The 72,089-nt window shown below is 40.9% G+C and overlaps 2 protein-coding genes across 4 annotated transcripts in view; one reads left to right on the forward strand and one right to left on the reverse strand.

Moving 5' to 3' along the window:
• The window catches only part of LOC139749934 (carbohydrate sulfotransferase 11-like), an 18,590-nt gene extending 18,421 nt beyond the window's left edge, over positions 1 to 169 (forward strand). The window contains exon 6 of the mRNA XM_071664362.1: positions 1 to 169. This exon is cut by the window's left edge and continues 278 nt beyond it. Within this exon, the coding sequence (XP_071520463.1) occupies positions 1 to 34 (34 nt within the window). The 3' untranslated portion in view covers positions 35 to 169.
• Positions 170 to 6,265: 6,096 nt separating this feature from the next.
• Positions 6,266 to 55,537, reverse strand: LOC139749933 (uncharacterized). 3 transcript variants are annotated; one of them, XM_071664360.1, is made up of 13 exons: positions 55,413 to 55,512; positions 55,179 to 55,281; positions 53,107 to 53,235; positions 52,006 to 52,101; positions 37,194 to 42,812; positions 34,022 to 36,229; positions 30,614 to 30,928; positions 29,113 to 29,280; positions 23,577 to 23,710; positions 16,926 to 17,107; positions 10,967 to 11,021; positions 8,793 to 8,861; positions 6,266 to 8,027 (listed from the first exon to the last, which is right to left on the reverse strand). In XM_071664360.1, the coding sequence occupies exons 3-12, from the start codon at positions 53,224 to 53,226 to the stop codon at positions 8,837 to 8,839; spliced, it is 8,922 nt and encodes a 2,973-aa protein (XP_071520461.1). In that variant the 5' UTR covers positions 53,227 to 53,235; positions 55,179 to 55,281; positions 55,413 to 55,512; the 3' UTR covers positions 6,266 to 8,027; positions 8,793 to 8,836. The 3 variants fall into 3 exon arrangements, with proteins under 3 accessions (XP_071520461.1, XP_071520462.1, XP_071520460.1); XM_071664361.1 differs by lacking the exon at positions 55,179 to 55,281 and having other exon boundaries at positions 55,413 to 55,537; XM_071664359.1 differs by having other exon boundaries at positions 55,179 to 55,534.
• Positions 55,538 to 72,089: the final 16,552 nt, after the last annotated feature.

The following is a 72,089-nucleotide window of genomic DNA, read 5'->3' on the forward strand; positions in this document are numbered from 1 at the left end:
TGGTGAACATCTAAATTTGGCAAAGGAAAGGTAACACTTATGTTTTGTATTTTGATGAAGTATCAAATATACATAACTTACATATAGTTGGGCTCAAGGGATTTTCAGAGTGAAAGAGGGATGTGTCCACTGATGTAAGTGCAGTTTATCCTGTCCATACTTCTCAGCTTTTAACCTTCAGAATGTGGTACATGTGAACACACACAAATGTAAATGACTGTTGTGAACATCAAATGACACACCAATTTCTCTTGGCATGAGGCCACATCTACTTGCCCAGTATTGAGATAATTTCCAGAACAAATGGCATTTTCTAGATTATGTGTTTATGTTTCTGTTTCTGATGATAATAAGACTTTATATACTAGTGTGAGTAAAGTTCTGCCCATGCAAATGACTGAAATACATTTTTTTTTTTTTTGCTTTGTCGCTGTCTCCCGCATTTGCGAGGTAGCGCAAGGAAACAGACGAAAGAAATGGCCCAACCCACCCCATACACATGTATATACATACGTCCACACACGCAAATATACATACCTACACAGCTTTCCAAATTACAGAGGTATAAGTTTGTTGAGTATTCCTGGTAAATTATATGGGAGGGTATTGATTGAGAGGGTGAAGGCATGTACAGAGCATCAGATTGGGGAAGAGCAGTGCGGTTTCAGAAGTGGTAGAGGATGTGTGGATCAGGTGTTTGCTTTGAAGAATGTATGTGAGAAATACTTAGAAAAGCAAATGGATTTGTATGTAGCATTTATGGATCTGGAGAAGGCATATGATAGAGTTGATAGAGATGCTCTGTGGAAGGTATTAAGAATATATGGTGTGGGAGGCAAGTTGTTAGAAGCAGTGAAAAGTTTTTATCGAGGATGTAAGGCATGTGTACGTGTAGGAAGAGAGGAAAGTGATTGGTTCTCAGTGAATGTAGGTTTGCGGCAGGGGTGTGTGATGTCTCCATGGTTGTTTAATTTGTTTATGGATGGGGTTGTTAGGGAGGTGAATGCAAGAGTCCTGGAAAGAGGGGCAAGTATGAAGTCTGTTGGGGATGAGAGAGCTTGGGAAGTGAGTCAGTTGCTGTTCGCTGATGATACAGCGCTGGTGGCTGATTCATGTGAGAAACTGCAGAAGCTGGTGACTGAGTTTGGTAAAGTGTGTGGAAGAAGAAAGTTAAGAGTAAATGTGAATAAGAGCAAGGTTATTAGGTACAGTAGGGTTGAGGGTCAAGTCAATTGGGAGGTGAGTTTGAATGGAGAAAAACTGGAGGAAGTGAAGTGTTTTAGATATCTGGGAGTGGATCTGTCAGCGGATGGAACCATGGAAGCGGAAGTGGATCATAGGGTGGGGGAGGGGGCGAAAATTTTGGGAGCCTTGAAAAATGTGTGGAAGTCGAGAACATTATCTCGGAAAGCAAAAATGGGTATGTTTGAAGGAATAGTGGTTCCAACAATGTTGTATGGTTGCGAGGCGTGGGCTATGGATAGAGTTGTGCGCAGGAGGATGGATGTGCTGGAAATGAGATGTTTGAGGACAATGTGTGGTGTGAGGTGGTTTGATCGAGTAAGTAACGTAAGGGTAAGAGAGATGTGTGGAAATAAAAAGAGCGTGGTTGAGAGAGCAGAAGAGGGTGTTTTGAAATGGTTTGGGCACATGGTTTACCCCAGACGCTTCACATGCCTTGATTCAATCCACTGCCAGCACGTCAACCCCGGTATACCACATCGCTCCAAATCACTCTATTCCTTGCCCTCCTTTCACCCTCCTGCATGTTCAGGCCCCGATCACACAAAATCTTTTTCACTCCATCTTTCCACCTCCAATTTGGTCTCCCTCTTCTCCTCGTTCCCTCCACCTCCGACACATATATTCTCTTGGTCAATCTTTCCTCACTCATTCTCTCCATGTGCCCGAACCATTTCAAAACACCCTCTTCTGCTCTCTCGCTCTTTTTATTTCCACACATCTCTCTTACCCTTACGTTACTTACTCGATCAAACCACCTCACACCACATATTGTCCTCAAACATCTCATTTCCAGCACATCCATCCTCCTGCGCACAACTCTATCCATAGCCCACGCCTCGCAACCATACAACATTGTTGGAACCACTATTCCTTCAAACATACCCATTTTTGCTTTCCGAGATAATGTTCTCGACTTCCACACATTCTTCAAGGCTCCCAGAATTTTCGCCCCCTCCCCCACCCTATGATCCACTTCCGCTTCCATGGTTCCATCCGCTGCCAGATCCACTCCCAGATATCTAAAACACTTCACTTCCTCCAGTTTTTCTCCATTCAAACTCACCTCCCAATTGACTTGACCCTCAACCCTACTGTACCTAATAACCTGAAATACATAAGTACATATAAAGAACACATGTGTAGGTAAAAAAATATGAAGTGATATGTAAAGTATGTGTACTGTGAAATCAAGCCTGGAAAAAACCCAGTCTCTCCCCATCCATTTGACACCCTCCTACACCAACACTGAGGTAAGTATACTAATTTGGGGATATTTTTTTCAATAATGTATGATACGACCATATGTCGAGTATTTTTTTCACTCGGTGAGGGTGGTTTCTGATGAACTGCACAGGTGAGAGATCCAGACAGTGGATTTCATTTACAAAAAAAGTTGCTGAAAATTTAGATTCTCAAAGCAACAGAAAGTCCTGGAGACAAGTTTTTTAATTATACAGGAAAATTTCCTGTATTACCATGTCATTAAGCATACAAGAGTCGGAGTGGCTTGACCACTATCAATGCTATACCTTGTTTTTACATATATTATGGAAACTGAACATATCAAGTATGATTCACCAATTGGAAAAGTATTCATTTATTATTCATTATACCTTGTAGCTGTCTCCCGCGTTAGTGAGGTAGCGCAAGGAAACAGACGAAAGAATGGCCCAACCCACCCACATACACGTCCACACACACACATATACATACCTATACATTTCAATGTATACATAGATATACATACACAGACATATACATATATACACATGTACATAATTCATACTTGCTGCCTTTATTCATTCCCGTCGCCAACCCGCCACACATGAAATGACAATCCACTCCCCCCCCGAAAAGTATGATCACATTATGATTGTGGTTACAGAGGTCACTGATCATGAGAAAACAGTCCTCAAATACTGTAGATGTAATCAGAGCTGAACAAGTTCTTAGAGAACATGAACTAGGAAATGCAGTATGTAACCAAGGATGGGCAACTTTTATAGAAGATTCTGTAAAATCTGCAAAGTTGGAACATATGTGCTACTGGATGCAATAGAGAAGAAAGATCAGAAAAGATATTGTTATGCATAAATTGTCCATAGGCAAAAGAGCTTAGATAGTAAAAGTAATGGGATCATAGCGTTATCAAATTACGTACTAATTGATAGGCATGCAAAGGAAAGATCATTGGATGTGAATGCAAAGTATATATTTCTTGAAATAAGTAAAAATATAGATGAGAAATGAAAGAGGAGGAGAACAAAAAGGTCTGATTGATTATGTGGCAATGGATGAAAGGTTGAGAAAGGTTGTGCTGGATGCTAAAGTTTTGAGAGGATTCTCTAGAGGTTATAACCATTTTACAGTTCTTGTGGAGGTGAGAATTAGGGAGAAGTGGATAGCTAAAACTGTTCACAAGGGAGAAGAATCAGAAAGAATGCAAAGAGAAGTATGATAGAAGGGTGACAGAATGTTTAGATGAAAGTGGAGTCAATGTACGGAGTTCAAAATGTATAAAAAATGTTAATGGTTGTAGAGTTAGTAGTTGGGTACAAGGTTGTGAGAAGTAAGAATCTAAGTGGAAATGCTATGGAATAGAAGGAAAAACCATATGGTAGTTAGCTTGAAAGGAATGTACCAGTGGAAGTTCAGCAAAGGAGGGAAGAATATAAGACATGTAAGTGGACTGTTAAGAGGTGATAGAGGAAAGCAAAGAAAAAGTAGATGAAGATTTTGAAAGAAGTTGAGTGAAAAGTTTTAGGAATATAAGAATTTGTACTGGAAGGAGGTGATAAAGGAAAGAGGGGTTAAAAGTGGAAATGTATATGTGAGAAATAGGAAGGAGAGTTTCTGAATCAAAAGGAGGAAGTGAAAGGAAAATGGAAAAAGTATCTCATAGAACTAATGAATGTGACAGAAAGTGAGGCTGCAGTTGTTACATACTTGTGTATGGAGGATGAAAGGAAAAGGAAACAAGTGTAGGGGCCTATAGCAAGAAAGAGGTAAAAAGAGTGATAATGAGGTCGAAGGCAGGAAAGGCACCTTAAATGGATGTGATACAGCTGGAATATTGAAGTATGGAATGTGATACAGTGGATGCATTTGATATGTAATTCAGTTTGGAAGCAGAATGTTGTGCCTGAGGACTGGGGGGGAATTATTATTGTTCTTTTATTCAAAGAGAAAGGTGCTAAGGATGCAAGTAGCAATTATAGAGGAATAAGTCTTTTAAGCATACAAGGAAAAGTGTATGCAAGAGTGTTCGTTGATAGAGAGATGGAAGTGACTGAATGCAAAGGAGGTTTTAGAAAAGGTGAGGGACGTGTGGATCAGATTTTTACAAGAGAGAATGACTGTGGAAAAGCACCTAATGAAAAATGAAAAGATGAATTAGTTCTTATGGGTCTGGAGAAAGTGTATGGCAGAGTCAATGAATGCTTTATGCAGTATGTTAAGGATATATGGGGTAGGAGAACAGCTGTTGGATGGTATGAAAGCCTTCTTTAGAGGAGTAAATGCATGTAAAAGCGGATGGAGAATTGAGCTAGAGTTTCAGTATACCTGTGGGTGTGGGGAAGGACTGTATGATGTCATTTTGGCTTTTAAACATATATATGGATGGAGTGGTAAGAGAGATGAAAGAAAAAGAGGTGGAGAGGCATGGTGGCAAATGACAATGCATGTTTGTGGATAATGTGTTGTTTGCTGAGAGCAAAGTTGCAGAAGGTGTGTGTCATATGATGTGTGCAATTTTGGATGATTGAAGGTAAATGTGATTAAAAGTAAAGTTATACTATCTGAAAGGAAAAAAAAAGTATAAGTTTTGCAGAATCCTATAGAGTAAGAGAAGAAAGTGTCCTACACTGTGTTTTAGATATGCAGAGAGAAAGACTGGAAGTGAGAGAATTTAAGTATTTGGGAGCTATCTTGGGCAAGTTTGGTGATAGAATAATGAAGGAAGGGGTTCAAGTATGGAAGTAAAGAATGGATTAAGGGACAGCACAGTCTTCCTGACCAAAGTGGCTGAAACATGAACATAGGATGATTAATTGAGGCCAAGAATAAAATAAAAGTATGAAGGGGTGGATGAGAAATTTGGTATGGCAGGGAATGCAAATGCAATGAATTGTAGAGTGGTATGAATGTAAAACTTTGGGGGAGGGGGAATGTGGAAAGAATGCAAGATGGGAAGTTTACAAGGGGTTGGTATGAAAGGATCACTACCTGTGACATGGGGAAATAGTGTGGAGTACTGGTGAGAGAGCAATGGGTTTACAATGTGTGGAGGCATGTAAAGACAGGGTTAAGTGGAGAAACTTTTGCAATGGCTATCCCCTTGATGGGAGTTCCCAGAGGGAATTGGAGTCGGAGATAATGACAGAAAAAAAGTAAAATGCTCTTTATACATCACCTCAGTTTCTGTGGTGTTTCAGTTTACACAAAGATAACCATTATATTTGGTTAATAGTATTGTAGGTTGTAGGTAGGTAGTAGCTGGTAGGAACCCACACCCACTGACCTGGGAAGTATATTACCAGTACTCCTCGGGGAAGGGAGACTGTTACGATGGCTGCGTTAGTGAGCTAGCACTTTGGTGGTTGTCTATTTACACTCCTCTGACCCAGGTAGCTACCTTTTTCTGCCTCTCCCACATGTGGACTACTTGCATTCTGACCACAAACATACAATCTCTATTACACTTAACTCACACAGCTCATTCCTTGTAATTCTAGATTTTCCTGTGGTGAGCAGTGTGTGCTAGCCCTGCCTTTTGGCAAAATGATAGGAGCAAGACAGTTGTAGTAAGTAGGAGCATTTAGGCAGCAGCATTAGGTAGTAATTGTGGAAAGAAACATTAGTAGTAGCCTCTGCAAACATGCTAAAGCTGTCCTCTGCCAGATAAGGTGAGGCATAATGGCTAAGAACTAGCATTGGAGACTATTGCTGCAGCCACCACTTTAAGAGAATTCCAAGAAGGAACAAGTGTCAAAGATACATAAGGTCTGAAAAACTATCATACTGTATTTATTTATTAAATATTCACAATACAAATATTTTTTTATATTCACCTACTGTACAATCTTCAGTATAAACATATCTCTCTAACAACAGCTCAGCACATTCATTCTGTTCATAAATCAAACAATTTACATATTTTTAAATAATACTTACCATATCAATGTTATTATAGTATACAATGTGTTAGCATATCTCCAAATCAGAGGAAATTCTTCTAATGCTTTCCCCAAATCTATATATGAATTTCTTTTACAGTAGTAGTTTCTTGATTAATATTCCAGAAGCTTTAATGTATGTACGTGTGAGCTAAAATCCACGAAAAACTACATTATAAAAAGAAAAAGATGACCATAATAATAAAAGGACTGATAGGCTTTAATGTATATAGATTGAGGTACTAAAAATCATGAAAAATATTGATGGGCATGGAAGTAATCCAAACTAAAATTTAAGACAAGTTAAACAATAAAGCTCAGGGTATATCAGCAAGAAACTACTTACACAAAAGTTTTGAAGGGAGCTTGGTTCTTGAGTAAAGACAAAAAAACATAAAATCTGAAATAAAAGATACTCTAAACCATACAAAAGAACTAAAATTTTTATTACAATGCAAACTTCAATCTAACTGGGGTAAATATCCCTCCTTTATCTTTTACATATATTTCCTCTTTGTGCTGGGGACCATTTACACCAAAATTTAGCATACAAAATGGGCATAAATTTTCCACTACTTAAATATACATTGTTTTCATTAATATTAGCTAGTAAAAATTTGGTCAGAATATTATGTTTCTTACCATCACCTTTACCCAACCTATACTATTGAACTACTTTGCCAATTTTACATAATTTCATATCATCCCCTCTAGCATTCCATCTCTTTAAACTACATCCTACTTTGCATTCCTCACCCTCTCAAATCTGTAACTGACAAAATCTTAAAAGTTTTGAGTGCAATTATACATACATGAAAAACTAAAGATTTTGAAGTAAACTGGTTCTTAACTGCAAACTATAAAAATTGAGGGTCCATTACATTAAATTACTTCATTTACTTAAAATTATCAGAATATTATTGGCCTTACTTTTGTGCTCCAACTTTGTGTGGAATTATGAGAAGGCTAAGACTTGGGAATAGGGCACCGAAAGCAGTAAATGGCATTTAAAGAATATGATGGAATGATATATATATTTTCCTTATAGACCCACTAATAAAACCTAAGACTGATCTGAATACTTTCAGAATTCCTTCAAATTCAGTGCCCTGTTAAATGTTCAGCAGCATTATTATATCAACACATTACAGCACACCGACAAAGTGAAAATCAACAAAATGTATCACAAAATGTTTACAGAAAAATATACAACTACAAGTAAAATTGACTACGGTAACATTGGGCTACAGGTTGCAAATCTTGTAAGGAATCATATCTTCATGAAATAAAAATATCTATGTCTAGGTATGTATGTGACTTCTAAAGACATACCCACACAAAAATTTGTTGGAGGGGCCCAATGAAATAATGCAATTACATTTTGGGTTACTATATCATCTCCATTTCTTTAAATGCTTTACATGCAGACCATATAAACTGCAGATGAATACCAAATGGGTACTGCATATCGCACATCTGAGGTACTAGTGTAGTCATCTTCAAAACAGCACATAAGAACATAAAGTAATGCTTGTAAAAACCTACAGTTGAAAGAAAAATTTTCGATCTTCTGCATGGTACCAGTTTGTTTTCCATATGCTAACCCTGAAAGAAAAGCCAAAGTTTTCTAAATTCATTTGACAAAGACAACTGAGTTCATAATAGACATTATTTCGTATAGTGATGAGAGTCTTATATCAATGTGAAAAGGCAGGAGACAGTCAAAACAAAATCAAATCCCCTAGTTTTCCACGGTCATGTCTACTCCTGGGTATCTAAAACATGTCATTTCACCTAGGTTCATCAAACACACACTTAAACCAACCTATCTCTCCCCTTTGCTCCACCTTATAACTTTACTTTTATCTATATCAACACTCAGCTTCCTTTCACACACTCTCCCAAACCAACACACCAGCTTCTGCAATTTCTTACTCAAGTCTGCCAACAGGGCCATGTCACTGGCAAACAGCTACTGACTTATCTCCCTTCTCTCCAAGACCCTTACAGTTACTTCCCTCATAACTCTATCCATCAACAGATTAAACCATCCAGAGTGACATTATACTAACCAATGATAACCAACTAGCTGCCCTAGAGGGTTCTGAGTCAGGTCAGAGCAAAACATATAAAGCTATGACAGAAGGAGAGTGATAAAGAAGTTATTTCAACTCAAAGGAAAATTTCTTTCTGAAGAACTTGCATTATCCCAAAATACACATAGCTGTATGGGGTAAAGTAAAAGGAAGGAGGAGCAGTAATAATTAAAAAATACTCAAAGTCCCCAATTAGAGAAATCAAATGAAATGAAACTCACTTCAGGGGGAGCTTCAAAAACAGAAATAAATTTGCATACTCAAAATAACTTACATGAGAGAAGGGAGCACAATGCAGGAAGCCAATGAAGTCTTGAATCACACATGTAACACTCGAGGTGTGCTGTAAAAGAAAAACTAATATTCAAAAAAGAAAAGGTCTACCTTTCAGTTTTAACAAAAAAAAGGCATATGCAATTATAGAATGATCTTATGCCAAGCATTATGGTACTGCCACAGAATTAAAAAGGCTGAGTCATGGAAAAGTGTGAACTAGAGGAAGAGAATAACAGATATATGAGAACCACTAGGAGAATCATGAAGGAATACCTGTCCCAATGCTGATATATGGATATGAAACAAAAGATACATAAGTCAAGATCACCTAGAGCAAACCACTTCCTCTCTTACCTTACATAAAATATCTCTATTACTTATTTTCAACATTCCTCTCCAGGCACTTATCTCAAAGCTTTCTTGCCTTTTGATTCTAAGGTCCATGATTCTGTATCATAAAACTACTGTGTTCCTTATCAAGCTCAATACTACCCATTTCTTCAGCTTCAGATCAAGTTTACCTATGAGCAGCCTTCTCTCTGATTTGCCCAAAGCAACTTTAATCTCTACTTCTGTATTACAATCTCCACTGCAAGATGAAATTACTCATTGTTCTTTCCTTGCAATTCTGATTGCTTTCACTTTGGGCACATGTGCTCTCACTGTTAAAACACTTGCTCTCCTAACTAAACTATCCATCATTCACTGAAAACAAACTGTGCTATTGAGAATTGTCTTGCCATATACAAATATGACTACATTAACTTTCACTCCACTTTTGAGGTCTCTATATAAATAAAAGTAGGTAAATGGAAGCAGTCCTGCTGACTTTCCTACCCACCACTCTATGCTCTGATAATCCATAATTACTGTGAACTGTAACTGTCTGACCAAGATAATCTGCTGAATTTTCTACTTTTATTCAAAGTGTTTATCTTCTTTGATGTTCTTTCCACCACTCACTACCCTTTCTAATTTGCCCAACACCCACCTTATGCATGATGCATGCATCTCTTGCACATGTCAGCACTGTTTCCCTAAATACCTACCATTTCTCACCCACAACCCTTGCTCCATTCACTCCCACCTTTTGCCACTCCACACTTAATCTCTCCAGGTATTTCTTAACACGTCTTTTTTCTAAACTCACATACTCTCACCACTAAGTTCTCATCGACATTTCTTCCTCTTTTTCAAAAACCTCTACAAATCTTCACCCTTGCCTCCAAAAGACAGTGATTGGCCATTCTACCAGCTACCCCTCTCAGCACACTTACATCCAAAAGTCTCTCTTTCACATGCCTATCAATTAATGTATAAACCAGTAATGCCTGCTCACCATCTCTCTAGCTCACGTACGTATACTTGTATATGTCCCTCTTTTTAAACAAGGTATTCCCAATCATCAGTCTTTTTTCAGCACACAATCCCACAAGCTGCTCACTATTTCTATTCATAACACTAAATATCCCATTACTCCTTATTATACCCACAACTGCCACATTACTCACCTTCCCATCTAAATCACCTATCACTAATACCTATCTCTTGAATCATCGCTCATCAGCTCCCAAAATACCTACCTCTCATGATCTTTCTTCTCATGACCAGGGGCATAAGCCATTCACTTTCATTTTTACCCACGTCAACCTAGAAATTACTTCTTTACACTCTATCAAACACTCTCACAACTCCTGCTTCAGCAGTAGTTCTACTTCCTTACTTGTCCTCTCACCAACCCCTGACTTTACTCCCAAGACTTTTCCACACCATTCTTCCCCTTTAGCCTTGAGCTTTGTTTCACTCAGAGTCAGAACATCCAGGTTCCTTTCCTCAAACATACTATGGAGTGACATCCTCCAGAAAATCCAAAGTTTTCCCAAAATTACTAGATTAGTTTAGATTGGATTCCTTGCTTGTTAGCTATCTGCTGCAATCACTGATGTACTAGCCTGATATTTCTAGATCAATTGCATCACTGGAAATGGTGTCAAAGGAAAGCATAAATGTCAGAGCCTTCTAAACTGCTCATCTAATACAAAAGTAGCAGTTTTCAACTGGATGTGGGAACAGGAAATTTCTCTATGGCTATCCTAACTAAGGTAAACTAATGTTTTCATATCATAAGAAGAGAAGGACAATTATTGTTCAAATTGGTTTCATAAGACTTACCTCTTGCCCAATATCCAGTCAATGAGTGTGGATGATGTTCCTTGAGCCTCTCGAGCTGTGGAGGAAGTTAGATTAGAATAAAAGGCACAAACTTTCCTGTTCATATAAATCACTACAGATGGCACCCTTCACTGAATAATCTATTTTTCATACTTATTTCTTATCTTTCTCAATAACAAGGCAGCAACAAAAACAAACAGTGATTTCATCTGCTCTACCTCTCATGTACACACCTTTCTGTGGTTTCCCCTGACTGCTAAAAATGCCCTGGTTCAGCCCAATGACACGAAGCTGCACGTGTCATACTCTAATTCATTCTATCCCATGCATACCTATCACCTTCCCGAATGTTCAAGCCCTTATACCTCAAAGCCACTTTCACTCCATCTTTCCATCTCTTATTTTGTTTTCTCCTTCCCTTTGCTTTCTCCACTTCTGATACACATACCCTTTTAGTAGGTCTCTCTTTTTTCAGCCTTTTTTTTTATGTTGCAATCACCTCAGCACATTCTTGTCAGGTATATGAAACATACTTCAGTTACTATCACACTTCTCTCTCGATAAATGAGAGGCAGAACATAAGAAAACCTAAATATATAAGCAGTGCTCTACACTGAGATAAATAGCCCCTTCTACATCTGGCATAACTTCTCATATGAAAAATAAATGCAATATATATACAATCCTCCTTTTTTCAAAAAACAAATTTTACAATGTTTACTGAGTTGCCCTTCCAAAATAGAGCGGTGGGTACAATTAAGCACCAACATGTGTACAATACTGCAGGGATGAAGAGTGGAGTTTGAAAATTGAGTAGCATGAAATGTATGAGATCTAGAAAAAGACATAGGTAGAGATTGTACGTCTGCACAGTTGAATTTAATCAAATTACTGCTTTTTCATTCAGCAATGTTATAGAAGTCCAAATTACACAAACGCAATTTTTGTTTTTTGGGTGGTGAGTGTTATTTCCTACTTGCTTATGCATAAAAAGTAGAGAAAAAGGCTATCATTCTCTTTAAACTTAGCTTTTGTGACCAGGACAGTGATATTTTGAAATTTACCTATTTCCAATTGAACAACTGGCAAATGTGCATATTATCATTCACATAAAGTCAGAAAAACAACACATATGAATCAATATTAACGTGTATTTACACTAATGTTATACAACTGATCACAAAAGGTTTAGAAGAGAATAATTTTTCGAGATTTACAATTGTGCTGTAAATCACTTTCACGAATCAGACCCCAAATATAATCTATCATGTCCTTCTTATATGCTCCTTGGTAGTGGTGTTCAAAGACCAGTATATCCTGGTGGAAGCAATTGCCTTGCTCCTCCGGATAAGTTCCTATGTTCTTGAATTTATCAAGATGAGAGTCAAGGATATGGACTTTTGAGGGACATCTTGCAGCCCATTTAGCCATAATTCTTCACCACAGTCTTAACCAGCTCCATGTAGTTTTCAGCCTTGTAACTGCCCAAGAAGCCCCGATCCACTGCGAAAAAGCTGTACCAAGCTGCTTTCTCCTTCCTAGTGAGCTTCTTAGGGAATTCCTTGCACTCCAAGATTTTTATCTGTGGTCTGACGAAAGATCAGCTTTGACCTTTGCCTCAGACAGCTTTGGGGAGAAGTCTTGAAGGTACCTGAAGGCTGTAGACTCCTTACCTAGAGCTGTGACAAATTGTTTTACGTCATAATTTCATGTGCACCTTCCGGGGTCCATCAGTGGTTCCCACTTGACTTTGTTCACACAGAGAATTCGGTCCGCTGTGGCCACTCTAGCCTGTGGTAGTCTGCCACAGCGTCCCTGCTGTCCCAAAGGTAAAGATAGCAAGAAAGTCTCCAATGACCTCCCAGCTGTACTCATCATATTTCAAGGCATCTAGCAAGGTCCTGACACTGTTAGATTTTTCTTTGAGATGCACAAGTGAGCCAGGGGAAGAGATGGGCACTTGTTCCACTGCATACTTACACCTCTACCCTTCATGATTCAATCAAGGGACCCAGTGATTCTTCTACCTTGTACTGTTCTTTCCCTTATCTCTTCTTCAATATCACCATACTTACCTAAGAGAGCTCCCAAATACTTTAACTGAATCACCTCTTCCAGTCTTTCTCCCATTATATCTATTTATTTATATTTATTTATTTTGCTTTGTCGCTGTCTCCCGCGTTAGCGAGGTAGCGCAAGGAAACAGACGAAAGAATGGCCCAACCCGCCCACATACACATGTATATACATACATGTCCACACATGCACAATATACATACCTATACATCTCAATGTATACATATATATACACACACAGACATATACATATATACACATGTACGTAATTCATAGTCTGCCTTTATTTGTTCCCATCGCCACCTCGCCACACATGGAATAACAACCCCCTCCCCCCTCATGTGTGCGAGGTAGCGCTAGGAAAAATTATATCTATAACACAGTTTACTAAACCTTCTCTCACTCTACTGGGCTTTGCATAATCTATACTTTCACTCTGTTTCAGAGATATAGATAGATAAATACATAGATCTACCTTCAAACAACTATGCTTACACAAATCACAAAACATACTTAAAACTTTCTGTAACTCTTCTTGACTCTCAGCAAACAACACAGTATCATCCACAAACAGGTTTGTCACTAGCCACCATACCTCACTGCCATAATCCATCTCTGCACCCATTTTCCCTAGTTTTGCTTTAATTTCCCTTACCAATTCACCTATATATATATATATATATATATATATGGTTGTTTAATTTGTTTATGGATGGGGTTGTTAGGGAGGTGAATGCAAGAGTTTTGGAAAGAGGGGCAAGTATGAAGTCTGTTGGGGATGAGAGAGCTTGGGAAGTGAGTCAGTTGTTGTTCGCTGATGATACAGCGCTGGTGGCTGATTCATGTGAGAAACTGCAGAAGCTGGTGACTGAGTTTGGTAAGGTGTGTGAAAGAAGAAAGTTAAGAGTAAATGTGAATAAGAGCAAGGTTATTAGGTACAGTAGGGTTGAGGGTCAAGTCAATTGGGAGGTGAGTTTGAATGGAGAAAAACTGGAGGAAGTGAAGTGTTTTAGATATCTGGGAGTGGATCTGGCAGCGGATGGAACCATGGAAGCGGAAGTGGATCATAGGGTGGGGGAGGGGGCGAAAATTCTGGGAGCCTTGAAGAATGTGTGGAAGTCGAGAACATTATCTCAGAAAGCAAAAATGGGTATGTTTGAAGGAATAGTGGTTCCAACAATGTTGTATGGTTGCGAGGCGTGGGCTATGGATAGAGTTGTGCGCAGGAGGATGGATGTGCTGGAAATGAGATGTTTGAGGACAATGTGTGGTGTGAGGTGGTTTGATCGAGTAAGTAACGTAAGGGTAAGAGAGATGTGTGGAAATAAAAAGAGCGTGGTTGAGAGAGCAGAAGAGGGTGTTTTGAAATGGTTTGGGCACATGGAGAGAATGAGTGAGGAAAGATTGACCAAGAGGATATATGTGTCGGAGGTGGAGGGAACGAGGAGAAGAGGGAGACCAAATTGGAGGTGGAAAGATGGAGTGAAAAAGATTTTGTGTGATCGGGGCCCGAACATGCAGGAGGGTGAAAGGAGGGCAAGGAATAGAGTGAATTGGAGTGATGTGGTATACCGGGGTTGACGTGCTGTCAGTGGATTAAAGCGGGGCATGTGAAGCATCTGGGGTAAACCATGGAAAGCTGTGTAGGTATGTATATTTTGCGTGTGTGGACGTATGTATATACATGTGTATGGGGGTGGGTTGGGCCATTTCTTTCGTCTGTTTCCTTGCGCTACCTCGCAAACGCGGGAGACAGCGACAAAGCAAAAAAAAAAAAAAAAAAAAAAAAATATATATATATATATATATTTTTTTTTTATTATTATACTTTGTCGCTGTCTCCCGCGTTTGCGAGGTAGCGCAAGGAAACAGACGAAAGAAATGGCCCAACCCCCCCATACACATGTATATACATACGCCCACACACGCAAATATACATACCTACACAGCTTTCCATGGTTTACCCCAGACGCTTCACATGCCTTGATTCAATCCACTGACAGCACGTCAACCCCAGTATACCACATCGCTCCAATTCACTCTATTCCTTGCCCTCCTTTCACCCTCCTGCATGTTCAGGCCCCGATCACACAAAATCTTTTTCACTCCATCTTTCCACCTCCAATTTGGTCTCCCTCTTCTCCTTGTTCCCTCCACCTCATATATATATATATATATATATATATATATATATATATATATATATATATATATATATATATATATATTTTTTTTTTTTGCTTTGTCGCTGTCTCCCGCATTTGTGAGGTAGCGTAAGGAAACAGACGAAAGAAATGGCCCAACCCACCCCCATACACATGTATATACATACGTCCACACACGCAAATATACATACCTACACAGCTTTCCATGGTTTACCCCAGACGCTTCACATGCCTTGATTCAATCCACTGACAGCACGTCAACCCCGGTATATATATATATATATATATATATATATATATATATATATATATATATATATATATATATATATCTTTTCTTTCAAACTATTCGCCATCTCCCGCATTAGCGAGGTAGCGTTAAGAACAGAGGACTGGGCCTTTGAGGGAGTACCCTCACCTGGCCCAATTCTCTGTTCCTTCTTTTGGAAAAAAAAAAAAAAAAAAAAAAAAATATATATATATATATATATATATATATATATATATATATATATATATTTATCCCTGGGGATAGGGGATTAAGAATACATCCCACGTATTCCCTGCGTGTCGTAGAAGGCGACTAAAAGGGGAGGGAGCGGGGGGCTGGAAATCCTCCCCTCTCTCTTTTTTTTTTTTTAATTTTCCAAAAGAAGGAACAGAGGGGGCCAGGTGAGGATATTCCAAAAAAGGCCCAGTCCTCTGTTCTTAACGCTACCTCGCTATCGCGGGAAATGGCGAATAGTATGAAAAAAAAAAAAAAAAATATATATATATATATATATATATATATATATATATATATATATATATATATATATATATATATCTTTCTTTTACTATTCGCCATTTCCTACATTAGCAAGGTAGCATTAAGAACAGAGGACTGAGACTTTGAGGGAATATCCTCTCTTGGCCCCCTTCTCTGTTCCTTGTTTTAGGAAATCAAAAATGAGAGGGGAAGATTTCCAGCTGCAGCTCCCTCCCCTTTTAGTCGCCTTCTATGACACGCAAGGAGTACATGGGAAGTATTCTTTCTCCCCGATCCCCAGGGATAATATACATATATCTCCTTGCTTGCTATGGGCCCCTACACTTGCATCCTTTTCCTTCCATCCTTCATAACTGTAACTGTGAATGCAACAACTGGTGCTTCACCTTCTCCCATATTCATCAGTTCTTCAAATTAACTTTTCCAATTTCCTTTCACTCCTTTCTTTTGTTTCAGAAACTACACTTCCTTACTTCTTACATTTTCGTTTCCAATCTTACATCCACAGTTTAATTTCTTTGCTAAAAGAAAATTCATATTAATATCATGACAATCAGTGGCCAGAGATCTAGCTAATTCCTCTTATTTGCTGAAGAAAAGTCGAGAAATAACAAGCAACTGCATACGTTCTGTGTCTTTACATGTGAAAATCAGTTATCAAGTCCCATATCATTCATCATTACGGTGATACTGGAGAGGAACATAAATACACAGTGTCTTTTAAATACTTTTAACAAATAAAGGTGTCACATTTTAAAAGCAATGCTTCTTGGTGACCTCAAGCATTCAAATGTTAACATTTTCAAATATTGCTTTTACAAATATTGTTCACATTTCTTAATATAAGATAAAAAACTTCTAATAATGCCAAGTTAAAGGAACGAATGTCTGATCTTAAAACTTACAATGTACAACATGGTGAATTTAAGGAAATAAAATATCTTACTGAGTGTGTAATCAGCATGTCTAGTAGCTGTTGGAGTGGGAGGAGCCGTGTGTGGAGTAAACATGGGAGAAGAAGGAAGACCACCAATTGTTATTCGGCGTCCCATGCTGGTTGATGAACCCTGGAGACTTATAAGGGCTTTCTGTTCCAGAGAGTCATTTAGTTCTCTAAGTTCAGCTAATCTGGAAGAGGATGTATGGTTAAGACAGAGATATAAAGTTATGTAAAACAAAATCTGCATGAAGTACTAGTTTTCAGTACATATCCTCTTTGAAATGCAATGCAGTATGTCTATGCATAAAAAAGGAGCTTCTTTTCATCTCATAGGCTTGGGTAATGCTGGGGAATGGTGCATCTTGAATTCAGTTTTCTTTCTTTTCACAGTTGTAGAAATGGCTGTGGTGACTTCATAAAATACATGCAAAGGCTAGATTAGCTAACTTTAAACACATATGTTAGCTGAGATGGCATGGACAAGACTAATCAGGGCCATCTCACTAATGTTATATATTTTTTTTTTTTTTTTTTTTTTTTATACTTTGTCGCTGTCTCCCGCGTTTGCGAGGTAGCGCAAGGAAACAGACGAAAGAAATGGCCCAACCACCCCCCCCATACACATGTACATACACACGTCCACACACGCAAATATACATACCTACACAGCTTTCCATGGTTTACCCCAGACGCTTCACATGCCTTGATTCAATCCACTGACAGCACGTCAACCCCTGTATACCACATCGCTCCAATTCACTCTATTCCTTGCCCTCCTTTCACCCTCCTGCATGTTCAGGCCCCGATCACACAAAATCTTTTTCACTCCATCTTTCCACCTCCAATTTGGTCTCCCTCTTCTCCTCGTTCCCTCCACCTCCGACACATATATCCTCTTGGTCAATCTTTCCTCACTCATTCTCTCCATGTGCCCAAACCATTTCAAAACACCCTCTTCTGCTCTCTCAACCACGCTCTTTTTATTTCCACACATCTCTCTTACCCTTACGTTACTTACTCGATCAAACCACCTCACACCACACATTTTCCTCAAACATCTCATTTCCAGCACATCCATCCTCCTGCGCACAACTCTATCCATAGCCCACGCCTCGCAACCATACAACATTGTTGGAACCACTATTCCTTCAAACATACCCATTTTTGCTTTCCGAGATAATGTTCTCGACTTCCACACATTTTTCAAGGCTCCCAAAATTTTCGCCCCCTCCCCCACCCTATGATCCACTTCCGCTTCCATGGTTCCATCCGCTGACAGATCCACTCCCAGATATCTAAAACACTTCACTTCCTCCAGTTTTTCTCCATTCAAACTCACCTCCCAATTGACTTGACCCTCAACCCTACTGTACCTAATAACCTTGCTCTTATTCACATTTACTCTTAACTTTCTTCTTCCACACACTTTACCAAACTCAGTCACCAGCTTCTGCAGTTTCTCACATGAATCAGCCACCAGCGCTGTATCATCAGCGAACAACAACTGACTCACTTCCCAAGCTCTCTCATCCCCAACAGACTTCATACTTGCCCCTCTTTCCAGGACTCTTGCATTTACCTCCCTAACAACCCCATCCATAAACAAATTAAACAACCATGGAGACATCACACACCCCTGCCGCAAACCTACATTCACTGAGAACCAATCACTTTCCTCTCTTCCTACACGTACACATGCCTTACATCCTCGATAAAAACTTTTCACTGCTTCTAACAACTTGCCTCCCACACCATATATTCTTAATACCTTCCACAGAGCATCTCTATCAACTCTATCATATGCCTTCTCCAGATCCATAAATGCTACATACAAATCCATTTGCTTTTCTAAGTATTTCTCACATACATTCTTCAAAGCAAACACCTGATCCACACATCCTCTACCACTTCTGAAACCGCACTGCTCTTCCCCAATCTGATGCTCTGTACATGCCTTCACCCTCTCAATCAATACCCTCCCATATAATTTACCAGGAATACTCAACAAACTTATACCTCTGTAATTTGAGCACTCACTCTTATCCCCTTTGCCTTTGTACAATGGCACTATGCACGCATTCCGCCAATCCTCAGGCACCTCACCATGAGTCATACATACATTAAATAACCTTACCAACCAGTCAACAATACAGTCACCCCCTTTTTCAATAAATTCCACTGCAATACCATCCAAACCTGCTGCCTTGCCGGCTTTCATCTTCCGCAAATGTCTTGGGAAAATAGTCAGGGATTGGTGGGAGAACAAGAGTTATGGGAGTGTGTGTTAGTATAAGAAAGCAAATTCTAGATTGATGTGGGTTATATCTGGCTCACTATGCACCCAACACTAACCCTTCTGATACCCAGGCAGGTAGTACTGGAAATATACTATGGGTCGATAGCTGTTTACCAACTACTACCAGAATGAAAAAAGGTTAGATAGACAAATGAATGCTATCTTCTCCAAAAATGCCAGCCAGTCTCCCTCAAACTCATCTTATGCATTTTTCTGGAAATATATTTTTGAATCTATTCAAGTTATTCATCACATATGCAATGCTTGTATAATAAATTAAAGTAGACTATGTAACAAAGTTTCGATAACGAAACAAAATTTTCAGTATCCTCCATACATGTGTCAGTTACTCTTTCTCAACATTCGTGTTCTTTGTTTTTCCATGTTGGAGGCTACAGTCACAGACAAAAGTTCACAACAAGGCTGAGCATTAATTGAAATATAGTGAGGTTAATGAAAGGAAAAAGAAGAGACAAGGGAAAGTATTTATGAATTCTGGAGGAAGTGAAAACCTGTCTTTTAAAATACAATGGGTTACAGTTACTGGGAAAGACATGAGAATATGCTGGGTCACAGTTACTGGGAAAGACATGAGAATATGCTGGGTCAGTTACTGGGAAAGACATGAGAAGGTACAGGGTATTGTGTGGTCTAGCTAGTACACAAACAGCTAGCTCTCGTGTGCAAATACCAAAGTAATGCCAACAGAAGAGGGAAAGTGAACCAACACCGAGGTGCAGGGCAAGCAGGTCAAGTTTTGAAGATAGCCTGGTAGAGTTTGTAAGTCAGACTGCTTTCGACTCTGTCAAGCACAGATGCAGAACTAGAACCATTCCAGATGTGAGGACAGTATTCCATATAAGGACAGAACAATCCATTATATAAATGGAGCAAATGTTCTGAAGAAAAGAAATTTCAACATCTGAACAGCAGTCCCAGTTTCTTAGAGGCAGACTTAGGTATATCTGTAATGTTGGGTTTCCAAGAAAGAATGGATGTAACATTAATATCAAATATGCTTGCTGAGTCAAGAAGTGGACTTAAAGACCATCAAAGGAGCTGGATAGTTGTGAAGAATTTTTGATTGGGAGATGGGTATACACTTGGTCCTGGAGACATTAAACTTGACCAAATTTGGTCTACCCCATTGATATATCCTGTCCAAGTTTGAGTTTATTGGTGAAGTTGTGTTGAGATAAGATGTAGATCAGTAAGAAAAGGAGCAGAAATAAGGGATATGGAGGAATGTAGTGTTGAGTCATCAGCATATGAGTGCATTTGGTTATTTGTAGAAAAAACGAAATTGCTAGTAAGAAGAAAATGTGTAAGACAGGAGAGAATCTTGAAGGACACCACTATTGATGGAAAAAGAGAGAGAGAGAGGCTGATCCATCAACAACCACAGAGATGCATCAGCCAAAGAGGAAGCTGGATGTGAGGGAGAAAAGTTAAGGGAGTAAAGCCAAAGCTTTGAGATGAGATCCCGATGCAAAACCCTGTCAAAAGCTTTGGATACGTCAAGAGCAACTACTCAGGATTCCCCAAAATCTTTATGGAATAACGAACTGATATCAGTCAGATGGGAAAAAATATCACCAGAGGATCTCGACTTACAGAGGCCACATTGGTGATTAGAGAGAAGACTGAAATTCAATATGTCTGAAGATATGGGAGATGAGGAGGGATTCAAAGACTTTTACAGTGTAATGCTTCTGAAAAAGTAAAGAATAGTATCAGCCCTTGGTGGTTTCAAAGGCCTGTCAATGAGGGCCATGTCCCTGGGTTAACTCGAGCCAAGCTTCTAAGTGCTGGCTGGCCAGGCCTGTCATAACTGTGGCTCTTTGTCCTAAATGAAGTTGGTTCCCATTTACCTACCACCTAAGGAAGGATGAACAACTGGGTGAGCTGAGTGCTGTTTTTCTGCACTGAGGACTGTTTTGTAGTCAGCAAAAACCTAACTGCAATACAATCAAGGGGCCTCTAATATTTCTAAATACATCTATTCTAATCATTACCATTGCTGTGCCTGTGTATGAATTAAAAATAGACTGTGTACCCAATCTAAACAAAGAGAAACAAATAAATACTATCTGATATGAATTCATACCTTACTGGGAGCTATTAGATTAGTCAACTATGTCCACCTCCACTCCTCACTCAGCAGGAGAACAAGTGAACATAAACACAAAAATTTTTAAACAATTTTCTGAATATTTTTCCATACTTCTAAAATGCTGATGTATCATGTCAAAAAGGTAAAAAATTAACAACTTATGAATAACAACATGAAGATGGCCATTACAGCTAATACCATTATGTTAAGTTTATGAGAACCAGTCCTCTATCTTTTTCGTCCCAACTCATTATCACGTAACCCTTTGGACAGATTAGACCAGACTCTAACTATTTTGTGAGTTTTGTCTCTAATACTCCAGCAATACCAAGAAGGCCTTCCCTGAGGGTTGACAAACACTGATTAACACAGTAACTGGTCTAGAAAATCTGTTTCCAAAACCCTCTGAAAAGCCTTAAAGGAAAGAGATTTGCAATTAAGCAAGGACTGTAGCAATCCTAACTAATCTTCCTTTCAGGGAAAGCACAGCTACTGCATACATTTTTGCTTAGTTATCTGAATGCAGAAGCATTTATTTACTTCCAGTAACTTAAGAGTATGATGGCAAAATTCCTGACCCTTCCTATATGATCTTGCTCACTGAACACTCCTGAAGAGTGGGAGAGGTTTCACAAAGACAAGATGCATCACTGAAAATTATCGATGACAATGAAGTGCATGGTTCTATATTATCTTTCTTGTGTGATATGAAAGATAAATGAATACTTTTCAACACTAAAACAAGAAAATGAAAAACCGGCTAACACTACTTCCTTCAACTGTTAGTGTGTGACTGTCTTGTAAACAAAGAGGAGACAAATGAAGATAGTACTTACCTGATAGTTTTCTCAATTGTTTCCTTCTATATTTCGATGATTATTAAGAGTAAATGTGAATAAGAGCAAGGTTATTAGGTACAGTAGGGTTGAGGGTCAAGTCAATTGGGAGGTGAGTTTGAATGGAGAAAAACTGGAGGAAGTGAAGTGTTTTAGATATCTGGGAGTGGATCTGGCAGCGGATGGAACCATGGAAGCGGAAGTGGATCATAGGGTGGGGGAGGGGGCGAAAATTTTGGGAGCCTTGAAAAATGTGTGGAAGTCGAGAACATTATCTCGGAAAGCAAAAATGGGTATGTTTGAAGGAATAGTGGTTCCAACAATGTTGTATGGTTGCGAGGCGTGGGCTATGGATAGAGTTGTGCGCAGGAGGATGGATGTGCTGGAAATTAGATGTTTGAGGACAATGTGTGGTGTGAGGTGGTTTGATCGAGTAAGTAACGTAAGGGTAAGAGAGATGTGTGGAAATAAAAAGAGCGTGGTTGAGAGAGCAGAAGAGGGTGTTTTGAAATGGTTTGGGCACATGGAGAGAATGAGTGAGGAAAGATTGACCAAGAGGATATATGTGTCGGAGGTGGAGGGAACGAGGAGAAGAGGGAGACCAAATTGGAGGTGGAAAGATGGAGTGAAAAAGATTTTGTGTGATCGGGGCCTGAACATGCAGGAGGGTGAAAGGAGGGCAAGGAATAGAGTGAATTGGAGCGATGTGGTATACAGGGGTTGACGTGCTGTCAGTGGATTGAATCAAGGCATGTGAAGCGTCTGGGGTAAACCATGGAAAGCTGTGTAGGTATGTATATTTGCGTGTGTGGACGTGTGTATGTACATGTGTATGGGGGGGGGGTTGGGCCATTTCTTTCGTCTGTTTCCTTGCGCTACCTCGCAAACGCGGGAGACAGCGACAAAGTATAAAAAAAAAAAAAAAAAAAAAAAAAAAAAAAATTAATTACTAATTGAAAGAAGACAAATTTCTTCAAACAGATTTCTGATAAGAGAGCCCATCATCTTTTTAACATTATGATACCATTCTACTCAAATCATAGGAAATATTTTGGTAGTCTCCCAAAAGCTACTTTTAACATCTAATTTAATCTATCCCTGAAATGTAGAATACCCACAAAGAATACAGTGAATCACCTACATTTTCTGTTTAAATGCAGTAGCCACATGTATTTTCTCCATACAAACATCATCCATCTACATTTGTAAATACCTTCAACCTTTCTCAAAACCTCCTTCAACCTTATTTAAGTTACCTTTAATTCAACCAGAGAGCAAAGTTCTTCTCAAAATGCAGAAAAAGGATCCAATTTCTGCCATAATTCACTGTATAAGTTACAGCCAAGTTTATCAATCTGCTTCTTTTGCTAAAAGCTACATAAATAAAATAAGAAAAGTATAATAATGCTTACTTTTGATCCAAGGATGGCTCAGGGGAAACTGGGGCAGGTAACTGGTGGCTCAAACTCAATTCACGACTGAGTTCTTGTGTTTGCCTCAAAGCAGCACTTAATTTGAGCTGCAAGGCATCTCTCTCCTCAAGAAGCTGTAAATCAGAGAAAAATGAGAATTTGAATTTGGACTTTAGAAGGTAGAATTTGCAATTCGGTTCTTTAACCCTGCAAGGCATCTCTCTCCTCAAGAAGCTGTAAATCAGAGAAAAATGAGAATTTGGACTTTGGAAAATAGAATTTGCAGTTCGGTTCTTCAACCCTGTTGTGTACAACTGATCTTTTTTGGCCTCCTCCCCAGCATACAAATAACAGGGAAATATTTTTTCCTTATTTATGAAAAGATGTTCAATTGGGAGGTGAGTTTGAATGGAGAAAAACTGGAGGAAGTGAAGTGTTTTAGATATCTGGGAGTGGATCTGGCAGCGGATGGAACCATGGAAGCGGAAGTGGATCATAGGGTGGGGGAGGGGGCGAAAATTCTGGGGGCCTTGAAGAATGTGTGGAAGTCGAGAACATTATCTCGGAAAGCAAAAATGGGTATGTTTGAAGGAATAGTGGTTCCAACAATGTTGTATGGCTGCGAGGCGTGGGCTATGGATAGAGTTGTGCGCAGGAGGATGGATGTGCTGGAAATGAGATGTTTGAGGACAATGTGTGGTGTGAGGTGGTTTGATCGAGTGAGTAACGTAAGGGTAAGAGAGATGTGTGGAAATAAAAAGAGCGTGGTTGAGAGAGCAGAAGAGGGTGTTTTGAAGTGGTTTGGGCACATGCAGAGGATGAGTGAGGAAAGATTGACCAAGAGGATATATGTGTCGGAGGTGGAGGAAGCAAGGAGAAGAGGGAGACCAAATTGGAGGTGGAAAGATGGAGTGAAAAAGATTTTGTGTGATCGGGGCCTGAACATGCAGGAGGGTGAAAGGAGGGCAAGGAATAGAGTGAATTGGAGCGATGTGGTATACCGGGGTTGACGTGCTGTCAGTGGATTGAATCAAGGCATGTGAAGCGTCTGGGATAAACCATGGAAAGCTGTGTAGGTATGTATATTTGCGTGTGTGGACGTATGTATATACATGTGTATGAGGGGGGGTTGGGCCATTTCTTTCGTCTGTTTCCTTGCGCTACCTCGCAAACGCGGGAGACAGCGACAAAGTATTAAAAAAAAAAAAAAAAAAAAAAAAAAAAAAAAAAATGTTCAAGAAATACCAAAACCATTATCTTTTCTTATGAGTTCAGACTGATGCACAAAAAACTATCACAACCACAATTTTTTCTTAAGAATCAGGAATGAAGCATTCCAAGTTTAAGAATAAAGGGGGCAGAAGCAGGGGACTGGAAACCCTCCTATTCTTGTATTACAATTTCTAAGAGATGGAACAGAAAAAGGAGCTAGGCAGAGAGCACCAAAACCTCCTCAAAGGTGCAGGCTGAGGTGTGAGTATCTAAATGTATGTGGATATAACCAAGCTGAGAAATAAAGGAGAAATAGGTTGTATGTCTGACAAAAGAAACCTGGATGATGTGGCTCTAAGTGACACAAAGCTTAAGGGTAAAGGGGAAGAATGGCTTGAAAATGTCTGGAGTAAAGTCAGGGGTTGATGAGAAGGCAAGCACTAAGGTAGGAGTAGCACTATTCCTGAAGCAGGAGTTGCGGGTGTGTGTAAAAGAGTGTAAGGAAGTGAATTCTACATCAATGTGGGTAAAAATGAAAGTGGATGGCAAGAGAAGGGTGATCATTAGAGTATATAAACCTGGTCATGAGAAGAAAAATCATGAGAGGCCAGTGTTTTGGGAGCAGCTGAGTGAGTGTGTCAACAGTTCTGGTACAAGAGGCTAGATATCAATGATGGGCGATTTGAAAGTGAGAGTGAGTAATGTGGCAGTTGAGGGTTTAATTGAGGTTTATGTGGCATTCAGTATCATGAACGAAAATGTGGAGTTGTAAGCTGAAAAAGGACTCATGACTGGGAAACCCTGATCTAAAAATGGTAGCATACATATGTATGTGAGTTGGGGAGATAGTTAGCAGGCATTTTTGGATTACATATTACTTGATAGGCATGAGAAACAGACTTTTGGATGTAAAAGTACTGAGAGGGGCAACTGGTAGGATGTCTCATTACTATCTTGTGAAGGTGAGGGTGAAGATTTGTAGAGATTTTAGGAAAAGAGGAAACACTATTAGTGAGAAGAGAGTGGTGAGATCTACTAGGAGGGATTCAGTGTAGAATGGCAAAGGGTGAGAGTACATGAAGCAAAAGAAATGGATGAGGAATGGGAGGTGTATTTAGGGAATCTTTGTAGGCATGTGTGAAAGCTGTCTGTGGCATGTGAAGGACAGACAGGCAGATCAAATAGGGTAGTGAGTGGGAGGATGAAGAAGTAAAGTTGGTGGTGAAAGAGAAAAGAGAGGCATTTGGGCAGTGCTTATAAAGGAGTGCAAATAATTGGGAGGTGCCTAAAAGTAAAACTGTGTTTGATGATAAGAGTGGCAGATGAAGGGTGTTTAGGTTGGGGGGGTTATGCAAAATAAGAGAGTCATATAGTGTGGTCAACTGAAGAGAGAAGAGGTGGTGAAAGCCTTAAGAAAGATGAAATGTGGCAAGGGAGTTGGAATGGATGGTACTGCAACTAGATTTATTGAGAAAAGGGCTGACTGTGCTGCTGATTGGTTAGTTAGGATTTTCAAAATATGTATGAATTACGGTGAAGTGCCTACAGACTCGCAGAATGCATGTACAGTGCCACTGTATAAACACAATAGGAATAAGAATGTGCATTCCAATTATGTTGGTATAAGTTTGTTGAGTTTACTTGAGTTGTATGAGAGGGCACTGAATGAGAGGGTAAAGGCATGCTAAACAGCATCAGATTTGGTAAGAGCAGTGTAGTTTCAGAAATGGTAGAGGATGTGTGGATCAGGTATTTACTTTAAGTAATGTATATAGGAAATGGGGAACGAGGAGAAGTGGGAGACCAAATTGGAGGAGGAAAGATGGAGTGAAAAAGATTTTGAGTGATCGGGGCCTGAACAAGCCAGAGGGTGAAAGGCGTGCAAGGAATAGAGTGAACTGGAACGATGTAGTATACTTGGGTCAACGTGATGTCAATGGATTGAACCAGGGCACGTGAAGCGTCTGGGGTAAACCATGGAAAGTTCTGTGGGGCCTGGATGTGGAAAGGGAGCTGTGGTTTCGGTGCATTATTACATGACAGCTAGAGACTGAGTGTGAACGAATGGGGCCTTTGTTGTCTTTTCCTAGCACTACCTCGTACACATGAGGGGGGAGGGGGTTGTTATTCCATGTGTGGTGGGGTGGCGATGGGAATAAATATGGGCAGACAGTATGAATTATGTACATGTGTATATATGTATATGTCTGTGTGTGTATATATATGTGTACATTGAGATGTATAGGCATGTATATTTGCGTGTGTGGACGTGTATGTATATACATGTGTATGTGGGTGGGTTGGGCCATTCTTTCGTCTGTCTCCTTGCGCTACCTCGCTAACGCGGGAGACAGCAACAAAGCAAAATAAATAAATATATATGAATATAAATATAGGAAATGGATGGATTTGTACGTGGCATTTATGAACTGGAGAAAACCTATGATAAGGCTGATAGAGATGCCTTGTGGAAGGTCTTAAGAATATGCAGTGTGGGAGGAAAGTTGCTACTAGCAGTGAAAAGTTTTCATTAAGGGTGTAAGGCATGTATAAGAGCAGGAATAGAGGAAAGTGAAAGATTCCAAGTGAAGGCTGGTTTGCAGCAAGCATCTGTGATGTCCCCATGGTTATTTAATTTGTTTTTGGATGGGGTGGTGAGGGAGATAAATGTAAGCTTCTTGGATGGAAGGGTAAGTATGTAGCCTGTAGGGGATAAGAGTGCCTGGGAAGTGAGTCAGATGTTGTTTGCTGATGATAAAGCACTGGTGGGGGATTCAAGTCACAATGGCAGAAGCTGGTGACTGAGTTTGGAAGAGTGAAAGGAAAAAGCTGAGAGCAAATATGAATAAAAGAAAGCAAGGTTATTAGGTTTAACAGGAAGGTGGGACAGGTCAAATGGGGTGAGTTTGAATAGAAAAAAATTGGAGGAATATGTGTTTTACATACCTGGAAGTGGACATGGCAGCAAATGGAACCATGGAAGTGGAAATGAGTCATAGGGTGGGTTAGGGGGCAAAGGTTCTGAGAGTGCAGAAGAATGTGTGGAGAGATCATTATCTGAGAGGGCAATATTGGGTATGATTGAAGGTACAGTAGATACATCAATACTATAAGGATGCAAGACATGAGCTAAAGATAAGGCTGTGTGGAGGAGGATAGATGCATTGGAAGTGAAATGCTTGAGGACAACATGTGGTATGAGGTAGTTTGGTCGTCTGAGTAATGAAAGGGTAAGAGAATGTGAGACAAAAAAAAAGCTTAGTTGACAGAGCTGAAGAGGGTGTGCTGATATGGTTTAAACATTTGGAGAGAATGTATAAGAAAAAGCTGACAAAGAAGATATATGTGTCAAAAGCGGAGTGAATAAGGAAAAAGGAGTAACCAAATTGGAGATGACAGGAAGGGGTGATTGGGTCCTGAACATGCAGGAGGGTAAAACACATACATGGGACAGAGTGAACTGGAACAACCTGGTATAAAGGGGGTTGATGTGCCATCGATGACTGAACCAGGGCATGTGAAGTGTTCAGGGTAAATCATGGAAAGGTCTGTGGGGCCTGGTTGTGGATAGGGTGTTATGGTGTTGGCGCAATACACATGACAGCTAAAGAATGGATGTGAGCGGATACGGTCTTTCTTCCTCTATTCCTGGTACTGGTTCCCTAATGCAGGGAATGGCGATCCAGTATGAAAAAAAAAGTTTAGGAAAAAGTTATCATCTACTGGTCTAGCCAATACTAAAAAAAGATAACATTGGTATGGGAGTGAGTACTAACTGTGATGTTAGGGCTATGGATATGGTGAATCCCAAGAAAAGGAAGTAACCACCAGCTGTCATTATCAGCAGGCTACTAAGGCCTCCAAGCAGCTTCAATGACACCTTTTGTTTGGATTGCCATACATGGCCAGCCAAAAGAGCCTACAGTATGGACAGACTTATTTTGAGGTAAGAAAACATGCCACATAGATCAAGAACAATAAACCCCTACTGTGCTTCCTTGACAGAGGACAAAATTGATGAAAAGACTAGCTGTAAATGATATACTTAACTCTGTAAAATATAAATTCTGCTTTAAATCAGTCATCAGCATATAGTTAGATGGTAACAGTTCATTTGACAAATGATCTTGCTGAATTATATATTACTCTTTCCATTTTCCCGTAAGTCAACTAAACTATCAGCCTATATCTCTGATACCCATTTCCCCTGGGAACTCCCATCAACTTGGTGGCTAAGGCAAAGAGTCTCCACTTATCCCTATCCTTACATGCCTCCTTATACAACTCTCTGTGCACAAAGGACTAAGCAGAATCTGTTATATACCTTTGTAATCTCTAGGGACAGCTGCTGACATCGAAGCTCTCGGAGATGGAGTGACGCTAAGGCAGCTTCTAGCTCAGTGCCCATTGGTGCTGGCGAAGTGAAGACAGTATCACCACCATCTTCATTTGCTCTTGCAAGCTTGGCCAGTGATGCTTCTGCTGTCTCAACCTTAAAACCATTTACATGAATAAGAATTCATTAATCCAAGAAAAAATTACTAAATGCAATATCACAACTTAAAAAGAAAAAATCTGGAGATTTGGAACATCATGCTTTTTTCCTATTTTGTTAAGAAATGTCTCAATCAAAAGCCTGTAACAGTTTGAAATATATTCCTATACTATCCTAAGAAAGGCATTCTTTCTTCAGACCAAGTATTTCCAATCACCAATCTTTTTTTCAGCACAAAACAAGCTGTTAACCATTCTTATTTACACTGATTACTTCAAACCCCCCACCGTAAGACTCAATCTCTTGCATCAAAACTGGTAAAACACTCACTCAGTCCCTCCCAAAAGAGCTATCTCTTTTCTTCACTCGCCTTGCAAACAAGTAAGCAGTAACAGTCACTCAACTTTCATAATCTAGATATATTCTCACCAATATTAGTCTTGAATTCACTTCTTTAGCACTCCTTAACACATCCCCACAACTCTTACTCCACCATAATTGCCACTCCTTCCTTCATTTTTGCCCTAACACTTGCTCTAGACTTGAACCTCAAGTATTCCCAAAACATTTTATCCCCTTGACCTTAAGATTTGTTTAATTTAGTGCCAAAATACCTAGGTTCCTCTCCACAAACAAGAGACCATGACAGATCTTTATGCCAACAGGCTCAAATGCTGTCAGTGATTTTCAAAGCTATTTCATTACCTCTATTTGGGTATTACCACACAACTCATTAGTCCAAAACAATGTATGAGCAAAAAGATAAGAGCATAAGTACTTTCACTTTACAATTAAGCATTTATAAGTAATCAGTAAAAGTTAAAACTACTTAACCTTCTGTGTCCTAAAATTCAAGTTTACACCAACCTAGGCCTACACAAATATTGATGTAAGCTGTACTCTGCCATCAGTACTTTTACTACCCTTGAAAACTTGAATTACTACAATACATTATATAAAATTCCTAAATCTTCCTGTTCAACTGATCCTTTACTTTCTTACGAAGGTAATCACTCAGCATTTTTCAGAGGCGTCCTTGCATTATTATCAAATTTTTGTATGATGAAATATGCTACTTGAGGCCATACCCTTCCTTCTCAACTACTTATGAATAAAACTATTATGCTAAACCTTCATAACTCTGAACTAGGAACCAAACTCCATCTCCAATACTCATACTCTTTCCTGAATCATAATTACCATAACTTCAATTCTGTATTAGTTTCATTAATTGGTGTTGAAAGATATCAATGACAGAGGCCTGGAAAAAATGTGGTTTACAGCCATGAAAGTGAAAATACCTCATACGATGCAGTTATTATCTTAATACCTGAAGCTGTAACTGTTGATTCAATTCCTGTAACTGTTCTACTTGCAATTTCAGGTCCTCTGCTGTTTCAATACAACTCTCCCCAGCTTGATCTTGCTGCACCAACTTGGTCTTCAGTGCTGCAACTTCTGCCTTCATGTAAGTTAGCTGTCGTTCTAGGCCATCAATAGTTGTTGTTTGGAAGCTAATCTCTTCATTTTTCTTCACTAATTCATCTCGTAAAAGATCTTGCATCTGAATATTCTGTTCTAAAGCAATGTTCACACGCGAGGCTTTCTGCTTAGCATCTTCAGCCTGTACTTCAAGTGCGGTATTCTATTTGAAAAGGAAATCAGCATGTACTTAATCATACCTATATTAATGCTTGGTAATGATAGAATCTGCAGAATAATACTATGCCTTAATCAATAATATGCCTTAATTAATTAATATGCCTTAATTAATAATATGCCTTAATTAACTAATATGCCTTAACTAATAATATATGGTGTGGGAGGTAAGTTGTCAGAAGCAGTGAAAAGTTTCTATCGAGGATGTAAGGAATGTGTACGTGTAGGAAGAGAGGAAAGTGATTGGTTCTCAGTGAATGTTGGTTTGCAGAAGGGGTGCGTGATGTCTCCATGGTTGTTTAATTTGTTTATGGATGGGGTTGTTAGGGAGGTGAATGCAAGAGTTCTGGAAAGAGGGGCAAGTATGCAGTCTGTTGTGGATGAGAGAGATTGGGAAGTGAGTCATTTGTTGTTCGCTGATGATACAGCGCTGGTGGCTGATTTGGGCAAGAAACTGCAGAAGCTGGTGACTGAGTTTGGTAAAGTGTGGGAAAGAAGAAAGTTGAGAGTAAATGTGAATAAAAGCAAGGTTATTAGGTACAGTAGGGTTGAGGGTCAAGTCAACTGGGAGGTAAGTTTGAACAGAGAAAAACTGGAGGAAGTGAAGTGTTTTAGATATTTGGGAGTGGATTTGGCAGCAGATGGAAACATGGAAGCAGAAGTGAGTCACAGGGTGGGAGAGGGGGCAAAGGTTCTGGGAGCATTGAAGATTGTGTGGAAAGCGAGAACATTATCTCGGAAAGCAAAAATGGGCATGTTTGAAGGAATAGAGGTTCCAACAATGTTATATGGTTGCGAGACATGGGGTATAGACAGGGTTGTGCAGAGGAGGGTGGATGTGCTGGAAATGAGATGTCTGAGGACAATATGTGGTTTGAGCTGGTTTGATCGATTAAGTAATGAAAGAGTAAGAGAGATGTGTGGTAATAAAAAGAGTGTGGTTGAGAGAGCTGAAGAAGGTGCATTGAAATGGTTTGGTCACTTGGAGAGAATGAATGAGGAAAGATTGACAAAGAGGATATATGTGTCAGAGGTAGAGGGAATGAGGAGAAGTGGGAGACCAAATTGAATGTTGAAGGATGGAGTGAAAAAGATTCTGAGCGATCAGGGCCTGAACATGCAGAAGTGTGAAAGGTGTGCAAGGAATAGAGTGAAGTGGAACGATGTGGATTGAACCAGGGCATGTGAAGCGTCTGGGGTAAACCATGGAAAGTTTTGTGGGGCCTGGATGCGGAAAGGGAACTGTGGTTTTGGTGCATTATACATGACAGCTAGAGACTGAGTGTGAACGAATGTGGCCTTTGTTGTCTTTTCCTAGTGCTAACTACATATGTGCGGGGGGAGGGTGGGTGTCATTTCTGCTTCCCGTGTTAGTAAGGTAGTGACAGGAAACAGATGAAGAAAGACGCATCCACTCACATACATATATACATATACATATACATATATGCACATACACATGCATATGCATATTGCAAAAGGTCACAGTGGAGCACGTGATCTAGTATTTGCTGATAACCATGAGGAAAATGAAACACAATAAGTTTTCAAGCACACTTTCATGTAATGATCACATCATAAGGGGAGATAGAAGACATAGAACCGTCAGTTGATATACAAGTAAAAGGTGGCACATTTGAGTGGGAAAGTGCAGAGCTGATGTCTAAGTTTGGGGGAGTGTGCAAATGAAGAAAGTTAAGAATAAATGCAAATAAAAGCAAGGTTATCAGATTTGGCAGCAGAAAGAGATAGGGTTAGTTGAAGTGTGAGTTTCAATGGCGAGAACTTGGAAAGCATTCGGTGTTTTTGATATCTGGGAGTGGACATGGCAGTGAAAAGAGCCATGGAAGCTTCAGTAAGCCATACAGTGGGAGAGGGGATTAAGTTCCTGAGAGCAATGAGTAATGTGTGGAAAGACAGGTCATTATTGGTGAGGCCAAAGATGAGCATGCTTGATGGTACAGTTGTCCCACCAATTTTGTATGGATGAGAGTATGGCAGAGTGTGAATGCACTGGAAATGAAATACTTGAGAACAATAAGTGGTGTGAGAAGAGGTGATTAAGAAATGACAGGGTAACAGAGAAGGGTGATAATAAGAAGAGTATTGTACTGAAATAGTTGGGACATATGGAGAGGATGAGTAGGGGAAGGCTGACAAAGAGGGTATATACATCAGAAATGAAGAGACAAGGAGAATGGGGAAATGAACTGGAGATAGAAGGAGACAGGAAAAGGTTTTGGGTGCCTGGAGCCTGAACACACAGAAGGGTGTAAGGTATGTATGGGATTGAGTAAAATGAAGCGATGTGGTATGCAGGGGGCAAAGTGCTATTAGTGAACTGAACCAGTACACATACAGCGGTCAAGGGAAACCATAAAAAGGTCTGTGGGGTCTGATAGTGGATAGGACACCGTAGTTTTGGTGCACTGTTCATGATAGCTACAGTGGATGAGAGTAAAGGAGGCCATTTCTTTGTGTCCCTGGTGCTACCTTGCTCATCAGTCCTTTTCCAGCACCCCAAGCCCTCAAGCTGTCACCATTTTCATTCATTCTAAGTAGCTCAGCCCCAGTCATACCCATGACTGCAATATCACCCACTCATCAATTAATTCATAAACTAATTTTTCTTTTGCATGAATATGGATTGGAGTTTCTATGGACATGACCTGTCATTCCTGGGTAAACAAATAATCCTATATAACAAGTTTTCTGGAATTCTGACCAAAGTTGACAGTCAAATACAAAGCAATTATTTTAGGAGTAATCCTTAAGATGTGATTCAGATATTCATATTTCTTTTACACACATATTTGCCATTTCCTACATTAGTGAGGTAGTGTTAAGAACAGAGGACTGAACCTTACAGGGAATATCCTCACTTGGCCCCCTTCTCTGTTCCTGCTGGGGTCATCTCTCATAATATGATTTTAAAGAATGAAAAATTTCTTAAATTTTAAGAGACGGATATCATTAACACTGTTCTGAATGAGACTAAGGTTCTAAATATTCCTTCAAATATGATCAGCTGATTCCAAGAATTCATGCAGTATAGAGAAGTACAATATACTTGGCTTACCTCTTCATGCATCAAGTTATTCTGTTCTCTCAGGCTGAAGCACTCATCCTGTAAGGCACGAATAGTCTCCTCTTCTTCTTCCTCATGGAAAGCTTGTAACTGCTTTTTCAGGCTATCAACTTCTTCTACCAATCGATCTCTTTCTCCTTGCAAAATACCAATATCATATTTATGACTGTCACAAACATCTCGCAAATCATTATATTCATTAAACATTGAATTGTATGCTGCCTTTAGTGTGTCATGAGTATATGTAAGTTCCTTTAACTCTTCATTTATTTTTTCCTTTTCCTTCTTTAATGATGAATGTTCTGTATCAAGTTCTATAAACAAAGACTTATAGTTACTAATGTCATTCTCAGCCTTAGATTTAGCTTCTTTAAGTCTTTCTATCAAGGACTGGAAGGATGCATTATCAGTACTCAGAATCTCAACCTTTTCTTCAAGCTCTTCAGATAATGTTTGCAATCTTTCTTTTTCTGATTTTAATACAATGATCTCCTGATGAAGAGATGAAATCTTTACTTTCAAAGCCTCAACTTCTTCAGAAGAAGCTTGACCAGATGTTCCACTGTCCATTGCATCTTGGACTGGGGAAGCTTGGGATTTCATTCCTTGCACCTGTTGTTGCTCTACAATTTCCTCCAATTCTGAAATCCTCCATTCTAAGGCCTGATGCTGACCTTCTAGTTCCTTATTACGAGTTTGTAAGAGTCTAACAGTAGTATCTTGATCTTCTTTAAGTTCTAAGTACTGCTCCTGGGCTGCTGTAAGAACATCAACTTGGCTAGCTAAATGTTCCTTTTCATTTTCCATTTCATCTAACTTCTGTTTCAGCTCATCTCTCTCTGTTTCTGCTCTAGCTACCTGTGCTTTCCATTCCTCCTCTAGTGCCTGATCTAGGTCAGTCAAACCTCCAGCTTTTGCTTTCAATTTTTGGACTTCCTTATTAAGAGCTTCGTTTTTATTCTGGGTTAACTTAAGTTTCTGCAGCATTTTCCCACTCTTCATTTTTGCAGCTTGCAGTTCATCATACAAACTATTTTTTTCTTTTTCGAGTGCAATAACTTTAGATTTAAGATTTTCTATTTCCTCTTGGTACTTTAAGTCTACAGATGATGACCTTTGAAGATGTTCATCCTCAATTCTTCCTTCAGCACTCCAGTCCACTTCTTCAAAAACCAGACTATGTGCCTCAGATTCTGATGTATTTTTACTAGTAGGTTCTAGTCCTACTGTGGAAAACTGATTTTGTAATTCATTGTACTTTATTTCAAGCTCATTATACTGTACATCGAGTAATTTGAATCCTTCAATTTCGGTTCTTAGACGTGTTATTTCAGACTCTGCTGATGTACTAACCTCTGTCAGTCTCTGGATCTCACCTTGAAGATGTTCAATATCTGAAGCAAAGGTTATATTCTGTGCAGTTATCCTTTGGACTTCACTCTCTAGACTCTCTTTTTCTGCTTCTGTCATTTGGCTGGTCTGAGAGAGAGCTTCATACTCCCCTCTAGCTCTACTATTTTCCCCTTCAAGGACTTCATAGTCACTACGTAATCTTCCATGCTCACCTTCCATAACTTCAAGTTCACTTCTTAGTTGACTGTTTTCACGTTCTACTCTTTGTAATTCACTTCTCACTCTTGTAACCTCATCACCTAAACCCTGATTCTCACCTTGCAGACGAGCCACTTCTGCTTCATAACTACCTATACATGTCTGGTATTTTGTGGTATCCTCTTTACAATCCTTATTTTCCGCCTGTAGTTTCAAAAGTTCATCTTTATATGATTTTACTTCATTCTGGAATTTGACACTCTCACTTCTGCAGAGATCATTCTCATTTTGCACCCTTGTGTTTTCAGTCTTCAATAGCTCAATTTCACCTCGCAGTTGTAGTACCTCAGTGTTAAGTTTTGTCATCTCTGCACCTAAACCCTGTGCATCAGTCTGTAGCCTTTCTCTGTCAGTTTCCACAGCCTGACCAGCCTGATTCAGAACTTCAATTTCATTTCTTAACCTGGCAATTTCTGATTCTGCTGACTGGACCATTAGCTCCAGCTCCTGTACACGGGATTTGGAACCTTCACGTTTAGTCTCAGATTCCTGTATGCATGACTGAAGTTCACCATATAGGACCTCTACCTCCAGCAGACGTGTTCTTTCAGTTTCTGCTTCAGCAAGTTTGTTCTGCATGGCTGTACACTGAAAACATACATTCATTTTGAATTTATCTATCAAAAAATATATCTATGCTAGAATTAGTTTACAATACTAGTTCTGAAAATATTGAGGGTGAAATTATTCACAATGAAAACATACTATCAATTAGCATCATACATCATTTACAATGTCACTGAGATGATACATGTTCATGAATTGCACACAAAAAAAGAATCTATTAACATTTCCCTTACAAAAAAATTAAAAGTAGCAGATTTCTTTATGAGCATACAAGTTTCAGGGGCATGCAACTCATGATTAGGTTGGAAACATTTGTACAGACCATTTCCCTTACCTCCTTTACTGTGAATACATAATCACACGAGAAAAAAGTGGAAAAGAGTGAAAAATGATGTTAACATCTTGCCTTCAGCCAATCCTGTCACTACCCCACCCCACAGGATATAATATTGCTACCCCCGCTTCAGTGAGGTAGTGCCAGGAAAGCAGACAAAAAGGCCACATTCGTTCACACTCAGTCTCTATCTGTCATGTAATGTACTGAAACCACAGCTCCCTATCCACATCCAGGCCTAACAGACCTTTCTATGGTTTACCCCAAATGCTTCACATACCCTGGTTCAATCCATTGGCAGCACGTCGACCTGGCATTGCACATCGTCCAATTCACTCTATTCCTTGCACGCCTCTCACCCTCCGGTATGTTCAGGCCCTGATCACTCAAAATCATTTTCACTCCGTCCTTCCACTTCCAATTTGGTCTCCTGCTTCTCCTTGTTCCCTCCACCTCTGGCACATATATCCTCTTTGTCAATCTTTCCTCACTCACTCTCTCCATATGTCCAAACCATTTCAACACACCCTCTTCTGCTCTCTCAACCATACTCTTTTTATTTCCACGCATCTCTCTTACCCTTTCATTACTTAATCAAACCACCTCACACCACATATTGTCCTCAAACATTTCATTTCCAATATATCTCACCTGATGTTGGAGAGCTTGTACTTGGCTCTGCAACTCATACACCTGTGTCTCAAAGCCTCGGAGACGATCTACTTCAGCTTCAGCCTCTTCCAGACGCACAGTGTGTGGACTAGATCTCGTTAGTTTTTCTAGCTGATCCTCTATTTCACTCAAGCGACTAAGTTCCAGTTGAAGATTGTGGTGTTCTTCCTTGAGCTGTTCATGAGCAGTTTCTGCTACATGTAATCTGTTCTCTAACTCAGAGATTTCTTGTTTTTGTTGTTGTACAATATTTTCATCTGCAACATTCTGGGAACTGGAAGGAGCTTCATCATCTGCTTTGACCTCAGTTTCCTGTGAGATTCCATGCTGGAAATGCTGTAGCTGCTGAGTCAGCTGAGCCACCTGCTGCTCAGCTTCCTGATAGCTGGCCTGCAACTCATTGTAATGGCCTGTCCATGTAGACCACTGCTCTTCATACCAAGAAAGTTTATATTGTAGTTCTTCTATATTTACTGATACTTCTGACTGTTGCTGTTCTTGTAACTGTTGCTGCTGCTGATGTAGTTCTGCCTGATGCTGTCCAACCAATTCTTCAACTTGGTGGACAGGCTGTTGAGACACATCAGGTACTTGTTGCGGAAGTTCATCAAACCAACTTGCTGGATCTTGTTCATTTGCCTGAGTGCCATGTAAGAAAGAAAAAGCATCATCACCTTCTGGCTGGTCCCACTGGATTGTGGAGGTAGCAATTGCGTCATTTCCTGTGACTTGTTCTACAACTGCAGTGGTTTCAGTCAACTGATCTAACACTGGTGAAGCATCTACTGACTGGTCTGGGGGTGCTGTAACTTTTCCCTCTTGATCTGCTTGTGGCCAGCCTCCAGTTGACTGCCCAGGTGAAGACCAGGTACCAGCTGGAGCCTCAGATGACCAAGCTCCAAGTGTATGTTCCTGAATGGGCCAATGACCTAATGCCTCAGAGTGCTGTAGTTGCTCATGTGCAACTTCATGTTTTTGAGAAGCTGCATGTATCATCTGCTGCTGGAGCTCCACAATATCTTGTTGTTTCACTACAAGTTCTTTTTCAAGTCTAGATATTTTCTGTCTCTCTTCCTCAAGAGTACTTTTAGTTGCATCAAAATCCTCAAGCTTGTTCTTCATTGCAAGTAGTTCTTCCTGATCTTGCTCCCATTGTTGTTTCTGGTGTGCAGAGCTAACTTCTGCACTCTTCTTTTGCTGTTCCAATACTTTTTTCTCTTCAGTAATAGTATTAATCTGCTGAAGGGCTTCTTTGAGTTGGTCTTGTATCATCACCAGCATCTCATCTTTGTCAGCTAAGGATTTCTGAAGATTTATTACTAGAGGATTTTCGATCCCTGACACTTCTTTTGGATCTGGTGTTCCAAGGTCTACTTCTCCCCAGTCTTCCCAGCCTGTTGATGGTGTTGCAGTGCCCTGAGACTGAGTGGCAAGAGATGTCTGAAGTTGTGTGATAGTTTGTCGTGCCTCTTGCAACTGTTGTTTTAAGGTGTTGGTATCAGCACGAAGACCATAACACTCCTCCTCTAAGAACCGCTTTTGGTCTTGTGTTACTGCAAGTTCCTCACCCAATCTTGTAAGTTCAGCATTTGCTTTTGGTGTATCATCAGGAAGGCTGCTGACTTCAGTGTGTAACATCTGAAGCTGATTTTCTAGCTGTATCTTTGCTTTGGTGATTTCCCTTAGAGAGCTTTCAACTTCAGATTTTGCATTTTGATGTTCTAAAATGCCCTTTTGCAAGATCTCTATTTCTCCATCTTTTGATGCTATCTGTGACACGAGATTTTCAACATTAGCATTCAGGTGAGCAATAGTTTCTATATGATTCTGTAACTGTAATGAGTTCTTGTCAAATTCTGATTGTAACTGGTCCCGTGTTTGAGTTACAGACAACAGATCAGCTTCTAGATGAGTGATTCTTTGTTGCTGAGTGAGTGAAAGGGCAGCCACTTCACTTTCACTCTGCTGTTGGAGAGAAAGAGCCTGAGTCAGCTCTGTTTGAAGTGAATCTGCTCTCTGTTCATGTTGCTGCTGAGAGGCTATAACCTTAGTCAGTTCTGCTTGCAAGGAGTTCGTTTTCTCCTGCTCTTGCTCTAACACATGCTGAAGCTGTTTCATTTCATCAATTCTGGAGGTAAGCTCCTCTTTAACATTACCAAGGTCTTTATGGGTGGAATCTTGATTCAGTTTTGCTCTATCCAATTCACTCTGTAATTGAGTAGCCAATTCTTGAATTTTTGTTGAGCTTAATTTCAAGTTCTCAGCAGACTCTTTACTTGCCTTTAGTTCTGTTTTCAGCTGAGAAATCTCTGACTTCAGTTGCTGGAGCTCTGTTCTAGCTGTCTCTAGCTCCTGAATGCTATTTCCTTTTTCTTTTTCCATCGTTTCTAAATCTGTTGCTTTTAACTGCAGCTGTTCTTCAAATTGAGATGCCAAAGTAGTGACTTTTTCATATTGTGACTCAGTTTCTTTGAAGTCAGTTTGGGTTACGACAAGCTGTTCCTGGGTTTTGTCCAATTGTTCTTGTACTTGTGCCAAGCGGATCTGAGTTTCAGTCAAATGACCACGAGCTTCTGCAAGCTGATCTTCATTATTAGAAAACTGCTCTTTAACTTCTACAAGATGATTTCGTGCACAGGATACCTGTTCTTGAGAAAAGGCAAGCTGTTCCTGGTTCTGAGCAAGCTGGCTGCTCAAGTCCCCAATCACAACATCCTTCTCCCCTACCTGTAACTGTAAGGACTCCAGCTCTCGTGTAACTTCAGTGAGACGCTTAGTCTTTTCTAAGGCTTCAGTCTGCCATTTCTCGATTTCTGAAGCCTTACTCTCTGTTTCACTTGTGAGGTTTCCAACACTTGTTTCTAGTACGCTCATTTGTTTCTCTTTCTCTACTAAAGTTTGTCTAAGCATGTCAATATCTTGATTTTGTTGGTGTGATTTAGAAGTCATTTCTGAATTTAGATGCAGTATATTCTCTTCTTTCTGATGAATTACTAATTTGATATCACATAACTCTTCCTCTAAACTGGACTTCACTGTACCCAATGTCAAGTTTTCCTCCTGTAAGTGATGAAGTTTCTGTTCTAATGTCGAGTGTTGTGCTTTCAGATTTTCTAAGTATGACGTCTTCTCTTCTAGTTCTGTTTGCAGCTGCAAAATAGAAGCTTCCTTCTCTGACAGTGATGAGCCAAGGGAGCTAACTTTTGCTTGTAAATTTTTGGCATTATCCTGTAACTCATCAAATGCCATGTTTTTATCACATATTTCCTGTTCATATTTTGAAATCATTATTTGATTATTCTGAATTTCTTTAACTTTAATCTCAATATCCTTATGAGCTGCTTGCACCTGATTATTTGAATCATTCAACATGGTTGACAGAATATTTAATTCTGACTCAAAAGATGCTTTTGATGTTTCTAGCTGATGTGAAATGTTAGTAAGCTCAGTTTTCAACTTATCCACATCAACATTCTTCTTAGACAGCTGTTCTTCTCTCTGTATGCCTGAAGTATGAAGTTCTTCAATTTTATCATCGCGTATGTTTATCTGACATTCCAACTTTTCAAGCCTATTAATGTGATCATCTATGGATTTATCTTTTTGTCTGACTTGGTCCTGTAAACTTGACACCTCTCCAACAAGATTCTGGATAATAATATTTTTTTCATTTAAGGATCTGTTTAAAGTTTCAACTGTCTCATTTATTCCTGCCAACTTTTTTTCCCTTGTTTGCAGCTCTGATGACATAAGGGAATTTTTGGCTTCCAAATCTTCTATAGTTCTGGATGCTGCACAAGCTCTCTCAACCTCTTGCTGGAGCCTGTGGTTCATTTCTTCTAGCTCATTGTTTTTCTTCTCTACATCTTCAAGAGCCAATTTCAAACGATCTTCACTATCTGTCAACACAGCATCATGCTTATCGATCTTTATGGAAAGAGTGGCAATAGTGTTTTCTTTGTCGGTAAGGATATTCATAAGTCGTTTGCATTCCTTGACTTTCGTCTCTTTTTCTTGCATGGCTACTTTCATGTTATCTTCACATTCCTGTACGGTGGAAATCTGACCTGCATACTTTGCTTCCCATTCATTTCTTTCCTTCAAAATACTCTGTAAAGACTCTTCTAAAATGCCTTTTTCTGCCATCAACTGTTCTACTGGTGCCATCCCTGATTCTGTCATTTGATTTTCTAACTCTATTCTTCCTTTCTCTGAGGTGTCTCTTTGTTCCTCCACCTCACACAGTCTAAGCTCAAGAGTGACTTTTGCTTGAGTAACTTCTGCAAGACTCGTTTTAGTGACGTTTAACTCTGACTCAAGATCAAAAATGCGATTTTCACGTTCATTGGTACCCTCAACTAATTTGATTTTCTCTGTCTCCAGCTGAGTGATAGCACTTAGCTGGGAGTCTAAATCACTGTTAAGATGTTTCACTTGGTCCTCAAGCTTATTTCTTAAGACTGTCAACTTTTCATTAGCAGTTTTCAGATCATCAAAGTCAACTAATTTCAATTGTAGGTTCCCTTTTTCCTCTTCTAATTCTGCTATGGAATTCTGTAACTCCAAAATCTGCTCACCAGCATTACCATCTTGTCTTATACTTCTTAACTGCTTCTCAAGTGCTTTCATCTTTTTCTGTCCATGAGCCTCAGCTCTCACAAGTTTTTGTTTCAGTTCCTGCAGAAGGGAATCTTTCTCCTCTGCAGTTTTACGATCAGATTCTGACTGATTCCTTAAAATTTTAGCATCAGCCTGAAGAGTTACAATTTTCTCTTGCAGCTCTGCATTGCGAGTGCTGAGTTCAAAACGAAGATTCTCAAGACGGCGTCCATTTTCTTCAAGCTGGGTAACCTTCTTTACCTTCTCTTTTAATTCCTTAGTTAAAGACTCCTTCTCAGAAGCAAATCCCTGTTCTTTTATAATGAAATCTTCCTGCATCTTTTTCATTTGATATCTAACTTCTTCTAATTCTTCTAAAGTTTTCAAGCTCTTTTCATCTTGGGCCTTTGCAACAAGAGACACAGCTTCAGTTCGTGCCTCAATCACTCGATCTTTCTCACTGAGGGTTTCACGCTGCTCTTGAATAAGCTCTTCTAAATGACCTATTTTTTGGGTCAACTCTAAAACACTATTGTCTTTATAAACTATTTGTTGATAGAGTTTTTGTGTTATTGACTCATCAGACATAATTCCTCTACCCTCTTGCAATGACTGGATTAAACTATCTCGTTGTTCAACTTCAATTCGTAATCGATTGATTCTTAATTTCATTTCCTCCATGGTTGCACGTTTCTCAGCATTTTCTTTCTGCTGACGCTCAAATTTAAGTCGATTTTCTTCTAACTGTTTCCTTAGGAGTAATATCTTAGCCCGACTACCACTCTCAGACGAAGGCAATTTTTTGTCTTCTACCAGTCTCCCCTCTGCAGCACCATGCATTACAGCTGTAGCAGCACCAACAACTCCTGCTTCTTCACTTGCTGAAAGATTGTCCTGTGATGATCCTACTGTTTCTACTCTCTCTGGAAGCACTGGCATGTTCTTTGCACCTGCTTTTCCTAGGCGAGGCTTCATTTTTGCCAACCTTGCAGCATAGTTCTGTAAGGGAGAAAAATTCTAAATATTAATATTCATTATACAAATGTATGTACAGCTAACAATAGAGTTCTCCAAAAGAAATTTTACCTAATAATAACTCACCAAATGATGCATGTCAAAAGATAGAAAATCATCTGAATGACAGTAATACCAAATGTCAAAGGACATTCAAAGGACTAAAAAGCTATACAGACATTCAAGATACATTTTTCATTTATTTCCCATCAAACATTTTATGGGACAGACTTCATACATATACAACCACAATCCAAGCACAAGGCTGACCACAAGACACCTGGACCAGCTCTTATAAAAACTTCCTTATTTTGCCCTTTCATCTAAGTAATAAATGATTTTACTTACAGTGGCATTGTTTGGATACCAATTAGATTTCAGGTTTAGGTGCATACACACAGGACATTTATGCAATAGGTAAAAATAATCAAAAACATATTCAGCCAATCAATCATCCTAATATATGAAGGAATAACACTTGCTGCATAAGCGGATTTCAAGTTAAGAATTAAATACAGGAAAATTGAAGGTAGTTATATGACTATCTATTTTGCTAACTCTATTAATCCTTAAGGTTTACATATAACATCAGACATGCCATGAAGAAAAACTGAACCAACATAATGAAAATCTTTGGCAAATATAGTGATGCACAAGACTAAAAAATATTCCAAATACAGAAACAAAACAACAATGTAATATAGAGCTTACAGTATTTTGCAAGTATGAAATGGACATACTATATAAAACCAAACTTACAGAAACTCTTAACTATATCTATTTATCTGAATCTCTGGAGCCCATTCCCTCCAGGAACTCTAATCAAAGGGGTGCCTACAGAAAAAGTCTCCACTTTTCTCTGGCCTTACATACCTCCCTAGCATAAGCCATTTCATACATTCTTCTACTATTTCTCTCCCAACAGTATTCTTCCTCTCTATTTGCCAGTGTCACATGTGGTCTACCTCCTACACCAACCCCTTTAATTGTATCATACTCTCTCTCTACGTAAACTCCCAGTCTTGCATTCTTTCCACATGTCCAAACCACCTCAAAGTATTATGTTCACCCACTCAACAATTCATTCCCTGCCCTACCACATCTTTCATTCACCCCTTCATTTCTTTCTTGATTCCATCTAGTCATACCACATGCTCCTTTCAAACAGCTCATTTCCACAGCCTGGATTTTTGACTTCTGTAAATAGTTCCATGTTCATGTTGCAGCTACACAGGTCAGTGTTGGGAGGATTATGCTATCCCTTAACCCTCTCTCCACTTCTATACTTGCACCTCTTTTTTTTTTTTTTTTTTTTTTTTTTTTGCCGCTGTCTCCCGCGTTTGCGAGGTAGCGCAAGGAAACAGACGAAAGAAATGGCCCAACCCACCCCCATACACATGTATATACATACGTCCACACACGCAAATATACATACCTACACAGCTTTCCATGGTTTACCCCAGACGCTTCACATGCCTTGATTCAATCCACTGACAGCACATCAACCCCGGTATACCACATCGCTCCAATTCACTCTATTCCTTGCCCTCCTTTCACCCTCCTGCATGTTCAGGCCCCGATCACACAAAATCTTTTTCACTCCATCTTTCCACCTCCAATTTGGTCTCCCTCTTCTCCTCGTTCCCTCCACCTCCGACACATATATCCTCTTGGTCAATCTTTCCTCACTCATTCTCTCCATGTGACCAAACCATTTCAAAACACCCTCTTCTGCTCTCTCAACCACGCTCTTTTTATTTCCACACATCTCTCTTACCCTTACGTTACTTACTCGATCAAACCACCTCACACCACACATTGTCCTCAAACGTCTCATTTCCAGCACATCCATCCTCCTGCGCACAACTCTATCCATAGTCCACGCCTCGCAACCATACAACATTGTTGGAACCACTATTCCTTCAAACATACCCATTTTTGCTCTCCGAGATAATGTTCTCGACTTCCACACATTCTTCAAGGCTCCCAGAATTTTCACCCCCTCCCCCACCCTATGATCCACTTCCGCTTCCATGGTTCCATCCGCTGCCAGATCCACTCCCAGATATCTAAAACACTTCACTTCCTCCAGTTTTTCTCCATTCAAACTCACTTCCCAATTGACTTGACCCTCAACCCTACTGTACCTAATAACCTTGCTCTTATTCACATTTACTCTTAACTTTCTTCTTTCACACACTTTACCAAACTCAGTCACCACCTCTACCCTTCATTATTTTGTTAAGGGACCCAATGACTTTTCTACCCTGTACCACTCTCTCCCTTATCTCTCCTTCTGTATAACCAAATTTACCCAAGATTACTCCTAGATACTTACTATATCTCACCTCTTCCAGTCTACAGTGCCTAAATACTTTAACTCTCTCCCCTCTTCCTGTCTTTCTTTCCCCACATCCACTCTTTCTTTGCTTTCCTCTATCAGATTTTTTAACATTCCACTGACACATTTCATATAAATTCTTCCCTCCTCCTTTGCTGAACTTCCACTGGTACATTCCTTTCTTCTCTTCCACGGCATTTCTAATCTCTTCGATCCACCATGCATGGCCCTTTTTATTCCTATATCTCACGACCTTGTTTCCAACTACTAATTCTACAAACTTTAATAGTATTTCTCTCAACATTTTAAACACCTTATTCAGATATGACTGCATCCCTATATTCCCTGCACTTCCATCTAAACTTTCAGCTACCTTGCTTTCATACTATTCCTTGCATTTTATTTTCATTCATTTTCTTGCTTGCCAACACTTTTTACATCTCCATTCTTCCTTACACCATACCTCCACTTCTCCCTGATCCTCATCCCCACAAGAACTGCAATATGGTCAGTCTCCAAAGAATCCTCTCACAACTCCAGCATCTAGCACAGCCTTTATCAATCTTTCATCCACTGCCACAGTCAATCAAAGCTTTTTGCTCTTCTCTTCCATCAGTTTTCATCCATGTATACCAGTGGATCATCTTGTGCTGACAAAAACTTGTTTGCAAGGAATAAAAGCCCCTTAGCACAGACATCCACACGATAATTTCCATTCTCATTCACTCAAAGTGCTCCCCATTTACCAACTACCTCACCAATTTCATCACATCCCACTTTCAAGTTCATATCACCCATTACAACCACGTATCTCTCCTAAAATCCATTTATACAGTCATTCAAATTTCTGCAGAAATACTTCATTTCATTCTTACCTCATACAGTCATATGTACACATACCCATGCATACTTCGTGACTCCAATCCTTCCTTTCACCCACACTATTCTTGAATCCATTCCAACCATGCTCTGTTATACCCTCCCACACTCTCTGTGATAGTAGAATTGCACATCCTTCTTTCCCTTTTCCCTAATAATTTTCATTAACTTCTGTCCATACCATTCCTCTTTCCATGCCCTCCCATAACTTCCATTCTTTATTTCCATTTTTGTTCCATACACCCTGCCTGAGGTTATGGGTTTCCCTAATCTCAGCACATCCAAGCTACAACTCTTAAACTTCCCTTCAAGCTCCCTTCTTTTATTCTCATCAGTCATCCCATCTGCAGTCAGTACCACTATCCTCAATCACTCTTCTCTTTTACTCCTCAGCATAACTGGTAGATTTCAGTGCCACTTCTTCATGACATATGTGCTCCACCACTGACAGGTCATTGGCAGAGGGCAACTTCAGCGCAGTGTTTCCTGAGGCAGCAAGGCTCCAAAATTGTCAAAAAATCAAAAAGTCCCAGCACACCTCAGGTACTTGTCTATACTTTAAAGAAATGCCCGGATGGAGTTGGTCAATGCCTCCCCCTCTAGTTTCACCCCTTGTATTAACGAGGTTACCACGAGAAGGCAGGGTGAGACTTGGATACTTTAGAAACTAAGATCCCCTTGAGTGACTGAAACTTGACAACTTTCCTCATTCTGAGCCCGTTCACAATAGCAGCAACTCTTAACCACAATGGTTCACAATAGCAGCACCTCTAAACACAATGGCTATGATACTGCCACTGTGCAAAGCCATAATCATATGGCAGGAAATATATTGAATTCAAGAAAAAAATTATCTAAACTCCATGTCACATGATCTTGTATAAAAGTTGTTTTCTTTCTGGACATCTATACTTCCTTTTATCTACTTTCCAGTGCAAAATCAATGTATGAGTGTGGTACACACACACAAGAAACACATATGCTGTCCAAAACTGAAGACAAATGGCAAGGGGTACAAGAGTTTGGTGCACATTTTGAGGTCACTGGACATTATCAAAAGCTCTGATTAATCACATATATATAATTGACACTCGTACATTAAATGTGAAAGTACCATTTAATGCAAAAACATTCTTTCATAATGTATCCAAATTTTTCAATGAAGGAGATCATCAGTAACAAAGAAAATAAGTTATTGATAAATATGCATTTCATTTTATTTCACTAACATCTACACACAGCTTTTCTGTCTACAGTATCTTTAGCATCTCTAAGGCAGGCACCTTATTCCTGTTCTAAAGCACATCATACAACCACTTTTTAAGCAACAGGGCACAGAACTGACAAGGTGAAATGGATAAATATAGTGGTCATTTCTCTAAATGGAAATCATACATTATAATGAATAGCACAGTGCAGTATTAACTGTTGCCAAATTTATGCTTCTTTAGATTCAACAGAATATTGCCTTCTCACTTTAAACAATCTTCCATTCAACTTTTGCTCACCTTAAATAATCTTCCATTCAACTTTTGTTGGCATATTTTGTGTGTATATACATAAGAGGGAAGATATGGTACACATACAAAGTTAAGAGGTGGAGCAACATGATTGCAAAACTCTCGTCCTGTAACACCAAAATAATAATCACCACAAAAACAAATGGCACTTGCCTCATAACTGGCAAGGAAATTTGATATTATTTTTTTAAGTCAAAAATCTTATATCTACAAGAGGCAGAAACTCTATCACCAATAATGAGACAGAGTGCACTTCTTCAAAGGGTACTAGAACAATATTCTAATCTCCATAATAGCATATCCACCAATGCATCAACTTCTAAAACTTACATCATTCTTATGGGCCTGGTTGACGCATGTTCATTAACCCAACTACCCTACATCAACCCATGCAATCTTATGTCATCATGAGTCAGTGGTAAGGTGTTATTACCTAAGCCCCAACCCTCATCACTCACAAAGCAATTACATACAACATTTTCCCACTCACCACAGGATTTTCATAAACAATAACCTTTTGAACTAAATCTTAATATATCATTAAATTTTTCTCAAAAAATCTAATGCTGTATATACATACATCGTTTTATAATTCACATGAACAACCATAACTTTTTAGTCTCATATGCAAATCTTTCTGTGCATACTACTATAATCATATGATCTTTTCAACAAAAAGTATTTATTGATTTACTCTTCCTTTATACCATCTTAATTCATATGCCAAAATAAATACGATTTATATATATATATATATATATATATATATATTGCTAAGCTTTAACTGTGTTTTCTGGCCTTTTTACTCTTACTGCTTCTCATGCTCTCAGCGAAGAGTGTTGCAGAAGGCAACTGAATCGAGCAGGAGCGAGGAACTAGAAACCCTCCCATTCTTGCATTTCAATTTCTGAAAGACAGAATGGAAGAAGAAGCCAACTAAGATGTGAAAAGGGGAGAGATAGGTAGTATATTTGGAGAAAGGAAACTGGATATTCTGGCTCTGAGAGAAATCAAGCGTTAAAGATAGGTGGAAGAATGGGTTGGGAATGCCCTAGAGGCAAAGTTCGGGGTTAGCATAAAGGCAAGAGCAAAGAAGGGGGATGACACATCAACTGAACAAGATGTGGGAATATGTGAAAGAATGTTAAGAAATAAGCCTCAGGATACTATGGATTAAAATGAAAGTAAATTACAAGAGATGGTTGACCGTTAATGCTTATGCTCCTGGTGATGTAAGAAGTGAAGAGAGTTATGTTTTGGGAGGAGCTGGTTCAATGTATCAGCAATTTTGATAAAAGAGATTAAGTAATAATGATGTACGAAGTGAATGCAAGACTGGTTGAAGTGGCAGTTATTTATTTTACTTGTTCGCCGTTTCCCACGTAAGCAAGGTGGCACCAGGAAACAGACGAAGAACAACCCACCCACCCATACACACACACACATAGACATATCATTATCATCTTCACTATCATTATACTTAATTGCTGTTCCCCGCGTCAGCAAGGTAGTGCCAGGAAACAGAGGAAGAATGGCCCATCCACTCATGTACAAATATACATATAAACATATACATACATATACATATATACACATGTACATATTCATACTTGATTGCCTTTATCCATTCCTGTCGCTACCCCGCCACACAGGAAATAGCATCCCCCCTCAGCGAGGTAGCACCAGCAAAAGACAAAAAAGGAAACATTCGTTCACACTCAGTCTCTAGTTGTCATGTGTAATGCACCGAAACCACAGCTCCCTATCCACATCCCGGCATCACAGACCTTTCCATGGTTTAACATAGGCATTTCATATGCCCTGGTTCAGTCCACTGACAACATGTTGACCCCAGTATATGAAATCATTCCAATTCACCCTATTCCTTGAATGCCTTTCACCCTCCTGCATGTTCAGGTCCCAATCATTCAAAATCTTTTCACTATATCCTTCCACCTCCAATTTGGTCTCCCACTTCTCCTCGTTCCCTCCACCTCTAACACATATATCCTCTTTGTCAATCTTTCCTCACTCATTCTCTCCATATGTCCAAACCATTTCAACACACCCTCTCCTGCTCTCTCAACCACACTCTTTTTATTACCTCACATCTCTCTTACCCTTTCATTACTTACTCGATCGAATCACCTCACACAACATATTGTCCTCAAACATATCCTACCTCCTCCGTACAACCCTATCTATAGCCCATGCCTCACAACTATATAATATTGTTGAAACTATCATTCCTTCAAACATACCCATTTTTGCCCTTCGAGGTAACGCTCTCTCCTTCCACACGTTCTTCATCACTCCTAGAACCTTTGCCCTCTCCCTACACTATGACTCACTTCTGCTTCCATGGTTCCATTCACTGCCAAGTCCACTCCTAGATATCTAAACACTTCTCTTTCTCCAATCTTTCTCCATCAAAATTTATATCACAACTAACTTGTCCCTCAACCCTGCTGAACCTAACAACCTTGCTCTTATTCACATTTACTCTCAAGTTTCATATTTCACACACTTTTCCACACTCAGTCACCAACTTGAGTCAGCCACCAATGCTGTATCATTGGCAAACAACAACTGACTCACTTCCGAGTCCCTCTCATCCCCAACAGACTGCATACTCGCCCCTCTCTCCAAAACTGTAACATTAACTCCCTAACCACCCCATCCATACACAAATTAAACAACCATGGAAACATCACACACCCCTGCATCAGACCGACCTTCACTGGGAACCAGTCACTCCCCTCTCTTCCTACCCGTACACATGCTTTACATCCTTAATAAAACCTTTTCACTGCTTCTTGCAGCTTACCTTCCACACCTTATACTCTTAAGACTTTCCACAAAGCATCTCTATCAACCCTATCATATGTCTTCTTCAGATCCATAAATGCCACATACACATGCATCTATTTTTTTCGAAGTATTTCTCATTAACATTTTTCAAAGCAAACATCTGATCCACGCATCCTCTACCACTTCTGGAACCACACTGCTCCTCCCCAGTCTGATGCTCTGTACATGCCTTCACTCTCTCAATCAATAACCCGCCATACAATTTCCAGGAATACTTAACAAACTTATGCCTCTGTAGTTTGAACACTTACCTTTATCCCCTTTGCTTTTGTACAATGGCATTATACATGCATTCTGCCTATCCTCAGGCACTTCTCCATGATCTATGATTGGAAAGGGTAGTGAGTGGTGGGATGAAGAAGCAAAATTGTTAGTGAAAGAGAAAAGCGTGGCATTTGGACAAATTTACAAGGAAGGAGTGCAAATGACTGAGAGATGTATAAAAGAAAGCAGCAGGAGGTCAAGAGGAAGGTGCAAGTGTTGCAAAAGGGGGCAAATGAGAGTTGGGGTGAGTATCATTAAAATTTAGGCAAAATAAAAAGATGTTTTGGAAGGAGATAAATAACGTGCAAAAGAAAAGAGAACAAAAGGTAACACTGATGAAAGGGGCAAGGGGGAACGTGATAACAGGTGGTGATGAAGTGAGGAGTTGGAGTGAGTATTTTGAAGGTTTGTTGACTGTGTTTGTAGATAAAGTAGCAGATGAAGGGTGTTTTGGTCAGGGCGATGTGTGAAGTGAGAGGGTGTGAGGTGGCTTGATCGAGTAAGTAGTAAAAAGGGTAAAAGAGGTGTGTGGCAATAAAAAGAGTGTGAGTAAAAGAGCAGAAGAGGGTGTGTTGAAATGGTTTGGATATATGGAGAGAATGAGTCAGGAAAGGTTGACAAAGAGGATATATGGAGGGAACAAGGAGATGCAGGAGACCAAACTGAATGTGGAAGGATGGAGTAAAAAAGATTTTGAGTGATCGGGGCCTGAACATGCAGGGGGGTGAGAGGCATGCAAGAAATAGAGTGAATTGGAACACTGGTATACCGGGGTGTGGTAAAAAAAAAAAGTGTGGTTGACAGAGCTGAAGAAGTGCTGAAATGGTTTGGACCTATTGAGAGTATGAGTGAGATGACAGCTGTGTCAGAAGTGGAGGGAACAAAGAGGAAGAGAAGAACCAATTGGATGTGTAAAGATGGAGAGAAAAAGACTTTAAATTGGATGTGCAAAGAAGGAGAGAAAAAGACTTTAAATGACTGCCTGAACATACAAGAGGGTGAAAGTACACAAGATAGAAAGAATTTGAATAATTTGAATAATGTGGTGAACAGGCATCAATGTTCTGAGCCAGGGCATATGAAGCAGCTGGAGAAAACCATGAAAAGGTTTACGAGGCCTGGATGAAGATAGCGAGGAGTTGTTTCAGGGCATTACACATGACAGATGTGGGAGAATGCGTTCTTTCTTCATCTTTTCCTGGCAGTACCTCACTAATGCAAGAAAAAGCGATCAAGTATGAAAAAATATAGCATCTGAAAATCAAAATAACATAGAAAAATAAACTGCCATTTATAAACCAACCTCTACTTCCTTTTCCCTAGAGCTAAGTGCAGATTCCTTCTTCTTGAGCATATCCTTGAGTTGCCCAATTAAGGCTTGCTGTTGGTCAAATTGTTCCTGAAAAACAACAAATCATATTTACATTTTGTTTTCAATATATCATACTGTTTGTTTGGGAAACATTATTCAGCTTCTTATAACTATCCTCAGCAACAAGTACTCATATTTCTAGAAGAAAATAAATGAAACATCACTATCTTTGAAAATAAATGCTTAATCTCCTAAGGATTACAAGTATAAGTTTGAATAATCATAAGTTTTGTTGAAAACAATTACTGTATACAGTACTCTATACTGGGAGGAGACCACACACATGCTAAAGGCACAGCAATAAGGTCTGTGGTAATCTTTTAAAAGAGTGTCGATGAAGCTAACTAGAACTGATAAACAACTACAGGATATAACTGTCTCGTATATATCAAATTCTATACATCATTAGATACATCAGCATTTTAAGATAACTTTGAAATGATAACTTTGTTAAACCAAGCATGTGGGATACTTTACCGTAATTCTATACAGTATCCCCAAAGGACAAGTAAAGTCCTCATTATTACGTTATTTCAAAATTATTTTCACTGTTGCACAACCGACATCCTGCATAAGATACATATTTCTGTTACAAATCTGCAGCAATCCACAATTACTGCTTTGGCATCCTCATCTAATGTACCTTAATATCTATCTGATTGTATCTGCCCATCCCTTCCATAGTATAACTCTTCTCCTTTTGATCTGCAATGCCAATTCTTTTTATTTGTATATATATGTGTATATGAGTGGAAGGGCCATTCTTTGTTTGTTTCCTGGTGCTACCTCACTGACATGGGAAACAAAGATTATGTATAATAAATATATCAAGAAATAAATAAATAACTACTCTCAAGTTCAGCTTTCCTAAACCCATCCCAGTACTGATCATCAATCCCAAATATGTAAACTCAAAACACCTTGCTCTACTCAAAAAATACTGCTAAAGCAGTGATAACCCATCTCTCTCTACAACCAGAGCTTTGCATTAATTGGCATTTACTTTTAACTGTTCCCTGCAATTCATCATACCTGCAGATCCCCCAGTTCTTGCTTGATGTGGGTAGGATCTTCTTGGTTAGAGTCACCCTGCTCTCCTGAGGGGTCTGGAGGAGGAGACCCCTCTTGGTCTCCAGACCCACCCCACCACATTCTTACACTCTGTGGAGGAAATACAATCTTAAACATATATATACATTATCAGTATTCAACACCACCTACTTTTCCTTAAAGACATAAATGTTCCAAGGGATATATTTACACACATTAAAGTAACACTGTACATATAACAATGACTGGAAGTAGGTGTCTCTGAAATGCTGACAAAATTAGGAACCTCAAAAATGCAATACATTACCATATGTATCACAGGATATAAAAGTAAATCACAAGAATACAATTACTGTTACAAATTCCAAAGGAAAATTATATAAAAATGTATGGGGAGTTTGGAACATGGGCATAAGCAAACAAAGAGATTATGGCAAGTGGTTTCAAAAAAATGGTGAATGCCTAAAGACGAAGAGCGGCAAAACTTAAGGAATTTCAATGGTTTCATTCTAAAATGATGGTATACTTTATTCAAGAGTAAAATGAGACCAAGAAAGCATGATTTATATCATTCTATTTTATTCTATGTTGATTGAGAAGGCAAATGTGGAGTGGATTATGATGATCACAGACAATTTGAGGTCAAATAATACATATGTAAGCAAAATGCTTTTAGCAATCAAGAGAACTTAAGATAATCTAGCCTGACTTTCCAAGTCTCCTTCAACAAAAAAATACAGCTTATATGTAGGAGTAAAAAATACAAAGAAAACTCAAAAGGTTATGGATACAATTGACTCCTCAAAATGATATCAACTTTGGCAGCATTTCATGTTCCTATGTGTATCTTGAGGATTTTATTGGGTGATCGTGCCAAATGTATTTTGGATAGTTTGACAGAAATCATCAGTACTCAAAATGATTGTACAAATATACCAACATGAAATCTGTCTGCTAGTGGATCCACTCACAAGATTCACAACAGCAATAAACCCAAAAAATTCCATTACTAACTACCAACCCTTTAGTACAAATGAAAAATTTACCTCCGCTTCACATTTCTATCTATAACCTTTACTTGCAGATCCCTTCATCCTAATGTATATAACACTGACAAAACAAATACATACCAAACTGACTCAACAAGCATGGAACAGTCGCCCCTAACCCAGTCTTCAACCCCATTCCAACAGCTAATCACCCACCTAAAACCACACTCCCTACACATATACAAACTATACTCTCTCATCCGTGCTCTATGAACCTCCCACTTCTGCAACATTACAAACACCACTTCAACATATCACAAGGATCCTCAAGTCCACGCTGAAACTTTGGTATTTATACCAAAGACACCGAACAATTGATCATTTCACTGCCAAACTGTCCTGCACTCACCACACACAGAGACTTAAACATCACTACCATACTCTTTGGTATACAAGGTCCCATCAAATGGGCATGGCTGCCTTCCTGTATGCTGCAGAAGTTACAAAAGAAGAGCTCCTGGGGCAAGCAGCTGATGCACAAAATGGTGAGTGACTGCACATAACCATACCTGGACCACATCACACTCAGCTCTACATGATACAGTCTGATATATTTTGACTGGAAATGAATACTAAGTAAATCATGGTGACTTAAAGTCGTGAAATTTTACATGATGCTTTCTATGAAAGTTTCACATTATTTTACATTTACTAACTACACAGTACCTAAAATCACATACCTCCCTACTGACGCCTAAGTACTTTTTTGTGAATATACAAATACTCCTTATCATGCTCCCGTTTTATTTGGCAATAAATACAACAATAACAACATTGTACAGAGATTTCACTGATACTCCTAAGTAACTCAGGCGGTGCCCTTACATTCTACTGCTGCTTACTTCTATCATAAAATGAAACATAGTAATTTTAAAGCAAATGATACACAATGCTAAATTTTTCTGGTTAGGCCATCTTCCCTCACTTGACATATTTGGGGCCTAATCTCACCAAACAGTATATGAATCTGGGTTTTCCTATCACGATAAAAAAAACAAGACATACCTAAACTTTTCCTTCAGGTAACAGTATGCACGTTTCTCCAAGCAATAACCAACGTATAGGTGTTTCTGCGTCTTCATATGTTTGAAGGCAAAACGTGCAGTTCCTGTCAAGACACCAAACAGCTGATCCCAGACTGTATACGTGGACTTTCTCCAGTTTCATTTAATCACAACTGAGAGCCACAATAACAACAATAGTTGTTCCCTTTCATACTGAATCGACTGTAATTTATACCTGTCACTGTTATCTGTGGGTCGAAGGCATTGCAGGGCAAGAAACACAAGTTTATGAATGGGACATGATTATAACCAGCTGTGTAGTCCCTAAGAAACAAACCGTGACGTCACCGCCAGACAACTGACGTACTGCATGCGGAACAAAATGTAAACAACTCAGAGATTTATTTTCTCAGTTATACAGCTTAAACGAGCTATGTAGATTATCATCTATTTTCTATTAATTAAAATAGACAATCAAATGTCAGGGTACAAAGATGACTCATGAATCCTTCACGACGTATCTTATAACCATTAATCGCATATCAACCCCTATTTAGCAAGAAAAGTTGAAGTTGCTCTTTTTCGTACAGGTTATGGAATCTTGTTGAATTGACTACTTGTCTGTATAGCATGGGAAACGGAGGCAACCTGAAAACTTTACTGTAACGCAATATTCTAAACTATACTTTCTGCATTCACAATTTCATCACAGCTTAATTTATTTGTTCCTAACTCTGAAACTATAAAAGTACTTTTTACATTTTTCTTGTTTTCTTTCATTAACCTCTGGCTGATCTTTCTTGGCATTCATATAAAACCGACCGTTATTAGCACTGTCAAATTAGTTTGGTAACATGAAAAATGTTCTTCAAGTTTTCCTATATCTTTCTCTTCTCCATAGTATGCAACATTAGAGCCATTCTGACTCTGTAACTCATATCTTTTATTTCAGGTACCATTTTTCTCAGCCTCCTCTATATCTGCTCTAACATTTCTTTACATTTATTTCACTTAGGTTATGAAATCGAAGATTTAGATACTGATTCAAGTTTAATACATGTTGTAAAGATGTTAGTGCAATTCTTTTCTACGTGCCCAAGTGTAATTCTCAATCTAACTAGAATGGACTTGGCCTCTAAGTTATTTTCAAGCAAATGGTTAGGTATGGGTCGAGCCCAGCGTCTCTGTCGCACAAGAGTTTATCTTGTGTTCCTGCCAGATGATTATAATATCGATTTTTCTGGTGTTGCATCCTCATAACTTTGCACTTGCTTGATCTGAGCTTCATCAAGCATGCATCTGACCAGGTCTACAGCTAGTCGAAGTCCCATGGACGTTGATGCTGCCCTAGTTATTCTTTACTTCTCTTTTCGTAAACATATTCAAGTATGCGTTCACTCCACTTTATCATAGATAACGTACCGACCCCAGACCTTGCTATCCACAGCCAACCCCCACAAACTACTCCACGGCTCACCTTAACCACATTAAGTACGTATTAGTATGTTTGTGCACATTAGACTACACACTTAAATTCGTAGTTGTTCATCTTGAAAAGCTGTGCACGCTTCTGGTATCGTCATGGTGTCTGGGGGCACTAAGCTGAGTCTGGGGGGGGGGGGGCCTCCACCATTCAAACCCTCCGTAAATCACGAGCTGTAGTGGTAAGCCGAGGGGGGGGAGGGGGGGGATACCCTCGGAAACATTTGAATTTTTTACGGTGTGTGGGACAGCGTTCCCGGCTTACTGGAGGCTGCCATATAATGGCCAGGAGTAGGTGGACCTCAGAGTTCTGAGCGTAGAGTGTAAAAAGGACCGGTCCTGTGTGTGTGTGTGTGTGTGTGTGTGTGTGTCTTGTTCCCCGGCTGGCACTAGGGTAAAATGTAGATCAGACAGGCGACATACATACCACATGATTGTTCCTTTATTTCGATTTTTCAACCCAGCTCTGCCCGCACAAGAAGAAACATGAAATTTAGAAAATGCTTATATATATATATATATATATATATATATATATATATATATATATATATATATATATATATATATATATATATATAAAGAGGGAACAGAGAAGGGGGCCAGGTGAGGATATTCCCTCAAAGGCCCAGTCCTCTGTTCTTAACGCTACCTTGCTAACGCGGGAAATGGCGAATAGTATGAAAGAAAAAAGAAAGATATATATATATATATATATATATATTGAAGACTAGCAGCATTCACATTTTGCGCGAGACTACATAGTTCACATATTCTTAAAGCTTATGTGAAGTAGACACTACTGAACCCTAGTGGATAAAAACAGAACGACTAATAGAGAAGGGAAGAGGACCTGAAAGAAACTTTGTAACCCCTGATAAAATTCCACCCAGAGGCCCACCTGTGGAGTACCCCCTGAGAAAATGCCCCCAGATGCCCTGTTGTGGAGTACCTCCCGATGAAATGTCCCCAGAGGCCCTGCTGTGGAATACCCACTGATAAAATTCCCTCAGAGGCCCCCCTGCTCTGAAGTAAAAGGATGCTTAACCGTTCAGGCGTGCTGACCGCTCATGCTGCCACAACTCATCTTGGTAATACCAAACCTAAGTGTCTCTTCAAGTCTACCAAGTTTTCAGTACACAACACCAATGTTTCTTTTTTCTGTGTGTGACGTGTAATGATGTGTTTGTAGTGGGCGGGGAGGAAGTTCTGCACTGGCAGTGTCTCATCTTTTGAACATTTTCTACGTTCGTTTATACTTGTAATCTTATGTTTGTTGTTCATGTTTACCTCACCCTCTCTCACTTTGGTCAGTTCATCCACAACTGTTATTCTATACAATTATTAATCTACATCTTTTTTCGCACAAGTTTCTTGCCTTCTATCATGTTTTGTCGTTTGGTTGTTTTTTCTCTGCATCTCTTGACAAACCATTTACTAAGTCATCAGTCTGGCTTGAAATGTAAGGGTTGTGATCATGTCAACACCTGCTCCTTTCTCTTCCACACTGGGCAAATTCAAGGCTTTTAGCCTCTCTCAGTAACTCATCTCTCGTATTCTTGTAGCATCTTTACTGACCTCCTCTCGACCTTCTCTATTGGCTCTTTGTGGGCAGAGCCGAATCTGATGGGGTGTGATGACGTAGGCTAGGGTGAGTCTGACGGGAGCTGGTGACGTAATACTGGTGACGTGGGCAAGGGCGGGCCAGGCGGAGGTTGGTGACATAATGAACCAGCAGGAGGAGGGAGGGTGGGGTGCAATATGGCGTGCTGGGCGTGACACAGTCGGGGTAGGGGTTAAGAAAACTGGGTAAATCCCAGGAGCAGGTCCTGGTGTGTGGCCACACCACGGCTTGTGAGAGGTACGTCTGATCGTCAGTTCACCCTACACAACCACGGTACAGCCTCAGCCGGACAGTTGTATACAACATTTCTTGACTTGTGTGTAAATGTTGCAGTGAGTGGCAGTGAAGCACCGCCACCCTGACCTGCCTGTGTGGATGAGGCTCTCATGCTAATCTAAGTGATCAGTTCTGCACACGAGTGACATGCTTACAACCTAACCTCAGGTGTAACTGGAAAGTGAATTATCCATAAAGTAGACATTCCCAGGACTGAGCCTGGTCTCAGGGGGAGGGAGGGTAGCAAGCTGAGTCGTCAGCCAAGACGAGATGACATGACTGACTCACTGACTGACTGACTGACTGACTGACTGACTGACTGTGTTCAGCATCGGTGGCACCTGGCCAACGCGTCAGTCACACTGTCATTAGATCATGGTCTGTACACACACCAGGCTTCTCTTCCATTTCAAGCCATCCTTTCCTCCGTCCCACCCCCTCTTCCGCTACTCTGATCATCCTGTGAAAAAAGGACGAAAAAAAAGAGATCAGGTCATCATGACCAGGACTCCCAGGTCAGTCCAGGATTCACTTCAGTGTGAGACACCTGACCAGGTCAAACTGAATTACATACCATGACGACGCCCCTTCCTGGTGTACGTGGGTGGGTGTAGCCTCATCTTCCTGGTGTACGTGGGTGGGTGTAGCCTCATCTTCCTGGTGTACGTGGGTGGGTGTTGCCTCATCTTCCTGGTGTACGTGGGTGGGTGTAACCTCATCTTCCTGGTGTGCGTGGATGGGTGTAGCCTCATCTTCCTGGTGTACGTGGATGGGTGTAGCCTCATCTTCCTGGTGTACGTGGATGGGTGTAGCCTCATCTTCCTGGTGTACGTGGGTGGGTGTAGCCTCATCTTCCTGGGTGTATATGACGGTATCCCCCTCACCTCACAACCTTTCCTGGGTGTACAAGATTGTACTACGTCTCTCATCCCACGACCCTCCCTGGCTGTATAAGACTATCCCCCCGCCTCATGACCCGCCCATGGGAATATAAGACTATAACCCCCCTCCCCCTTCCCCTGTACACCACGAGCCAGCCTGGTGTACACCACGAGCCAGCCTGGTGTACATGAGTGTGGTTCGCACCTCTGCCTGCCCAGGGGTGGTAATACCACTCCCCTTCCTCTCTTGGCTGCATACGACACAAGCCTCCATCCCAGGTCATCACCCTGGCTGTAGATAACTAGAGATACTCATCTACGACTGTGGTCGTCCGCTCCCACGACCCATCTTGGTTACAGACGACTGTAGTCGTCTCTACGACCCGTCTTGGTCGTGGAGGGCTGCAGTCGTTCGTCCCCCGCGACCCTGCCCTAACTTGGATAAGTCGTGTCCACCATTACCTGTGATGTTGGTCCAGACGGCCACAACTCTCGTCTTCCACAAGGTTAACCAGGTTCTAGGTGACTGTGGTCACCCGTCACCCATCCCATATGACCTTCAGTGGGTGCAGGTGAATCACCCATCTCCCGTGCTCCTCCGCGGGTGTGGGTGACTGACTCATCCGGTCTCTCATGACCTGTGCTGGTGGATGATAGTATTCACCCATCCCTAACTCCCCGCCCTAACTGTGGATGACAGTATTCACCCAACTTGCTCGGTTATCGCTTCATGGGTGATGACTCTGGCCAGTCCCGCTCTCCCACTACTCTCCCTGGGTGAAGGGAAAGGTGTCCTCTTCATCTGTTATACTCTCACACAAGTTGTGTGTGTGTGTGTGTGTGTGTGTGTGTGTGTGTGTGTGTGTGTGTGTGTGTAGCCAGGACTGCCCCACAGGATGCAGAAGGTTGATGGAGGGTTCGCCTGACTCATGTCTGACCAGAGCGTCGCACGCCACACTGACCCTCTCATCAGGTTCTCAAGTCATCCTACACTGAAGATTTCTCTCCTCGTGAGTCACATCATCCTACGCCAGGCAGCAGGGTTGTCTATGGTGCCACAAGATCTATGTGTCTATCATAAATTCTTCATATAGAAAGACATTAAGTATAGATTTGGTTTATGAATTGTTTTGTGAGAATATATTACCAAATATCTAGAAAAGAAATGAACATTTAGCAACTTATGTGCATTTCCTGTCGACAGCAAGACAAAGAAATATATAGAAAAAATATACATTTATGATTATGTATATGTATGAATTTGAATATTGTTTGATTACCATTTTTGTCTTTTTGAGAGAGAATCACACACACTTGGGTGAGGATATCTGACACATCCTTCACTATCACACAGCTCGAGAGCTTTACCGCTCTATCTCCACCAACCATACCTGAGTGAGACCATTCTATTCATTGCCTGTCAACACATACACCACTTACTTCCCTCAAACACACTGCCTAACTCTCCTCGCTTCCCATCTTAGCTACCTCCACACACACTCAGACACCCGAGCCTGAGTCTGAGGGGAGGATGAGCACTCCCCGCCTGGCTCCTTCTGCTCCCCTTTTAGAAATTGAAATGCAGGAAGGGAAGAAGGGAGGAGAGGGGGTGTTTCAAGCCCCCTTCCCCGGCTACCGCTCCATTTTGTTACCTTCTACAACATGCCGGGAATACGAAGGTAGAATTCTTTGTCTCCTACACCAGATATATATATATATATATATATATATATATATATATATATATATATATATATATATATATATATATATATATATATATATATATATATATATATCCCCACACATGCACATATACATATATCAACATATACATGCACACACGCAGACATAACATGTAAATGTTCATACTTGCTTCCCTTTATCCATTCCTGTCGCTACCCTGACCCACAGGAAAGCTACATCGCTATCCCCTGCTTCAGAGAGGCGGCGCCAGGAATACAGACAACAAAGGCCATATTCGTTCACACTCAGTCTCTAGCTGTCATGTGTACTGCACCGAAACCACAGCTCCCTTTCCACACCAGGCCCCGCAGAACTTTCCATGGTTTACCCCAGACGCTTCATATGCTCTGGTTCAGTCCATTGACAGAACGTCCACCCCGGTATACCACATCCTTCCAATTCGCTCTATTTCTTGCCCTCCTTTCACCCTCCTGCATGTTCAGGCCCCGATCGCTCAAAATCTTTTTCACTCCATCTTTCCACCTCCAATTTGGTCTCCCACTTCTCCTCGTTCCCTCCACCTCTGACACATATATCCTCTTGGTCAATCTTTCCTCACTCATTCTGTCCATGTGTCCAAACCATTTCAACACACCCTCTTCTGCTCTCAAACACGCTCTATTTATTTCCACACATCTCTCTCACCCTTTGATTACCTCAGTTTGGTTAATATTTCAGGGTTAATATTTCTCGTATGATCTTGACATATCCTTCCCTAACTGATGAAGGTTAAAAGGCCGACTTGCATGCCATTTTTCCTCCAGTGCTAACTCCTCCCTGTCTCCCTCATGAACCATAAAGATCAAACCCACATTACAACTTTAACTGAGGTAGGTTCACGTGGTATAACCTCACCTACTAACATCAATCTTCCGCATCGAAATCTCTATTCACAAGTCTCGATCGTATGCTTCCACAACAAAGTTTTATTAACTACGCTTCAATATCCTGATAGCACCGGTACCTCATCCTTAAAGTACTTCCCTGAGAGAGGATTTTTTTTTCTGTCCGCAACTCAGTGAATTCATTGTATGCAGAGAGAAGCTTGGCGATATATCTGAATTATTGGAGTTTTTGGTGGCGTTATGATCCCCTGGGGTGTTGTTCAATCCCGACGCTCTTCTGTTTTCCCGCGCAAACCCCCACCAAAGTGAATGTTTACACTGGTCGCTTACACTTCCTTGTTGACAATAAAGAGAAATTTACTGTTGTTATGGCTGGTGTTCTGGCCTCTCTCTTGTTGCTTTACTGGAGGCGGGAGAAATGTAAACCTGGCTGTGCTGCACTGTATTAAGCATATTATTTCGGCTTTATGAAAGACATTTTTTGTTCTTGGTAACAAGAAAGAGACACTTTTATCTTTCCCTGTAGAAGTAATAACTAAATTTCTGTATTTTCAGTAATGACTAACATATAAACAACATCTTGAATACGTCATGGTCAGCAACGCTAAATTGTTACGGAAGTCCGTGTCAAAAGCTGTATCATCCATCTATCTATCAATCTATCTATCTATCTATCATATATATATATATATATATATATATATATATATATATATATATATATATATATATATATATATATATATATATATATATATATATGTAGTGTTAACGGGACAGCTTTGGTTAGGTCATTCAGTTGGTCGTGCCGTCTCAGTCAACGTTAGAAACACTACAATGTTGTGGCTTGAGTGTACCGTCTGGAGGTGTCTGTGTGGTCGAGGTCTCAAGTGTTGTTTATCTTACAAGGATCGTCAGGTTCACAAGGTGTGGGAGGGAGGGAGGGGGACATGGTGGAGGGAGGGATGACGGCAGTAGTCATGTTAGAAGTTGAGGGAACGTTTCCCAGTGGAGGAATGACTCTCTCAAATCTCCTATCGAACCCAAGGTAGACATGCGCCACACCTACCCTTCGCTAAGGCTATTGCAGCAGCTATTACTCCCAGAGAGAGAGAGAGAGAGAGAGAGAGAGAGAGAGAGAGAGAGAGAGAGAGAGAGAGAGAGAGAGAGAGAGAGAGAGAGACAGAGAGAGAGAGACAGAGAGAGAGAGAGAGAGAGAGAGAGAGAGAGAGAGAGAGAGAGAGAGAGAGAGAGAGAGAGAGAGAGAGAGAGAGAGTCAGCGTATGTGGAGGAGGGTGGTACGTGTAGCTGTGGTAGCGTGACAGGTGCCCAGGTGTGGCTGTGAGAGAGGCAGGTTCGAGCACCTTCCTGCAGCCATCTGCCACCTGCCTAGTGAGGCTCGGGGGGCCTCCCTCTTGCCCCTTTATTCATCACCAGGGAGCCATCACGAGTCGTGCCTCCCCTCGCCTCCTACAACCTCCCCAGGGTCACCCAGCACATCACCCACTCTCCCCAGAGTCACCCACCACGTCACCCACTCTCCTCAGGGTCACCCACCACGTCACTTACCCTCCCCGGAGTCACCCAGCACAACACCCACCCTTCCCAGAGTCACCCACCACGTCACTCACCCTCCCCAGAGTCACCCACCACGTCACTTACCCACCCCAGGGTCACCCAGCACGTCACCCATCCTCCCCAGGTCGACCTTCCATGCACACCTGGGTCACCATTCGATCTCGTTGAGACCCTTCGCTGCCCAAGCTATTTCCCCTGCCCTGCTGGTCTGTAGAACTTGGATGTCAGTGTGGTCTTTGTTCATATACACAACCATGGTCTCTATGTTCTACATAACCATGTTCTCTCTATTCTACGTGATTATTTCCCTACCGGCTGGTGTGCGTGGGTATTTGTGGTGGGGTACGAGGGGAGTCCTGTGTTAACATCTTGTCTCCATATGTACAGGTTAGGAGTTCAGGTACTATTACTCTCCTGCAGCAGATACACACACCTTCACGTCTGTTCCTCCCACGTGACATAGTGCTGCCAGGGGACCCCGCGCCACGTCTCTGACCCTACCACGAACGTCAGACATCGACAACTCTTCTGTCCATCGCTCAGGCAACCACACTACCTCAACCTTCTATATATACCTACCACACAAAACCACACTACCTCAACCTTCTATATAAACCTACCACACATAACCACACTACCTCAACCTTCCAATTATACCTACCACACATAACCACACTACCTCAACCTTCTATATATACCTACCACACACGTGAGTTGCTAGGAGACCTGCACACGTTACTGAGCAACGTGACTGCCACCACTCACACAAGAACTAAAGTAACATTCCATTACTTCTCCTTAAAACACCTCCACCAGATAGGCTCACGGACACAGTCACCCCACAAGACGCACACACCACATTATCCACCACACGCATGTCAGCTGTGGTAATGTAACTAATCCTAACCCAATGTACAACTTACCATCATTAAGTACACGATGTATTAACCGTAGTACTTACTCTGGAATTCTTCCTGTATGTCTGCCAGTCTGGCCGTGTACATGTACCTCAATTATGTGCTTGTCCAGGGCGTGGAGACATCTAAATCATCATCTTGATCTCAAATTCGCTTTTGATTGGGTAACTAATTACTATTATGACCTCCCGGGTCTGTAATACCTCTACTGTGTATTTTATTTTCAGCTGAATTCAATAAACTCTTTATATATATATATATATATATATATATATATATATATATATATATATATATATATATATATATATATATATATATATATATATATATATATGTCCTCACTGGCCCCCTTCTCTGTTCCTTCTTTTGGAAAATTGAAAACGGGAGGAGAGGATTTCCAGCCTCCCGCTCCTCCCCTCGCCTTTTACACGTAGGGAATACGTGGGAAGTATTCTTTCTCTCCTATCGTGTAGTAAACTTTAATGCTGTCACGTTGAGATTGTCTGTTTACCACAAGATGTTGCTCTACCATGTTGTTCACAATGGTATCAAATTCAGTATTTGAATATCTATTGTTGATTAACATTTGCCAGACACGTCGAAGTTCTTGGTGTAGAAGTTGCCAGGTTGGGCACACCTTGATCGCTCTCCTCTCGTATACACGAATGACAATCCTCTTGTAATTTTGAGCACATTCACCTGTTCCATTCATACATTTACCTTGGTTGGTGGACTTTCTGTAAACGTTGGTAACGAAAGATCCTGTTGTGACACCATTACATCGAAGAAAGGAATCTTACCATAATGCTATTAATATGTCCAACTTTATTGTTTCCTTATTACAATCTAGTTACCTTCCTTACTTTCCAGTGTGTCAACTCTACTCCTCCTTCATAATCATCATCAACTGTCAACCCTTCATCCTTCCAGACGTAGACAACACTCGGTACTGCTCATATTTCATTAAATGAATTTCTCTCTTTTGATTTAGTTTTCATAAAAGAACAGCCTTGCAAACCCTTATTTAATTACTACTATGTGCGCTTCCTCATGACCCTCCACCACCAACAGTATTCCCACAACACTTGTCGTACGTTCATCTAGATAAAGTCATTCTGTTTCTTATTTACCGATCGTAATGTAACGTCTCACGACACTCAACATAATTAACCTAATCCATCATTGAGTAATATTACATCGTATCTCCACTGATTAAACAACGATACTCGCTTTACTTAGTTACTCTCCTATCACTGGAAAAAAATATACTTTTTCGAAGTTAATGCTAACATATGATCATTACTGACCTATAACTCCTGCTAGCAACATTGCAGAAATGATGGCTTTAGTCTCACGTCATCCAAGAACAGTCCGGCTCTCTTACCTGGCATCAAAGTGAGACAGATGATCCATCATCAAAGACCATGTCTACTCATCCATCACTAGGTAATTATAAATCTAATCATACAAATTAATTAATGATTGTTTCATCATCGTTAAGATGATGACCCTCACTTAATAGCCTTTAACCCTATCAGAATGACTGCTCGACCCTTGAGTATGGTGGCCTAGCCTTTGACCTGAGCCTTAAGGGTCAGATGCTTCAAAACAGAAAAATCCTATGATGAATATATTCACCATCAAACAATGATAAATCTATCCATCATCAGACAAGGATACAGAGAATATTTCTTCTTCATCTTATCCAACCCACGTTCCAGTCCTGGATAATGACCCAGTCGCTCAGTCCTCAATAGAATCATATCTACATCTCCCACCAGTAAACACTCACACCAGTAAGCACTCACACCAGTAAACACTCACACTAGTAAACACTCACAAGTTACTACACAAACGTAAATCATTTCCACGTTACTGATCCAGACTAGCTTGTCTTTCTTCAGGTAGAAACGTCAAATATTTTCCTGGTCACTAAAAGCGATAGAAACATGAACTCCGACGAGGACGGTTGAGAACAGTGAAAACACAACCCTAGCCACAAAACACAACCTCAGCCACAAAACACAACCCTAGCCACAAAACACAACCCCAGCCACAAAACACAGCCTCAGCCACAAAACACAACCCCAGCCACAAAACACAACCTCAGCCACAAAACACAACCTCAGCCACAAAACAACCTCAGCCACAAAACGCAACCTCAGCCACAAAACACAACCTCAGCCACAAAACACAACCCCAGCCACAAAACACAACCTCAGCCACAAAACACAATCCCAGCCACAAAACACAACCTCAGCCACAAAACACAACCCCAGCCACAAAACACAACCTTAGCCACAAAACCGTTCAAACTGTGACAACAATCATTGTACATTCACTCACTTCCTTTACGCTGTCCACCAGGCCCCCCACCCCATCCCTCGTGCTCCAGGCCTGGCTCACAGCTCACCACAGTCATTGCCCACTGCTCAGCACATCATTTTCACCTGTGTATAGTCAGCGTCTGAACCACGATAGCTTACTGTCAACCGTATGCTGCTGGTACACAGTCCCCTGACACGCGTCACCAGCCTCCATGACTCATTTTCAGAACATTACGACCTGGACTTGATATCATAACTTATTCCCAATTTACTTATAACACTCCCTCAGTTCCAGTAATGTTTTGTCCTCCAGAGTTGATCATCCTGCTACAGTGTTCTCACTCTTCCCTTTGTTGTCTTGATTCCCTTAAGCCAGTTTTCATCCCTCTATTCATCCCCATACCTCGAGCCAAGGCCTTGCTCTCTCATCACAAATTCGGAGTTTGAAACCAGCCTTTCCGTAACTCGTTCTCATCCCCTGAAGCTTGGTTCTATCCCTCCACTGTCTGTCTTCACTCGTGTTCAGTCCCAATACCTTGCTTATGACCACCTAAATGTTCGTTCCAAGCCCATATACTCGTCACCAACTTTATTCATCACATCTTCAAACCTTTCTAACTCGTTCTTCGAAGATTCTAATTCGTTTCTAGCCCTTTCTAGTCCGTTCCCGCCCATTTCAACTCATTATCAGAGCTTTTTACTCGTTCTCAATCTCTTCCAATGCATCTTAGCCTTTTCTAACTCGTTTCCAGCTGTTTCCAAGTCGTCCTTACAACTTTTGAATTTACATCTGGCCTTCCATAACATTCCAGTCCCACACTGCACGTTCCAAACTCCTTCGCAACTCTTCTTTAGCTCTGTGACTCTTCCTTTGCTCCTTCCTTCAAAACTGTTGGCTGTTGTCTCGCTGTCAGAGCCAAAAATATACTCATTAACGTTTTGCGTGACGTCCTATTTGTAGCAGGAAATAATGCCCGACATCATTAGTGGCGAGTGGATACGTCTGGCACCGCGTCTTCAACACTCTCTCCTTCCCCTCCCGCCACCACCGCCACCGCCACCACAGTCCAATCAGTCCCATTCACTCCAGTCGTCTGCGTCGCCGTGATCAAGCAGAGGGACGCCCACTGAAGGAGATAAACCCTCGAACAAGACCTGGGGTCAGGTCAAAAGCCAGGTCATCACACCCAGAGGCTTCACTCTCGTGCTCAAGGGCCGCCACGTCGTACTCAAGGGTCGTACCGTCGTCGTGATCAAGGGTCGTACCGTCATCGTGATCAAGGGTCGTACCGTCGTCGTGATCAAGGGTCGTATTGTCGTCGTGATCAAGGGGTCCAGGGAAGAGTGTGAGGCAATGCGTACGTCTCCGGGAGCGCACCTCCCTCCCCAGGGCAAGTGTTGGCCGGGCTGACCTTCAATAGATGTTGCCAACACAAGAAACGGGAGGGCGTGGGCTGGAGCCGGGGATGACAATTACTTATCTATAATTTTTTTCTCCCCCGTTCTCTTGGAATGGTACTTGTCCACGTCCAGGGGTTATATGAGGCAGACGAGAGCTTGTGGTGGTGGGGTGCGGGTTATGTGGTTGGAGAGACTGACTCTTGTGGTAGAGGTGAGACAGTGTTCTGGACAGATGACATAACTTTTGTTTGCTGGAGACTAAGAAGGAGAGTACCCACATGCCTGCAGGTACTTAATACGAGGTTTGCCAACAAAGCGCTCCACACAGCAGCAGGGAAATGATGGACTCCTCTGGGGCGAATAAGCTTACGATTGATGGCATGACGAATACTTCAGTAACATTACCAGTGAACGAGAATGACAGTATTGTATGCACGTACTTCAACTCGTTTTCTTTTTTCCGGATTGTGTAGACTAGAAGACATCCTGCCGAGGGTTGCCGGTGGATGAAATTTGATGATGATATGTTATCATATAAATACATGTTTATAATAGATTTCTGAACTAATATGATCCCTCTGTATCCAGTAACGCACAAGGCACGCCCTCGGATCTAGGACGTGCCTGAGGGAATGATGTGTTGAGAAGAAATCTTCCACTTTACTGTCCATTACCAGAGCTACATACATACGGACATGACTGTCCTCGGGCAGATCACCTCGTCACAAAGCGTCAGGTCTGCTGTAATCTTTCCTGCCCATGTAATGTGAGCTGCTGCTGCTGCTGCTGCTGGTGTAAGAAGAGGAGTGAGAGTGATGATGATCAGTACACAGCCACCACACTCATGCTGACAACATCTCCTTCCCTTGAGTCAGTCCGGATGTCTGGCTAGGTCTGGCGTTATTTTCTCTGCGTAGTTTAAACACTTGGCTGCATTCAGTTCAGTACGCTGAAGTGTTGGATGGAGGGGCAGTGCTGGATGGAGGGGCAGTGCTGGATGGAGGGGCAGTGCTGGATGGAGGGGCAGTGCTGGATGAAGGGGCAGTGCTGGATGGAGGGGCAGTGCTGGATGGAGGGGCAGTGCTGGATGGAGGGGCAGTGCTGGATGGAGGGGCAGTGCTGGATGGAGGGGCAGTGCTGGATGGAGGGGCAGTGCTGGATGGAGGGGCAGTGCTGGATGAAGGGGCAGTGCTGGATGGAGGGACAGTGCTGGATGGAGGGGCAGTGCTGGATGAAGGGGCAGTGCTGGATGGAGGGGCAGTGCTGGATGGAGGGGCAGTGCTGGATGGAGGGGCAGTGCTGGATGGAGGGGCAGTGCTGGATGAAGGGGCAGCGCTGGATGAAGGGGCAGTGCTGGATGAAGGGGCAGTGCTGGATGAAGGGGCAGTGCTGGATGAAGGGGCAGTGCTGGATGAAGGGGCAGTGCTGGATGAAGGGGCAGTGCTGGATGGAGGGGCAGTGCTGGATGGAGGGGCAGTGCTGGATGGAGGGGCAGTGCTGGATGGAGGGGCAGTGCTGGATGGAGGGGCAGTGCTGGATGGAGGGGCAGTGCTGGATGGAGGGGCAGTGCTGGATGGAGGGGCAGTGCTGGATGGAGGGGCAGTGCTGGATGAAGGGGCAGTGCTGGATGGAGGGGCAGTGCTGGATGAAGGGGCAGTGCTGGATGGAGGGGCAGTGCTGGAGGAATCAATTAAGGAGATGGGGTATGCCCGCTGGCCAGGTCCTGCAGGTGGGAGGCTATCATTACTTGCCTCGGTCACGTGACGACCACTGAAGATGAACCCCAGCTGGGGTGATGGCCAGGACCGTGGTACCTCCACCACTGAAGATGAACCCCAGCTGGGGTGATGGTCAGGACCTCAGTACCCCCAGACATCCATCTGTAGCTGTAGCCAGTCTGACGATGCTGTTGATCTACAGTTTTCTTGCTACAGTTTTTAGAGTGACTGAGTCAAGTATTCCATGATTGTGAGACATCACAAAAAAGATTCGCTCAGCTCTGTAAGTGAAGGTAAGTTGAGACATACTTACTTAAACGTTTTATAAGTACAGGAAGTACGTAATTGTTGCAAGGAAAAGGTTGCAAGGACATACATGGTGTTCGTTGTAGTTTGCCTAACTCATGAATATGTAGGATTCTAGCGATGTATCTAACGGCGACGAAAAGAACTGTGGAGATGATATGGAAGCAGAAAGACTAACTATAGTTGACCTTTGACCAGACCCTTAATAGTGATAGGTCAAAAGTCAACCACCATTGGCTTGTCTAAGTACGTAAACATGTCTACTTGCCTTCCTCGAAGCCGTTCGGTATATCTGTCGAATCTTACGATGGTTGTGTGTGCAGTGGAGCGAACACCAGGGCTTTCCTCACCAACATTCTTCATGCGACGGGGACGCACTGCCTCAGTTACCTTAACATCTACGAGGTATTTCTAAATCTACCTTGATACACCTCTCTGTCGGCTATCTGCGCCGAGATGGTAACCCTGATCTTCACATTTATGTCACATTTCCCCACAACACATGACAGTAAGGTCAAGTACGATGATTCCCGAGACTGGGGTACCAGAAGGCGCTTGACTTGGTCCAATCATTTTCCTTAGCTATAGAAAACAGGATGTCCAGCAATACACCTTCTTCTGCTACAACTGTTGATAGTATGAAAGTTTCTGTCGTCCTCAGAGATGCTGCTCACAGCTTCAGCATCAACAGATCTTCAACAGGCAGGGCGCAGATGCCAGCCATGATTCTAACGCTTTAGAAAAGTCAGGCTATGGTTACCTGCCTGACGGAGGCTCAACTTTCAACGTGGAACCAGACGCCTGGTGTTGTCTGGTGTTGACTGTACGTAGGTTATCAGGGATGTATATCAACTCCTTACTAATCAGACCCTTCATGTTGTGTATAAGCAATACACATTATGTACATCGATCAACGTCTATCGTGGTAAGCTCCTCGTGCATCAGAGGAAAACTTTAGTTATATATATATATATATATATATATATATATATATATATATATATATATATATATATATATATATATATATATATATATATATATATCGAGTGATCCCCAGGAGAGGTTGAACAGATGAATAAATTGAGGACTGATTGCCTCGTCTAGGATTCGAACCCATGTCAGTGTCGGTACCGCTACCCACTCCACCGTGGGGGCTCACTTTATGTGGAACAACTCAGTTTTTCTGTGTCAAATCAATTGAACGATCTGTATTATCGTTCGTAGATATAATGATATATTTACGTTCCCACAAACACAAACAGGCCTCCACAAACAGACCACCATAAAAAAGGCACCACAAACAGGCAGTCCTTCAGAAACACGTACGAAGTTAATGGCCAATTGAAGCACAAACCACATTACCACACTAACTACCACCACCGCCATCACTACCACAGGTACGACGGTCAACTACCACATCAGCAAACAGTCGTTAACGCCATCATTAGCATCCAACACACCACCACCACGACTATCATCACCACCACCGCACATATCAACACAGCTCAGCGTCACTGCCACCACCACCACCACATCCAACACAGTGTGGTCAGTAATGATGATAATATGACACCTACCACGCCCGGGGCACTGCCACCACCACCACCACATCCAACACAGTGTGGTCAGTAATGATGATAATGTGACACCTACCACACCCGGGGCACTGCCACCACCATAACAACCCAAGCCATTAATGTCCCACAACCACTACTGCCATCACTGACCCCCAGCACCACTACTGCCATCACTGACCCCCCAGCACCACTACTGCCATCACTGACCCCCAGCACCACTACTGCCAT

The sequence above is a fragment of the Panulirus ornatus genome, chromosome 8 (assembly GCF_036320965.1).
Source record: "Panulirus ornatus isolate Po-2019 chromosome 8, ASM3632096v1, whole genome shotgun sequence".
NCBI lineage: Eukaryota > Metazoa > Arthropoda > Malacostraca > Decapoda > Palinuridae > Panulirus > Panulirus ornatus.

Bases quoted from the DNA above. Each gene is read 5' to 3' on its own strand.
- LOC139749933 (XM_071664361.1), bottom strand. From the start codon at position 53,226: ATGTGGTGGGGTGGGTCTGGAGACCAAGAGGGGTCTCCTCCTCCAGAC. The intron at 52,102-53,106 runs GTATGATGAATT...GTTGTTTTTCAG, and splicing joins AAGAACTGGGGGATCTGCAG to GAACAATTTGACCAACAGCA. The intron at 8,862-10,966 runs GTAAGTCTTATG...TTTCTTTTACAG, and splicing joins GACTGGATATTGGGCAAGAG to CACACCTCGAGTGTTACATG.